Raw genomic sequence first — 72,089 nt, 5'->3', positions numbered from 1 at the left:
TGCGTATGGCGAGACTCGGAAGGGATTATCCATTACGAATTGCTTGAACGGAACCAAACCGTCAACGTGGAATTCTATGTTCAACAGATGGACCGACTCAATACGGCTATTCAAGAGAAAAGACCTAATCGGCAGCATCGAGTTCATATGCTGCACGACAACACCTGCCCTCATATCGCCAATATGACCAAGGAAGCCATTCAAACGCATGGCTGGGAAGTGCTACCACACCCGCCGTGCTTTTCTGATTTCGCACCAACGGATTTCCACCTCTTTCGATCTCTTTCAAATGCTATGCGCGGAGTTTCGTTAAATACTGACGCAGAATTGAGAGCTTGGTTGGATCAATTTTTCGAGTCGAAATCGGGTGATTTCTACCAACGAGGTATTGAAAATCTTGTTGAACGTTGGGAAGAAGTTGTAAACAACAAGGATGAATACATTATTGATTAATTAGTTGTTATTTTTTATTAAACCTATTAAAAAATTTTAATTAAAAAAAAAACGGCAGGAACTTAGTTGCCAATCTAATACATTATGTCTTTCATATAATTCTCATTTTTTTTTTCCATTTCGCCTATTGAACACCCTTTGGCTGACATATACTTGACTTCGTTTTTTTTTTTTCTTTGGTTTTCCTCTTTTTGTATCGTTGTCCAATCCACAGATGATATTTTCCTGTGTAAATATTTGGACGCAGTATCGCATGCAAACAAAGCACTTGTGAATTTTACAATGCTCCTCCAGCACAAACCCAACTCGTTGAACTTTAAAGTGTTTTGGCCATACATCTTCAAACTCACTGTACAGCATCGAATACATTATACATTAAATATCGAATCCACATGATTCCCATGTTGTAATGTTTACTGGATCGTTCTGTTACGACAAAATGTTTCATCAGCGGCAGTCGAGGATTTAAATTCCCTAGCAATGGGGTAGAAGCTTCGGTATAATAAAAACGTTAACTTTAGTATTAATTTATTCTCATTTTGATGAGTAACCAGTATAAACTGACTTTGGATCAGTAAATTTTCGGGTACTTTTCTCGGTTAAAACTCTCAGTTAACTATTTGGTTTGGTGGCACAATTCCTATTTGTTGCTGTAATTTTTGTTTGAATTACATATAATAATATGTGTATGCGCATATGCGTGTGTGTACATCTATATATATAAAACTGTAGTTGTGTGAGTGTCTGTCCCCTTCGATTTAGATTCCTAACTACTCCCACATTTTGCGGTGCAGTTTAACCAAATTCGTGTATCTTATAGTCGTGTTTCATATCGAGCCCGTCTGGCTATTAGCGCGCGTCTACGATGAGTCTACGATTTTAAAAATAATTTAACATCATTTTTTATTCCATTTTAATGCATAATTTTTCGTGTGTCGATGGCGGCGGAGTTGGCGTCCATGGTCACACCTGCACCTGTTTGCATCTCCCCCCTTCTTCCCTCCCTCGTGAAGCTGTGGGGAAGGGAGTGTAAGCAAATCAACGTCGTAAAGCGTTGTCAAGGAGACCAGCGTTCTTTTAGAACAACGACTTCATGGCTTGAAGACACCAAAACAGAAATGGCTAAGAAAGCCCGAATTGGCATCTATAAGGGAAGTAACTCTCTAAAAATGCTTATATAGTTATTTCCCTTACAAACCCGAGCAACGCCGGGCGATACTGCTAGTATATATATAAATCTTTATTTGATATTAATGAAGAGCACAAGAGTTATCTATAAATACTTATCTATTTCTTTACTACCCACAAGGGGCTAAACACAGAGGGGACAAACAAGGACAGACAAAGGGATTAAGTCGACTACATCGACCCCAGTGCGTAACTGGTACTTAATTTATCGACCCCGAAAGGATGAAAGGCAAAGTCGACCTCGGCGGAATTTGAACTCGGAACGTAACGACAGACGAAATACGGCTACGAATCTCGCCCGGCGTGCTAACGTTTCTACCAGCTCGCCGCCTTAAAATACTTATCAATACTTATAAATACTTATCAATATACTAATATATTTATCAATACTTATAAATACTTATCAATATAGTATTCCATTATAGGGACAGCACTTCTGCGAAACGATCGTAAGATGCTTTAAAAACTAATTCAAAACTTTTAAACTGTCATATACATTATATATTTATATTGATACATATTTACATATATTTTTATACATACTGATATTTTTGATACAACAATTATTTTACACATGTATATATCTTTCTGAAGAATTTTCTCATATTGATTTCCTAATATTAATAATAATATATTATAAAATATGTATGTATGTATGTATGTATGTATGTATGTATGTATGTATGTATGTATGTATGTATGTATGTATGTATGTATGTATGTTGTATGTATGTATGTATGTATGTATGTATGTATATGTATATATATATATATATATATATATATATATATATATGTACATATATATATACATATATATACATACACATACACACATGCACGCACGCACACACACACACACACACACACACAACACACACACACATATATAGGTGTGTACACACAGGGATATGAATGACATCTAATGCTAAAGTACAACTTACTGTTTAATATAGGAATTGCTGATGAAGCGTAATGATGAAGAAAAACATGCGTTCTGCACCCTGATGATGTCATTCATAACCCAGCGGTGTGTTTCCGCCTATATTGTCTATAAAGAGAAAATTTTTCTGAAGACAGTTTCCGCAGCGTGGTCTTTCAAGGCCCAAATGTTCAATATAACTGTGCTTATTTATATTTCAATCAACACTGCTTCGTGTACCTCTGGTCAACATACACGCACACACACACACATTTTCTGCTATAGCTTCCGAGGCTACAGCAGAAGATACTCGCCCAAGGTGTCACTTAGAGGGATTGAATCCTGAATGATGTGGTTAGGAAGCGAGATTCTTACCACAGTCACTTTTCTTATGTGTGCGTGTTTGTGTAAGAAAAGCGGTATTAGTAATTCATTTTATCCTATAACATGATAGCATGACATTTTAAAATAATATAATACTTTGATTTTACCAAGCAGCTTTCAGCTTCGCAGAAGTTGTCGGTTTTGTTGGGGGGTCGTGGATGTAATTCCCAACCAATTACAGTCATCGTTAGCGGCTCACCTTCACCGAGGTGTCAGGTGGTGCCTGTGAGGATATTTGGCTGTTCCAACGCCTTAGCCTTGCCATTGCCCGCGGTAATGTCACGAGCGTGTTGGCTTGCTTCTGTAGGTACCGTTGAACCTTGTGGTGTGCGACCAATTGAGGCACTTTGTGCTGAATTGATGTTTTTATTTCCTGTTTTCTCTCTTTGTTCCTCTTTTTCCTTTTCTTTTTCTCTCTCGGTTTTGGATTTGTATCATATACATATATGTTATATTCCAATAAATTTTCAGAATTTCTTCAATTATCTGAAAAATAAAATTACAGTTTCAATTCATATCAAAGACAAGTCCTCGCAATGGAATCTTTCCATTCGAGTACGACTGGAAATGACATGTATGACTAACAAGTCATACTAGCAAGGGAGAAGGTTCAACCATGGATTGAACACGTGTCGCTGACTCATTTTACAATGTGTTTACCAACACTCTTATTTCCACACATAAACGTTTATACAAACAAAACCAAATAATGCGAGGCCTAGTGGGTAGCGTGTTGCACACAAGATTGTGGTTTCGATTACCGGAATGTGCAGTGCTTTGAGTTTTGGACCAAAACTCTTTATTTTGCGCTGCTCCAATTCACAGAGTTATAAACGGGTAACCCTGCGGCGCACTGGCGTTTCGTTTAGAGGGAATGTTATAATCTCAGTCACTTGTACGCCAAGGAAACCGGGTAACTGATCCTATGAGTCATTAATGACCCAGTACATTCATTAAAGTTAAGGAGGTCGCTAATAGTCCAATGGGTGATCATGGCTAGATTACCTTTGATAAGAGATCTGATACACGAAAGTGGGATGGTTTTATAAAGTAGTTCAATCTGCTAGAAATAGCAGTCAAATCTTCCTCAAATCACATCACACCGCCTTAAAACAAGCAAGAACAGTTTGATAATGTTCTGTGTTTATACAAGCAGACCAGATAGTCACGAGTGGAATACCTTTGATCGTAGGTCTGTTGAACTAGGTCAACTCTAATTGAGTAGACCCACTATCAAAGAAAAACAATAACAAAAGTTAACAACATCAGCAGTAGCAGTAACAACGACAATAATACAGCAGCTGATACACTGCTGGGACGGCAGCTATGACTATGTGTAAGCTATGACTCAATATTGATTAAAATAGTAAATAGGGGCAGGAGTGGCTGTGTGGTAAGTAGCTTGCTTACCAATCACATGGTTCCGGGTTCAGTCCCACAACGTGGCACCTTGGGCAAGTGTCTGCTACTATAGCTTAGAGCTGACCAAAGCCTTGTGAGTGGATTTGGTAGACGGAAACTGAAAGAAGCCCATCGTATATATATATATATATATATATATATATATACGATTTGTGCGTCTGCGTTTGTCACCCCACCATCGCAAAACAACCGATGTTGGTGTGTTTACGTCCCTGTAACTAACAAAGAATAAGTCCTGAGGTCGATTTGTTCGACTAAACACAGTGTTCCTGCATGGCCGCAGTCAAATGACTGAAACAAATAAAAGAGTAAAAATACAAAAATGTATATATATATATATATATATCGTTGTGTGTGTATATACCTGTCTATGCGCGCGCAAACACACATAATTGCACGACACTCCTTTTTTTAATTTTTATGTAGCTCAGTCCTTTAAATTCTGTGCTCTTGAAGTTTCGGCGTTGGGTATCTGTGAAAAGGACATATTATTTAGGGATTGTATTTGTTGGGTTTTTTTCTATCGAAAAAAAAAATACAAAAAATAAATCTAAATACTGCGAGGAAAATCATCTGTTCAAATAATTTGTATTTTGATGATGACTCAGTCTCACACAGTACCCTTTCCAATTCTAATCAATTGTACTTGGCGAGAGCAAACAAACATGTATAAACATGTTTAGATCCGATAGTAACTATAGTTTACTTCAACTTGCTGGTTTTATATTTTTCATTTGTTTTTTCTTTCTACTTTTCTTTTCTTTTCTTTTTCCCAGTTCTATCTTGATTTTAAAGAGAGAAAATTACAATACCAAATAGAAATGTAAATGAGATTTGGTAGTCTTGGTCTTATCTGATAACTAATTGGTTCATTAATAAAATTTAAATGTCTACAAAGCCTCAGTCTACAAATGCATTGCAAATAACAAATACTAGTGGTACACTTTAGAGGAGTTTAATAGTGATTCTGGCAAGAGTGGGTCACTGGTCCATTTGGACCAATCAATGGCTTTTGATAGGGTTGACCATCGGTACCTGGTGTCCGTTCTGTCGCAGTTCGGCCTGGTTCATGGCTTCCTCAGGTGGATCATTCAGATTTATGACAACGTCGACTCGGTAGTTCGATTCGCCATGGGTGTACGCTCTCCCCGCTTTTGTATGTAGTGGCTCTTGAGTCATTACTACGAAAATTGAGCGGCATCCCAAGACAGCCAAGTTATGGAAAGTCGGCTTCACCATCATCGTAACCGAAATGGATCACCTACAGAGGGTAGGCAAGGCCATTAAGGTTTACGAGCCGGTGGCTGGAGCAAAGGTTAATCATGAAAAGTCAGTCGGCTTGCAACTCGGTACCAGGAGAGGCAAGTCGATGTCTCCTGACAGCGTTGTGGAACGTTGGACGGAGGGTCCGATTAAGTTGCTAGAAGTTTGGTTCGGACCAGACCTCCAAATAGAGAAGAACTGAACCGAGGTATCGAGCAGGGTGACCCACATAGTCAAAACCTGGTCTTGGCGGTGGCTATCCCTGAAAGGGAGGGCGGAGGTAGCCAATGTGTTCATCGCATCGGTCATCACCTACCGCCTAACCGTCGTTCCTTGCTCTGATTCGTGGTTGATCAAGCTGGAAAGACAGCTCTTAGACTTCTTGTGGAAAGGTTCGAAACCGCTTGTAAGACACTTTATTTGCTGCTAACAACCGTTAATGGGTGGGCTAAGGATACCTTGGCTGTTGATGCGCAGACATATGCTGAGGTTGAGGCATCAGTAGCTGTACCTGGTTGGTGAACGGGTGTGGTCTCCGCTAGTGAAACGGATATTCCTAAGTTCACTAGTTTCGGTGGACGGGAAACCTGGTTATATCGAAGATCGAGTTGGGTATATGGTTTACAGAGTGTCGCAAGGCTCTCCTGCTATTCCGCCGCTCGAGCAATGCCTGTAGTGGAGGTCCCACCGCATTCTTTTCTAGAGGGCTTGTAGAGGAAACCCTAGATCTCGACGATAATCAGCTGGCCAGTCTGTTCCGACGTACATTCAAGCCGAAGACCCTGGACAACTTTCAGAAGTCTCTGGCATGGCAGTGTTACCCAGGAGCCTTACCTGTTCGGGACAAGCTCACAAGGCATGATGGCCAAGGCCCTTCGACCTATCCAAGATGTGGGCGGGATAGGGAAACCGTCCCATACGCTATTATTCAGTGTTCGGAGGTGTCAGACGTGTGGGTTTGAGCCGAACAACTGTTGTCAAGTGCAAGAAGAGTACAGCTGTCGACTGAGTCTATAGTAAAAATTGACCCACCTGATTTCCTATCGAAAGAAGGTAAGAATTGTTTTCTCATTGTAGTAGCAATTGCGAGAGAGGCGATTTGGAAGACGAGGCTGAAAGGGTTAGAGTCAGGCAATTTCATCTCTGGCCCTGAATTGATGAATTACTTCACCTTTCACCTTAAAAGGAAAATAGGGCTAGAGAGAAAATGCCTGACTGTGAAAATGTTCGGAAATCGATGGAAGAATGTAGCACGGATGTTGCGTATGAATGTAACCTCATGAATGCGACACAGGACGTATCCCAGGTATCAGTGGCGAGGCGGGGCTCGTGGGATCCGAATTAACCCCCCCACTCCATCCGTAATGTCTTCCGGTCTGTCCTTTCATTCGATTTCTTTATATTTTCATATTTTGTGAATTTTTAATCTCATTCGTTCATCTGACTCCAAATCAGATTGTGTTGTCCCCTTCTATGATGTCCCCTAGTGGGAAATAAAAAAATCAGCTTATATTTCCAGAGAAGCATACTTTCAACGTATTGCATAATTTAGTTCACTTTAGCATATGGAATTTGATAAAAGATTATTATACATAAAGTGTAAATATCTAAAAGTTAATTACAGGAAATCAATGAAATATTCAAACGATGGATTATTTAACCTTCTTTTTTTTTACATGGGTAACATTTTTTAATATTTACAAAGAAGTTGTAACAGACATGATTTACCAATACCACCTGTGGTGTCATACAAACGAAACACGTCATATAGAAATCAATACCAAGTTACAAACTATGTTTGTCGGCGCCTGGGTGAACGCACCGTAGCATCCATTTATTGGATTTTTACTATTTTACTTGTTTCAGTCATTTGACTGCGGCCATGCTGGAGCACCGCCTTTAGTCGAGCAAATCGACCCCAGGACTTATTTTTGTATGCCTAGTATTTATGCCGAACTGCTAAGTTACGGGGATGTAAACACACCAACATCGGTTGTCAAGCGATGTTGGGGGTGGGTGGACAAACACAGACACAAGCATTTACACACACACATACATATACATATATACGATGGGGTTCTTTCAGTTTCCGTCTACCAAATCCATTCACAAGGCTTTGGTCGGCCCGAGGCTATAGTAGAAGACACTTGCCCAAGGTGCCACTCAGTGGGATTGAACCCGGAACCATGTGGTTGGTAAGCAAGATACTTACCACACAGCCACTGTTTTATCCCTTATAAATAATATTAGTTATTGTTGTTGTTGTCGTAATTGCTTAAGCCCACATAAGCCCTGATTAAACAGACATAAGATCAAAATCTTTTCATTTATGACCAGTCCATTTCACTGTATATCTAATCACGCCTTATTAGTATTATTACTTGTGCAACAGATTCGAAACTGAATCGCTGGATAGCCGAGTAAACATCACGGCTAAATCATTGTCGTTTCACGTGATCGGTCTAATAACCGACCAATCAGCATCAACCTATCACGTGTGTCGATTTCTAGAATCCTTTCATTGAGCCCTATAAAATTTTGGCTTTTTAGTGGCAACTCTAGAATGTATGACAGCTGTCTGTAAAATGTTGAGGCAACCGCTTGATGTCTCCATTCTCATGGCAGTTAGAAGATGCAGAACTTGTCGTCACGAATATAGTGCGATTATTTTGCTATATACCATTTAGATTTCTGTAGATCCTCGTAGTATGTCTCTCCTGGTGTGTGATTGTCGCTGTTATTTTTCGTCCAAAAAGCAACACAGAAAATACTATGTACAGTAAATAAACCTTCTGTTAATTTCTCGTGAAGTTCGTGAGCGTTTGTTAATCATTTTTACATGCAGACCTAGAAAGACATTTTCGTTTTCCACCAACATCAATTATACAAATGACACCTCACGACACTAGCATACCCGTGTCGTTAAAAATGCCAATAGTCTTATTTATGATTGAAAATAGTACATCAGAATATTGGGAAAAACATGGAGCAATCAAGTAAATATATGTACATACACTGAAAGGAAGCAGTTGAACAATCAGATATGGTTGAAAATATTATCAGCTATGTAATACACACACACATACACACACACACACACACACACACGAAACATCTACTTTTCGATGTTTGCATGGATCAGACAGATTTTGTATAGCGGGACACCATTTCCACCACTAACCCTCACCTGCTTCCAGGTAAGGATTAGTGACGGGAATGGCATCTATGCCCAAACAAGATTACGTGGAAGACTGGAAACAAAAAACACCTCTTGCACGACAGTGACATTCGCTTAAAACTACTGCCCGATGGCAAAGCAAGGAGACAGTAAAACACACACACACAGAACCACATATCCATACACATCAAGTTGAACATTGGTGTAAGCGTGATGTTCTGGTGATCTCATGAGCAAGCTTTCTTTATTTCCATTGATTCGTGAATATACAATTTTACTATATAATGAATGCCGAGCGTAACTGACTGGCACCCCGTTGATTCGATCAACGGAACAGCATACTCGTGGAATTAACGTGCAAGTGGTTGAGAACTCCACAGATACCTGTACCCTGAACGTAGTTCCCAGAGCGATTTAACAACAGACTTTCAGTTTCCATCTACAAAATCCTCTCAAAAGGATTTGGCCAGCCCGAGCTTACTGCGAGGTTGAGCAGCAAACTTTTTACTACACACGTGCGCGCACGCACTCATACACACACACATTTATATATGCATTGATGCATGTGCATACATATACAGATGTGTGTGTGTGTGTGTGTGTGTGTGAATGTGTTATGCCTTACTTGGTAGAAGAAATAAGGGTTAGTATCAGGAGAGGCAAGTATAGAACACGGACTAAAATGAAAGAAAGAAAAAAAAAACAATGAAAGAATGCGCAGACGTGGCTGCGTGGTAAGAAGCTTGCTTCCCAACCAGATGGCTCCGGGTTCAGTCCCACCCTGTCACATCTTGGGCAAGTGTCTTCTACTATAGTCTCGGGTCGACCGAAGCCTTGTGAATGGATTTGGTTGACGGAAACCAAAAGAAGCTCGTCATAAATGTGTGTGCGTGCGTGCATACGTGTGTGCGTACGTACATGCGCGCGCGCGTGTGAGTGTGTGCGCGCGTATATCTGGTATCTGTGTTTGTCTCCTACCACCACTTGACAACCGGTGTGTTCATGTATCTGTAACTTAGTGGTTTGGTATGAAACCGATGGAATAAGTACTAAGCTTTAAACCAAGAATTCTTCAAAGCAGCGCCCCACCATGACTGCAAACTAATGACTGAAACAAGTAAAATGTGTGTGTGTGTAAACAGAGTTAGCGGTTATAGTAACCGACTAAGGGATAAAATATCCATATATACTATCGGTATCCGTTACCTATATTATCCCGGGGCAGTGGTGTGCAGGTACACCATGCACGTAGAGAGCAGATAACAACAGGATAAACAAGAGTTTATCAGGAACAAATGCAAATAATTAGAAAATGGAGAAAACCACAGACTAACCAACACATCGACTGGACCATATTTAGAACTTATTTTTCAATACAAAGCATGACATAACACACGTTGCGTCCATCGCTGCTGCAGAACAAGAGAAAGTCTTAAAGCCCAGATGCGAACCTGCCAGAGATGAATATATATATATATATATATATATATATATAATATATATATATATTAATCAGCCGAAATTGCGAGGATGATCCGGTTCTTGACTGAAGATTAGAGGCTTCGAATGACCCGTCCATTTTTTGTGTCGTCTATTTGAGTGTTTTGCATTCTTGTCCCATTTTGTATTTTTATATATATTTTTATACACACACACACACACACACAACACACACACACACACACACACACACACACACATATATATATATATATATATATATATATATATATATTAGCATACTCGTGTCGTCAAAAATGCCGACAATTTTATTAATGATCATTAATACAATGGGAGAAACCATAGATAAGTGTCAGCAATCTTGTAAGTATATGTATAACATAGAATTGATGTACTTGAAGAATCAGATATGGTTGTAACGTCTCGGTTGAAAATATTACTCCCATGATACATGTTTGTATGTGTGTATGTGTATAATCACGCGTATGTATATATATATAGAGAGAGAGATATATATATGCTTTTTACAAACGATATATACTTATATATATATTTGTATATAGACATATCTCTGCCCCCCTCCCCTCTCTCTCTCTCTCTCTCTCTCTCTCTATATATATATATATATATATATATATATATATTATCGTTCACATAGCATTTAGATATAGGCGATATTACATGAACGATAAAATTAAAAGTGTTTAATATTTACTTTCATATATGTATGTGTGTGTGTATGTATGTGCATGTATGAGTGTATGAAACTGCTAAACTAAATACAATTTACTATAAAAATATGCTGTTCTATATTGATTAAACTACCAGCGCCTTTAGAGCAAAACTTTTGAATGTTGTCCGCCTGCTTTACCGCTTTGACTGTCATTCACTCCCAATCCGTTTGTTGTTTTACTCTGCTTTCCTCTAGCGTGACTTGGAGGACACACAATGCGTTTTATATGTAAGATAAATATATATATACTAGACTACTCGTGACCCGTTGGGTCACCAATACTTCAAGGTACTCGAAAAACGCGTTTCTCGGGAATCCGTGGTCCGATTTAGGTGAAACGTCTGTTATTTCGTATTTAAAGAATACTTACTGTACAAACAACTTACATTTTTGAAATCACATTCGCTTAAAAATATTTCTAAATGATTAAATCATCGTGTTTAACGTCATGTGGCTAATCGAAAGGTTAGAGTTTCTTTCCTTTCTGGGTTAAGTTATTTTCCGAGTATTTTCCCATTATGCACCGTTTTGAGTATTTATACCCCCGAAACTCCCAAGAACCAGTGGTCCGATTTAAGCGAAACTTGTTTTATTTCGTTTGCATTCACATTTCAGGGGAACCTTAATTCATAGTATTTTACCATTATGCGCCAGTTTAGCTGTGTAACATTGCAAGCAAGCAAGCAAGCAAGATTGAAGTTCATTTTTATAATACAAGACTACCCCTGATCCGTTGGGTCGCTAACAGTTTAAGTTACCCGAAAAAAACCCGCATATCTCGGGAATTCGAAGTCCGGTTTACGCGAAACTTATTCTGTGTGTATTCACATTTCAATGGTACCTTACTTTCAAAGCATTTTTTCCATTATACGCCATTTTGGCTATTTATAAAGGTACCCGAAAAACTGTGTGTCTCGGTAACCTGTGGTCCGATTTATGCAAAACTTGTTTTATTACATTTGTATTCACATGAGCATCCGATTCGTGATGTCTCCTGCTTTTGTCTCTTTCCCTGTTTCACCAGATGCTGAGCTCTCTGAGTGTCCGATTCCTGATCTCTTCTGCTTCTGTCTCTTTCTCTTTGTTCCGCCAGACGCTCAGCCCTTGCTTTATTAGTCTCATCGATTCTTCTATTCGCATGCCTATTCCGATCTTATGTAAATATTTCGTAAAGGACCTGTTCGTACTTCGGTGTCAAATAATTTTTTCAACAGGTTTTTTCGAGTGCATTCAACGTATCTCACCTCCAAACCCACCCCAAGCCACTTTCTTCCGGAAAAGAAAGAGTGAAGGGTTGTGGCGACCTTGAAGTTTCCCACCAACGGAGTTTTATTTCGTGAGTTTTTCTTTTCTTTTCCAGGTTATTTCGCATGCTTTTTAAGAAACTGACATCGAAATACGCGTAAACTGCTCCTTTCTCTAGAAAATAAAAGATTTCTTGCACGCCCTGCTACCACGTAACAGCTATTTCGGGTCCTTTATCGCAAATAGTTGTCACGTGGTAACAGGGCGTGCAAGAAATAGCAACCAAATCTTTGGAGGTGAGATACGTTGAATGCAATAAAAAAAAAACCTATGGGAAAAATTATTTCACACCGAGGTTACGAACGGGTCTTTTACGAAGTATTTACCATATTTTTTAAGTTATTTTCATTTTAAAATATTTTTTAAATATGCCAAAAACAAAAAGGTTTGTAATGGTATTCACTTGAAAATAATTTTAAAAAAACATAAAAATATTGTCTGTTTAAAGAAAGCTAAAATGTAAATACTGTACAAACAACTTACATTTTTGAAATCACATTCACTTAAAAATATTTCTAAATGATTCTAATATTGTGTTTAACAAAAGCGAAAATAGAAACATTTACTGTTAAAAACAACTCGTATTTTTTCGTTGGCAAGTTAAAGTCACTAATCGAAAGGTTAGACTTTCTTCCCTTTCGGAGTTAAGTTATTTTCGGAGTAATTTCAAATTATGCACCGTTTTGAGTATTTATAGCCCCCAAATCCCTAATATCTCAAGAACCAGTTGTCCGATTTACGAGAAACCTGTTTTATTCCGTTTGTATTCACATTTCAGGGCACCTTAATTCATAGTATTTTCCCATTATGTGCCAGTTTGGTTGTGCAACATTGCAAGCAAGTAAGCAAGACTGAAGTTCATTATATATATATATAATATTAGGGAGTATGGCTCCAAACTTACAGGGAAAAATTAGATTTAGTATTAAATCAAATTTCACAGTATAAATACATAAAATATGAATTAGAGATAAAACCACTATTAGGCAACTCAAACAATGATATACATAAACCAATACATAAATAACAAATAATATAAATATAATTAATATAATATATAATATATATTGTTACGAACCTGCCGTCGCTCAACTCGAACCCGGGACCCTACTAAGTCGAGCGATGACAAATGACCAGGCTCAGTCAAACGGAATCCGCCACACAGAGAAAACGGTGGTGGGAGATGTCAGCGAACTCGAACCGGTGACCGGAGATAACAACAACAACAATAGGAAGAGAGAGACACGGCGGAAGGCAGTAGCTTACGTTTAACAACAGTTTATAAAATTATTACAACATAAAATAAAACGTAATACATATCAGATACATTAAAGAAAATAACATGCAACAGAATTAAAAAGAAAAACAACAAAGGCATGCACGATACAGAACGTCCGAAAACAGTCAAAACATTAATGTTCAACGCAAAACAGTTCGAAACAGTTCCAATCAAAGTCTTTCTCTTTCTTTCTTTTTCTCTTTAACACAATTCATAATGTTCTTTTCCCTTCTTTTCTTCCTCTTTTCCTTCTCTTTTTTTTTTGACACAATTCTTTTTTTTTTCAGTTCTTTTTTTCAACGCACATCAACAACAATTTCAGATCCTACTACAACAATCTACGCCTTCTCGCCGTAATCTCTCTCAGTTCCTTTCTATTGGCATGTCCTCAATACTATCTGCCTGTCTTTCTCGCCACTTGCCAACTGTCATCTCTGCATCGACCCTCTCGCCAACTGATTCTGTTGCCAACTGACCAACAAACTCCCAGCTCGCCGTATTTTAAAGGGTAGCAGATTTATTTTTTTCTTAAACTTTCCCTGACCGGAAAGGGTCAGATGTCTCTTCCAAACTCATTAATTTCTCTAGAAATTGACAGGACAAAGGCCCATAACCTGTCTCCCTAGTCAAGCTGGCACCAAACCACAAAACTGGGTCATAGCACTTTTTTTTCCGAATGACCCCGTATCAATATATATAATTTTTTTTTCTTGAGACTCAGAAATAAAACCAAATACATATGTCCATTAGCCCTTTTTACGTTAATTAGTCTTTTCAGGAATATTTTTGTACCAAGAAAAAATGATATTGTCCTATTTACATTTCACACCTTTCAGAATTTGCAAATTTTCTTCCAAGTTTTTCCCACTATATGTCCAAATATTCTTTGTAGGATTTAAAATATGGTATCTGATCTGGTCTAGACAAAATATTCAGAATTCTTCCTCCCAATATTTTTTTTATTCCTTTTGGAATATGGGCAGGAAAATTACTTTGTTAAAAATAACTTTGTATTTCTCTCCAGATAATATATTTTCGCAAACTGGGGAGTAATGCTCTTTGTAACGGTTCTAGGCCAACCATATCCCTTACTCCCTTTTGTAGAACTAGTTTTAAAGAAGTGTAGACCTATTCTATTTACAGACGAGAAATAAATCTTTTCTTCCGCCCAGTAGCTTATTGGTTTACGAAGAATAACAATTTGATTTTTTTAAATAAACATGTCAGTATTATATTTCTTTTTCTTTGAAGGCATATATTTAACACAAAGGAAAAAAATATAGGAATATCACAGTCCAGTTTAAAATTAAAGCTATTAATGCACTACTTTAGATTTAAAGAAACTTCTTAGAGACTTTCAGTTAAAAGAAACCTAAATGTACACTTCCTACGATTTATACCTTTTCCAAACATTTTACTATAAAAAAGACAATTCAAAACAACCTATCATCAATTTTCTAAAAATACCTATTTCTTTACTACCCACAAGGGGATAAGCAAATAGAGGACAAACAAGGACAGACAAACGGATTAAGTCGATTATATCGACCCCAATGCGTAACTGGTAATTAATTTATCGACCCCGAAAGGATGAAAGGCAAAGTCGACCTCGGCGGAATTTGAACTCAGAACGTAACGGCAGATGAAATACAGCTACGCATTTCGCCCGGCGTGCTAACGTTTCTGCCATTTAAAATTTTGGTACAAGGCCGGCAATTTCGTTCGATGAATAACGTTAGTCGATAACGTTGACCAATAATTTATTTTATCGTCCTCGAAGGATAAGTCGATGTCGTCGAAATTTGATCTCAGAACGTAATGAATCGGAAGAAATACACTAAAACTTTCGCCTGACGTGCTAACGAATCTGCCAGCTCACCACCCCATTAAATAAACACAATCAGTACAGGCCAAGATTGATCCTTTGTCCAAGGTGTATATGTGTTGCTGTGTCTGTATGTCTTTACCCACAGGACCATCGAGACAATAACGATTTTCTAAATACACCTATTAATCTCTTCTGCCTTGCCTGACAAATTCGTTCTGGAAATTTTCGGAGTTCAGTTTTTCTTCATGAAACTGTATGAAACTTAACGAAATACACTTTTCTCCTTTAAAAGCGTGTAGGGGTAGTTTTGTAGCATTAGAAGTCATATAACCTATTTAAACTGCAGTATATACTTAGCCAAGGTCAATCATAAACCCTAGGATTCATAAAGTCGAGGTCTTACCAGGTTTCCATGACGTAAAAGTGACTAAGATCACATTTTCCACTGAACGAGACGCCGAGCAGTCGCAGGGTTAGCTTTCCGGAAAATTTTGGAATCCATTTACAGTTAAGTGAAGTAGAATAACGTGTAATGAAGTGTTTTGGTCCAAAACACAACGCATCATTCAGTCTCAGGAATCGAAACTACGATTTTACTCTCATTAGTGCAGTGCCCTAACCACTGGGTCAAGCGCCTTCATTAATTGCAGTACATACTACACTTTAACGCATCATTCATCTATCCATTCCTCCATATATATGCATGTATGTATGTATGTATGTCATGATACACACACATATGCATACACGTGTATATATATAGTCTAGCTCCTTTAATAGGTTCATGACCTTCAGTGTAGCTCCTTTAATCTTTTTGATTTCAGTAGATACCTAGCTCTGTGATATTTTTGCAGAAACATAAAGAAAATATGCACATCGTAATATAAACCATAATTACAGGATGACATTGGTTTATGGAGGGTTCCAAAAGGAGAAATGTAGCATAATATGCAGTTCCTCAAACAGAAAACATCCCGTTTATTTCAAGAGGTACGGGAGCCCTTAAACAGCAATAGGATTTATTTAGTATTGTTGGACCTTGAAGTAAATCCGTTCTTACTTTTCTAAGATAATCAGTGAAACCAAAAGTAGGAAAGACTTTCGCCCCCCCCCCCCTCCATTTTCTCCCAAAATTGTTTATTTTTGTAATTTTTTTTTTTTTTTTTGCCAAAAATCCCCGTTTTCGAATATGGAGGTTCCGGAAAATTGCCAAAAATCGGCATTGTGAAAATTTCCTCCTACTTTCCCTCCAACTTCTTCAATTTTTACTTTTTTCCCCAACGCTAACCCTAAAACCCTAACTCTAAAATCCTAACCCTAAAACCCTAACCCTAACCATAACCCTAAAACCGTAACCGTAAGTACAGAAATGTTTTGAAATTTTTGTCCGAAACATGATGTCCGTATTTTTCCGCATATTTTAAAAAAAAATTGTGAAAAAAGTTAAAAATGAAGGAAATGGGGGTGGGGGAGGTAATGTAGAAATGTCGATTTTTGCCAATATTTTTGCAGATTTGCATTCCCCGTAACCGAAAAAAAAAAATTTAAGGGTGGGGGTTTTTTTGTGTGTGTGTGTGGGGGGGGTCTTGCCTAAAAGAGTTTGTACGTGATCGCCTAAACTGCTAGAGATAGTAGTGAATTGTCCCTCAAATAAAAAAAAGGACTAAATTAGTTAATGCAGTCCTAGGTACCCGCTAAATGACAGGATACAGATAACAAAGACATCTTTGATCATGGATTAAGCTCGCCCTGATCTAAACTCGGGTTAAATATTAAAATAGGAATAAAATTCGAACTGATTTATTATTCCATTAGGTTATTGAAAGAGCTGTGAGAATATTTAAACACTCATACGTTTACAAAAAAACAAAAAAAAAACAAAAAAAAACATAGAAAACAAAGTGTTGATATTCAAATTAGTTCTACGACAGAACTAATTCAACTAATGTCATGAACCTATTTAACAGGCGATTCACAGAATGATCAGAGTGTTATGTTATAATATAAATATATAATATGTATTATATATACATTTACACATACACTCACGCACACACATGTATACAAAGGATACATCTCAGTTATCAAAGTTATGTAATGGCGTTGATTATACATTCTTCCAACCAGACCACTTAAAATTCATCCCAACTACCACTCATTACACTAAAAGGCTTTTTAAAAATATTTTTCGTCAGAACTCCTAGTTTTATTGACCTGTAATACAGTCACGAGAACGATTAACTGTAATATATCTTGATAATTAAGTGAAGTTTTTACATGCTATTCATTCATTACAAATTTGACTTCAAGAGGAACCCTTGTAGAGCAACTAATATTCATATCTTCGCACTCCTATAATTTGCATGTCAAGTAGTTTTTTCTTTCCATTGTTATAAAACATTTCAAACATCCAAATCTGTTAAACAATACGACCTTGATTTATACAGCTGAACATTAAGGACTAAATTAATTGTGCTTTATCACAATTTTCATCAAGTTTGAGTAATTTAAATGATTTTCTTGTAGCTTTTATACAAGAGGAAAAGCAATATTTAATACCCTTTACATGGCATCTGAGATTGTTGGAAGAGAAGGAGGAAGAAAGTATCCTCAAACTGGAGACCTTGTTCGAATGTTAGCAACAGAAAAATTTTCCGCTAAAGGTATCCATGGGGTCAAATGATGTTTACTGGGCAATGGTTTAAGTCTACCACCCAAATAGACCATAGCAGAATTTGAACTCAGAATGCAGAGAGCCGAGACAAATACGATATTCATTCCAACGTTCTTACAATTTTGTCACTCCACAGCCCTAGATTTATTTTTATGAAACTGGCCTCGGTAGCATTTGAACTCGAAGAATGGAAGTAGAAATAAATACCATAAGGCATTCACTCTGACACTCTGAAGAAAGGATTCTACAATGAAAATATTAAAGAGTAAAAGAATTCAATAATGTAAATGTTTTACGTGTCAATTGTTTATTTATGTTCGCCTGTAGTTTAAACATTGATCGACTAATTGTAATCTAGGTTTTACCAACAATGTTTAAAGTATACGCCGTACTCCACCACCAAAATCTAGTTATGTTTTAAGCTACCGAAAATTATGTAACTTGGGTAATTGTTCAGTTTAGGGATATTAAAAAGTAAATAAAAATTAAGAGATTATTAGTAAAGCCTAAATAGTGTGTACACTCACGAAGTGATTGCATATGAAGACAATTTCGTTTATTCTTCAAATAGGGACGTTCACACACAAAATATTGAAAATATGAGGATGTGTGTGAAACGGAAACTACGACGTCAATTTGGAACATCAGCTGAATTGTTTGTGTCCTATTTACACGAATTCATATGACGCAATTCCATAGAGAAGAAAACGACATTTGTTCACTTTTTGGTTGCTATATCCAGTATTTATGTTCATTATTTACATTTGGCGGATATTTGTCCTCATCTTGTTTGTTGTTAACACAACATTTCGGCTGATATACCCTCTAGCCTTCATCAGGTGTCTTGGGGAAATTTCGAACCTTAGATATTTTTCGATGTTATTATTATTATTATCATTATTATTATTATTCAGGACAAATGCAAATAACGTACATAATTCCTCATTTCTTAAATATAGAACAGTATTTATGTTGTGTAACAGTAAATTGACTTATTCATATCCCTTTACTAGTTATCTCCCCTTTAATTTTATTTACTTTTTAATATCCCTAAACTGAACAACTACTTGTAACTTGTTATAAAAAAAGAAGATATTTTCGTTGTTATATCTCACCACAAGTACAAACCCTCTTAACGAAAATTCGAAGTTAATCTTGCTTTCCATGTTTTGCCTTGTTAATTTACAAATTATTCGATATGAACATCAACTGCATCGTGAATGGGCACAAACCCTTCCTTCATATGTTAAGAGAAAAGAGAAAAAAACGCACACACACACGCATACACAATTTACACTTAAACAAAGCAACAAAGATATGGCTAAATTAATGTGAAATCTATGAAAATTTAAGCGAGAACAAAAGACAAGAGTTTAGATATTTTTTGAACTAGCGAAGAAATAAATTCCACGTCGTGTTTAAAAAGCATTTATATTCTTTAAAGAAAATCCAGAAACTGCTGGTGGCCTGCATTGTCAATAAAATATAGTGAATTTCATAGGTTATGGAGTGAAGAGGATTTTGGAAGTTCGAGTTTGTCCCTTTGTGTGAATTTTATCCCTCGAGCGAAATGACAATCTGAAAACGTCAGATTCTTCTTGCAACAGCATACGAACTTAGAGTCTTGTATCGTTCATTTCATACATTGTAGCTCCTCAGTCTGTTTTGACAATGATTTTTGCACACTTTTGTCTTGTCTGGGACGTATGACTATTTACATGTCTTCTGAGTCAAGTCGAAAGCCTATTCACATTTCTTGTTCGTGCTTTGTGTGAGTCTTCTGTTCAGCTTCTTGCTTCCGCTTCTGAACTCCGCAAAACGCTTTGCGGCCATGTCAATGCGAGTTCAAAACCATTTACAAGGTTTAATTAACACAAGAAGAAGGATCAATTTTTTTTCCGTTTATATCAAGTTTTGTCTAATTTACCGTGTTTTTTCTAACGTCTAATTGTTTTCCTCATTTTTCTGTATAATCTTTTGGTGCAATATTTTTCTCCTTTCCATCCCCACACCACTTCATGTATGTTCCTTCCATGTGCATTTTTGTGTTCTTATATGTCTCTCAGTCCACCTGCCCGTTAATACTCCTCTCAACTTCCTCCATTTCTTATCTCTCCCTATAAAATTCTTTGTTTTGAACTTTTCTCGTATCTGTCCAAAACTTTCTTCAGTCTAGCTCCTTTAATCTTTTTGATTTCAGTTGATACCTAGCTCTGTGATGTTTTTGCAGAAACATAAAGAAAATATGCACAACGTAATATAAACCATAATTACAGGATGACATTGGTTTACGGAGGGTTCCAAAAGGAGAAATGTAGCATAATATGCAGTTCCTCAAACAGAAAATATCCCGTTTATTTCAAGAGCTACAGGAGCCTTTAAACAGCAATAGGATTTATTTATTGTTGTTGGACCTTGAAGTAAATGCGTTCTTACTTTTCTAAGCTAATCAGTGAAACCAAAAGAGTTTGTACGTGATCGCCTAAACTGCTAGAGATAGCAGTGAATTTTCCCTCAAATAAAAAAGGGCTAAATTAGTTAATGCAGTCCTAGGTACTCGCTAAATGACAGGATACAGATAACAAAGACATCTTTGATCATGAATTAGTTCGCCCTGATCTAAACTCGGGTTAAATATCTATTTCTTTACTACCCACAAGGGGCTAAACACAGAGAGGACAAACACACGGATTAAGTTGGTTATATCGACCCCAGTGCGTAACTGGTACTTATTTAATCGACCCCGAAAGGATGAAAGGCAAAGTCGACTTCAGCGGATTCGGGTTAAATATCATTCAAATAGAAATAAAATTCGAACTGATTTATAATTCCATTAGGTTATTGAAAGAGCTGTGAAAACATTTAAGCACTCATACGTTTACCAAATAACGTATAGAAAACGAGGTGTTGATATTCAAATTAGTTCTACCACAGAGCTAATTCAACTAATGTCATGAACCTATTTAACTGGCAGTTGATTCACAGAATGTTCAGAGTGTTATGTTTTAATATAAATAATGAAAATGTACAAAGAGGTATTGTTATGAATATTTTACATCGTATACATTAACATTGATTTGACACTATCGATTAATGTTTGTATTTCAACTTTGTCATTTCCATATGCTTGTAAACTCTCTATATAAACGATATTACTTTATCGCCTGCCCGTCTTGTTATTCAAGTTAATATAAATAAAACGATTATATACAAGGATAAAGAGAGTGGTACGACCGTAAGTTGATTAAAAGAAAAACTTTAAGAATTACCGTTTCTTTTGTGTATTCTAACCGCTGGCAGAAGCAAAATAAATAATCAATACGTCTGAAGAGATCCAGTGATATATATAGTGAGAGTGAAAGAGAGGGGGGATAAATGATATGTATGTTAATGTAGAGGAGGGTGGTAGAAGTTATATTCTGGAATACCCACTTTAACAACAAAGTCGACATGGCTCACATGGCATATTCCTTGATCCCCAACCATTACCCTTCTCGCCACCTTCACTCATTCTCACCTTGGATAATCTTGTTCACTGTAGTCTCCCTATATGAACAAAATATTTAAATTGAAGTGCACCAGAGATCAAATCACAAGAAAAATTGATATGATAGACCTTGATTATTGGGATTACCACGAGAAATTCAAACTTGATTCCTTCCAACAACGCTGCAAATGCCATATCATTTGTATGCTGTGGAAAATATTCCGACAACATTGCCCAAATGACGTTGTGAACAACTTTAAAATTCACCAAAGACTTGGTCCCCGGTTTAATCCTTGCATCATATCACAACACTAAGAACTAGTTCATCTCAATTAGCCTTGCTCTCTTTAACATCTTGCCAAGATACATAAAAGAAGAAAAAGATTTCATAATATCCAAACAGTTCCTGGATGAATATCTCCAACAAATTCCAGATAAACCACCTACACCCAAATATAATTGTGTAAGGAATAAATCTATATTTGAATAGGATATGGTGTCTAAAGAATGACTATAATATGAAACATCATTAAATATCTTTTCCAAGTGGTGCAGTTAAGTTAGCTATAACCTGAGCCAATTGTGGCTGAAACTTTTCTAAGTGTTCTAAATACACACACACACACACACACACACACACACACACACACATACACACACATGTATATATATATATATATATATATTTCACATATGAAATTCAGATATTCTGTGTATAGAAGACACTTAGTAGTGCTCAAAAGATTCAAACTTAAACTCTGATGTCTTTACAGGGGATCATTCCACAAGGTTAAGAAAGGATATAAGTGTATAAAAGCAATTATGGAAATAAGCAAATTAGACACATCAAATATATTAAATATACTAAGTATATCAAATACAAAATATGTATATATGTATACATGCAAAACAAGGGAAAGCAAAAGGTGGAAACTTTCTGATGATGAACGATGAATTTATATGTATAAATATATATATATATATTTATATAAATAGGTCTAACTTACACAGAGTACAAGTGACAGAGAAATTTAAAGGGTGGAAGAAAGGTATTATAAGTCCAACAACTGTTTCTGGGGGGGCTTAGCAATCCATAATAATATTGGTAGGTTTAGTCCATCACAAAATGCAGCTGTATGTTAAAACATTGGATGAGACAAGCTTCCATCATCAGGGTATAGAAGATCTTATATTTCAGATCTTAATGCAGAGAAGTTTAAACATGGAATGATTAAATGTGATGAGCTAAGTGTATTAGAGGGGAGACTGGGAGTATTAAGACAGGGAATGGTGAGAGGAGAAAAGATAGTTCAAGAAGAGTGAGAGGTTAATAATGAGGCTAGTAAGGGTGTAGTAGTAGAGATAGGAGTAGGAAGGTGAATAGGAGGATGAGGTAGATAGTATATGAATGGTAGTATATTGTGTTGAGTTTATTAAAGTGTAGGGGTGAAAGCTATAGGTTGAGACAGTGAGAAAAGGAATGGCAATTATTTGAGGGAAGTAAGGTCTTAGTGACAGAGGGATATTGCTAAGGTATGTAGAAAGGTATGACAGAAGATAAAGGTGGTGGACAGAGTGGGAGATGAGTTGGTGGTCAAGACAGCAGTGGTTGGTGGGATAATGAATGTGGGTTGGAGTACATTGGTATGCAGAGGTGCATGAAACTGAATAAAAGGAACTGAACAGAGAGGGGGAGGGGTTGACAAGTTAATATCCAAATGAGTGGGGTAGTACTAAGTGCTTTTGGTTGAGGAGGGAAAATGAGAGGAGACCACTTGTGAAGAAGGTGGGATGTAGTGGGTTAGAAGAATTTGCAATAAGAAAGGATTGTTTAATAAGGAGAGTAGTATTAGTTGAGAGGTAGTAAGTTGCTAGGCTGACCTTGTACTCAAGGTTAATTTTGAGTAAGGATACTTATAGTTATGTGATTACATAGATTTAATAAAATGTGAAAATGGTGAGTAGAACCTGTGTTTACAAGACAGTATTACTTCTGGGAATATATAAAGTAATGAGGAGTTGTGGTGGTGAAGGATGGTTAGTGATTCTCTTAAATATAATTTACATGTACTGATGGTTGCATTGTATGGAGAAGCCTCACTTATGATGGCCCAGGATAGGATACAGAGAATATTATGAGATTTAAGGTTGTGTATGTAAGTTGTTAAGGAGGTAAATAATTTAGAATCTGGATTGGAGAAAGAGTTCATGTGTGCATGGTATCAGCACTTGAAATCAACAGTACCGCCAATATAGACCCTTGCTTGGTAGGAGTGTGGTGTTATAATATGGCACTTGTAGACTACATTTTTATGCAGATAGAAACCTCCAAGAGGGCATAGTTGAGAAACTCAATTGCAAGTTTTCCTACCTGCTCTGCAGTTGGAGTTTACCACAGGGGAGGTGGTCCATTATTAGTGAGGAGAACCTGAAGTACAATCTGCATCAATATTGGATTGGGAAGGGGTATCACTGCTAGTATATGTGATCACATGGGTAGAATTGTGGGAAGATGCCTTGAGTCTGGTATCTTTATGGTTACTGAGGTCGTCTTGTTGCCACTAGGTGGGTTAATTTAAGGTGAGAAATTGTGGGTTCCAAGGACTGGTGTTGTAGTTTGCATCTGTTACAGGAGGCAATTATGGATCCCAAATTAGGTGTGGTATAGTAGGAGATTTTAACTGATGATATATTAAAGTTAGGGTAGTATTGATGCTATGATGGGCAGTAGAGTTTCGGAATTTAAAGAAAAGTTTAGGTAGAGATTTAACTTGGACAGGGAAGGGTGGTGCAAACTTCCTGACCTTAGAATGTTTAGAGTGTATGGTTATAGTGAGAAGATCTAGACAGGAAGGCTTATAGTTATTATAGGTTCCAAGTGGCCAATGGAGCTGTGGAGTGTGATGTGGAGGAAGTTTCTTTGAGAGATGGTAGATTGATGTTGAGTAGAAGAAAGGTGTGTGGTTCAGGGTTAGTAACAGGAAAGAGATATGCAATCTTAGTTTTAAGCTTGGAATTGGGGATATAGGAGATCTTTTCATGGAAGCCACTTATTTGGAGAGCTGATTACAATACAGGGCATGACTGCTAAAAATTTCTTCACTTGCAGATAAGAGGGAGATTCTGATAGAAATGTCTGTGATTATATATTTAGGGTAAGTTTTGGGTGATTTGATAGGACATTGATATGTTTTCTTTCTCTTGTCACATATTATTACCAATGTAGATTGATATATTTTCTTTCTCTTGTCACATATTATTACCAATGTAGATTGATATATTTTCTTTCTCTTGTCACATATTATAACCAATGTAGATATGACACAATTTTACTTTGTATCAAATCTTTTTAAAACATTCAGTTTAATATCCAGTGTAATCCCTTTACAGTTCCTTTTCACATTACATGCTGATATATATTGCAGCCAGTAGGATTCAAAAGTTGGTGGGTTGCATTGGTTTAGATGTTTTTGATGGTGGGTGGGTATTTTTGGTGTTTAGTGGTCATATTATTCTTGCTAATTGTATTGTTGTGGCTGTTTAGTCTTTAGTCAATCTCATAGACCTAAGATCAAAGACATTTCAATTTATTTTTAAAATACACTAGGATAACACATTATATGTTTTTATTTGTTTTATTTGAAATGGATTTGCTTATCTACTTCATATTATAGATTGTTGTTGTTGTTGGTTGTCTTGGAGTTGACAGAAGCACACATTTACATTCATACATACATATGCACACATTCATATATATATATATATATAATATATATTATATATATATATATATTTAAAATGAGGTTGAGAAATTGGCTATTAATTTAGTTAAATTAACATCAATTTAACACCTGTGGTCTAGCATATAAAATCTGATGGTTCAGTAAACTGTATTATATACAAATGAGAGGGGTGACCACTATGTGGACAACCCTTATGCTAGGAGTAGATCCGCTATGGCCTTACCACCAAGAAAAATTTAGCAAACAACAGAACATAAGTGAGCAAGACTTGCTTTTCATTTGTCTTGCTCGCTTACATTCTGGTGTTTGCTAAATTTTTCTTGAGAACATTTTTTAGTGGTAAGACCATAGCGTATCTGCTTCTAGCATAAGGGTTGTCCACATAGAGGTTATCCCTCTCATTTGTGTATATATATATATATAATATATATATATATATAATTAATCAGTTAAGGAGAACAGAGATTTATATATCCAGGTTTTAGTGCAGTTATTTACATCTTTTCATTTTGTACCTACATATGTTGCTGCAGCAAGTCAGTGCATACTGCAAATTTTGCATTCAGGGCACAATTTTATATATATATATATATATATATATATATATATATATATATGATGATTGCCAACTCGATTTCGAGTAGAGCCATTGCCTGATTTCTTTATGCCCTAGAATATCATCGATGAGCTGCACAAATATGGCTTTTGAGGCATGCCAAAGATCTGCATGCTTTTTGACAATTAGTGCAAGAAAACTTGGTGATTGTATAATTTACAGCTCCATGAACTTTACTATGCCTTTTCAAGCCACTGTTTGATCTGCATACTTTATGAAAGAGTATGCATTCAAAATCATCTGTCCATCTATAATCAATGTGCAGTTGTGTGATGTGTGATTTCATATGGCTCTTTAGCCCAGCCTTACTAAGACAAATCTTTCCACATTCATCACATATAAGATCATCACTTTCATTAGTGCTTGCTAGAACATCATTCCTGTCACTTTTTCTTATCTTTCTTTTGATCTTTGCATACTCCATTCTCTTCCTTTCAAATTCATTTTTGCCTTCATACACCACTTTTTTCCATTTTTCGTGGCAATGCACTAAATCTTCCGAGTTACCAATTGGAACATTTATCTTAATCAATCCTGACTTCAGACAATCTTTGCACCTCATCTTTGGTTTGTAGGACAGACACTTACTTGTCACCAGTCTTCTGTAAAAATGTTGTTTAGGCATTCAGTTGTTTGTCATTCTGACTAAGTGTCCACTCCATCTCAATCTGTACAGCAATAGCAAAACTTCAATACTGAAGCACTTCCCTCTTTCAAGCACCTCATCATCACTCACAAACATTTTCCAGCTGATCCTCAAAATCCTTCTGAGACATTGTTGAGGAAAACGTTCCATAAGTTTTCAGTGCTTAAGATACTCAGTCCAGGTTTCGCAAGCATGTATTGTATACTTTAATCTTTGTCACAGTGGAAATACTATGTCTAGCCAATATGCAGTCTTCCAGTTTGCAAAAAACAAAACTGGTTTTCTGAATGTGTATTGACACTTCATCATCAAGATTTGCTGATGTGTTTAGTGTGCTCCCTAAGTAAAGAAATTTAGAAATCACTGCAAGTTTTTCTTCCACACACAAAAATACCAAGTTCTATGTATGGCATTCCTGGTGCTGGCTGAAACATGACAACAGTTTTGGTTAGATTTATGGTTAAGCCAAGTGCCTCACAAGCCATTGAAATTGCATTCATAGGATTTTGCATGTCCTCCTCAGTATGAGTGGCAATATCACAATCAGCTGCGTAGATGATTGTGATATTGTCACTCATACTGAGGAAGACATGTAAAATCTTATGAATATATGTGTGTGTATGCGTATGTGTGTGTGTGTGTGTGTGTGTGTACAGTGATCCCTCGACTATCACAGGTGTTACATTCCAAAACACCCTGTGATAGGTGAAAAATCTGCAAAGTAGGAACAGTATGGTACTGTACATTTTTTAAAATTATTTTTATAATTTGTATATATTTATTTTATTATAAATGCAAAACAATGGAGGAAACTATGGAGGAATTGATGTAAGCTTGAATGATAATCCGCGATAGATGAACTGCGATATGGCAAGGGATTACTGTATATATCTTAACGTTATGTACATTATATATACATGTGTGTAACATGTGGATAGTTTTTCAAATTATTAACTATATACTTTGACCTTAACAAAATTGCAAGTGACTGCTGGGCAAAGAACAAAGTGTAGTTCTAAGTTTTTAACAATATAAAACTATACAATATGAGTTTCTGTGAGAGCGAAATTATAGACCATGTCCTAAAATTAATGATCATACTTTACAATTTCAATAAACATGAAATCACATAACCTGAGGTAGCTGTAAAGTGGAGGATGCTTGTATATGTTTGTGTGTGTGTGTTTGTGTTTGTGTGTGTGTGTGTGTGTGTGTGTGTGTGTGTGTGTGTTTCTGTCTGTCTGTGTCTTTGTGTTTGTCTTTGTCCCTCACCTCATTTGACAACTGGTGTTGGTTTGTTTAGGCTTCCAGAACTTAGCAGTTTGGCAAAAGAGACTAATAGAATAAGTACTAATCTTAAGAAATAAGTACTAGGGTGGATTTGTTCACTTTAATCCTATAAGGTGGTCTCCAAGCATGGCTATAGTCCAATGACTAAATCAGGTAAAAAAAGGAAAAAAAATAGGCGCAGGCGTGGCTGTGTGGTAAGAAGCTCCAGGTTCAGTCCCACTGCATGGCACTTTGGACAAGTGCCTTCTGCTATAGCCTCAGGCTGGCCAAAGCCTTGTGAGTGGATTTGGTAGTGGAAACAGAAAGAAGTATATATATGTATATATTTATATATGTGTCTTTGTATCTGTGTTTATCTCCCCACCATTGCTTAACAACCACTGTTGCTGTGTTTACATCCCCATAACACAGTGGTTTGGCAAAACAGACCAATAGAATGAGTACCATGCTTACAAGGAAACTTAGAAAACACTACAAGTTTTGGTCCACACACAGATACTAAGTTCTATGTGTAGCATTCCTGGTACTGGCTGAAACTTGACAACAGTTTTGGTTAGATTTATTATTAAGCCAAGTGCCATTGAAATTGCATTCATAGGATTTTGCATGTCCTCCTCAGTATGAGTGGCAATATCACAATCAGCTACATATATATATATATATATATGCAGGAGTTTGTGTGTGGTAAGTAGCTTGCTAACCAACCACATGGTTCCGGGTTCAGTCCCACTGCATGGCATCTTGGGTAAGTGTCTTCTGCTATAGCCCCGGGCCGACCAATGCCTTGTGAGTGGATTTGGTAGACAGAAACTGAAAGAAGCCTGTCATATATATGTATATATATATATGTGTGTGTGTGTTTGTGTGTCTGTGTTTGTCCCCCTAGCATTGCTTGACAACCGATGCTGGTGTGTTTACGTCCCCCGTCACTTAGCGGTTCGGCAAAAGAGACCGATAGAATAAGTACTGGGCTTACAAAGAATAAGTCCTGGGGTTGATTTGCTCGACTGAAGGCAGTGCTCCCGCATGGCCACAGTCAAATGACTGAAACAAGTAAAAGAGTAAAGAGTTATATATATATATATATATATAGATAGATAGATATAGATGTATATATATGGCTGTGTGGTAAGTAGCTTGCTTACCAACCACATGGTTCTGGGTTCAGTCCCACTGCATGGCACCTTGGGCAAGTGTTTTCTACTATAGTCTCGGGCCGACCAAAGCCTTGTGAGTGGATTTGGTAGACGGAAACTGAAAGAAACCTGTTGTATATATGTGCGTGTGTGTGTGTGTGTATGTTTGTGTGTCTGTGTTTGTCCCCCAACATCGCTTGACAAATGATGCTGGTGTGTTTACGTCCCCGTAACTTAGTGGTTCAGCAAAAGAGACCGATAGAATAAGTGCTAGGCTTACAAAGAATAAGTCCTGGGGTCGATTTGCTTGACTGAAGGCGGTGCTCCAGCATGGCCACAGACAAATGACTGAAACAAGTAAAAGAATAAAGAGTATATATATACGTATAGTAATCCCTCGACTATCACAGGTGTTACATTCTAAAACCCTGCGATAGGTGAAAATCTGCAAAGTAGAAACAGTACAGTACTGTATATTTTTTTTTAATTATTTTTGTAATTTGTCGATTTCTTCCATGAAAAGGCAATGCTCCAGCATGGCTGCAGTCAAACAACTGAAACAAATAAAATAATATAACTATAAATAATTGCTTCGGTCTTAGCTTGTAACTTATAACAGTTCCCAAAACTAAATTTTGAGATATTTGTTGGTAGGGGCAGTTAACTTATTTTTATGCTTTACCTGAGGAATACTGTTTTGAGCTACTCTCAAGGATATTTTCTTAAAACTAAACTAATTTACATTATTTATATATTTACAGGTGATGAACTGGCAGAAGTGTTAGCATGTCTGACAAAAGGTTTACTGGCATTTCTTTCAGCATTTTGTGTTCTGAGTCCAAATCCTGATGAGGTCATCTTTGCCTTTCATCCTTTCAGGGTCGATAAAATAAAGTACCAGTAAAATAACAGAACTGCAGTGGTCACCTAGCTCCTTGCCCCAAATTTCAGACCATGTGGCTGAAAGAGTGATTTATATATTTATAATTCATATATTTCTGTTTGGTTTTTATAAATATCATCGATAATAAGTCAAACAAGATTTTAAAAAAACAATGAATTTTTGTTTGCAAGATAATAATCTCTTTATTCATAGGAAGCAAGGAAGCAAGGAAGCAAGGAAGGAAGAAAGAAAGAAAGAAAGAAAGAAAGAAAGAAAGAAAGAAAGAAAGAAAGAAAGAAAGAAAGAAAGAAAGAAAGAAAGAAAGAAAGAAAGAAAGAAAGAAAGAAAGAAAGAATTTATCTAAGAGAAGTATCTAAGAAAATTCTGTAAATCACTGAGTATGAATGTTTAACAAACTAATATTCATGACTGAAATTATTGATCTGCATTGTCCACTTCTCTATTTCAGTTGTTATTTAATCAAATGTATGTAAGTTCATAGTCCAGATTGACAGAAAGAAAAATATGTATAAAAAAAATCAAACAGTTTTAATGCCAGATAATCTAGGTGATATCAGTTCAAATTGATAGCTTGTCTATCTTTCAGCATTTACAATAGCTGACAATGACCTAACTAGTTTGCTCCACTTAACCTCATAACTAATACACAAAACGGTCACAAATAAACAAGCAATCGAAATTGTGAGTGACCAGCAGCAGAGCTCTTGCAATTACAGTTGCTATGACAACACATCATATTTTCTCTTAGCTGCACTCAACAGGTGTAGTTTAGTTGTCCTATCCTGTAGATGCAGCAAGAAAAGTTTCTATGAAGTTTCTATGGCTGTACATTCTAAACATGTTAACTGACTACATCAAATCAAAGACATTTGTGTGATGTTTTGCAGTTCTGCGTCTAAAAGCCTTATATTATCAACTGTTTGTTTATGCAGAGTCAATATAATATATACTAGTCTCTTGTTGTCCAAGAAAGGTAGCTCTGTAATTTCTTGCTGAACAACTTGCACAAATGACTTGTTTATTGCGATCAGATGTTTGTGTTCTACATTAGCTCGCTCTCTCTATCAAATCAACATTGCCTGAACAGGTGCACAGTGTACCATATGCCAGGTATCAAAATGGTTGCAGAGCAATGTGAGATGAATTGTTTTGCTGGATGCACAGCCAGTCCAGGATTTAAAACCACAGTCTTGCAATTGCAAATGTAGTAACACCTATGTCCTCTAACACTAGTGATATACTGAATTAATATAAGCCAATATTTCTTTTAAGGGGGAAATAAGGATTGAAAATAAGGAAGAGAATTTACAAATAGACAATAACACAGACACACATAGAAACACACACATGCATGCCACACAGACACAGACACACACACACACACACACACACACACACACACACACACACACAGATGTATATATATGCACATACACACAAACAAAGGCATTTCACTTTCTTTGATCAGGATGCTATACAGGTGGTATTTTAAATTTATTTGTGTTTCACATGCTGAATTTCCTTACACAGCAAACTTTCACAACACCAATGAATGCAAATGTTTTATTTACTGTTTGCTATGTACTGAAGCACAAATTACATCTAAGCAGGTGATAATACTGGAGTCACTGCAGCAACAATGTTATGATATATATATATATAGATATATGTGATATTTTGGACCAATGGGTATATGTCGATTAGTGCACTGAAGGGATAGTAGCAGGATGGGTCAAAACACTTGTTGTACAAAATAAAGATGAATACCAAATCCATCTTCTGGCTACTTAATCAATTATCATTATATATATATATATATATATATATATATATATATATATATATATATATATATATATATATATATATATATATATATATATATATATATTGTGTTTTTAACATAACAAGTCTAAAAGGGATTTTCTCTCAGACAGTTTCACAGCTTCATGTCTTCTAATGGTGTATATACATTTTATATGATACACAGTTGGTGATTTTACTTTAATGCTGTTTCAGTTGTGTACACTGAATATATAATAATAATAATAATAATAATAATAATAATAATAATAAGTAACAACAAAAGAATGAGACCTCGATATTAGATAAATAGAGGGCGATTAATAGCTGACAAGAATGCATCATAGCTCTTCGCTCCGATATTTGAAACTCTGAGTAATATAATGACAAATTGGTGTTTGTTTTAAATTATAACACACACACACACACACACACACACACACACACACACATATATTATCTGAAGTGTACAGTATTATATATCTATCATAGCTTATCTGTACACTTCACATAGTATACCCACTCTATTGACAGATATACGAGTGCGTCTTTTTCCTGACTTACGGACTTTTAGACGACTATGTATATATATATATATATATATATATATACACACACACTAACATACATATATATATATAAATATATATAATCACTGAGTGGTTATATATATATATATATATACATATATATATATATATATACATATATATAATCACGGAGTGATTGGTGCTAGGAAGGGCATCCAGCTGTAGAAACACTGCCAGATCAGACTGGGCCTGGTGCAACCTCCTGGCTTCCCAGACCCCAGTTGAACTGTCCAACCCATGCTAGCATGGAAGGCGGACGTTAAACGCTGATGATGATGATGATGATGATATATATATATACATAAGTAAAGATTATTTGCCAACATAATGTGGCAGTTCTGATTGGGATGAATGTTACTGTTGTTTTAGCCCCAGGAAACATTGTCTCCAGCTGAGATGTTCAAAAATAAAAGGACTCTAAGGACACAGATGTGCGTCATATAGCCAGCTGGCGATGATGTTTCCTGGGGCTAAAATAACAGTAACATTCATCCTAACTGGGACTGCCACATTATGTTGGCAAATAATCTTTACTTTAAAGTACTGTTACTGTATGTCTCTTGTTGAGAGATTTAAAAATAATTAAGTTTCTATTTATATATACATATAGAGAGAGAGAATATAAAAGGGATAAGTTATCCTGGTGGATACCGTATTTTCTCGCAAATTAGTATAGATGTCAGCTATAAACCTCCGCTCTTGTCTTTGTTATCATCATCATCATCATCATCATCATCATCATTTAATGTCCGTTTTCCATGCTGGCATGGGTTGGATGGTTTGACTGAGGTTTGGAAAGCCAGTGGCTGCACCAGGTTCCAATCTGATCTGGTAATGTTTCTACAGCTGGATGCCCTTCCTAACGCCAACCACTCCGGGAGTGTAGTGGGTGCTTTTTATGTACCACTGGCACAGAAGCCAGTCAAGTGGGCCTGGCATCAATCACATTCGGATAGTACTTTTTACATGCCACTAGCACGGGAGCCAGTCAGGGGTTAGTGGCACCGGCCACATTCAAATGGTGGTTTTTACAGCCACCAACACAGGAGCCAGTCAGGGAGCACTGGCATCAGCCACGTTCAGATGGTGCTTTTTACATGCCACCAGCACAGGATCCAGTCGGGCAGACCTGGCATCAACCACACTCAAATGGTGCTTTTTACATGTCACTGGCACAGGAGTCAATCAGAGGGCACTGGCCACAGCTAGTCTTCTCAAGCATATCATATCGCCTGACACATAAAGGGCACTTTTAAATGGACTGGACATGCAACACTGGCACCAGCCATGGCTGCGATCTCACTTTAGTTGCCAAGTCTTCTCAATCACAGCATATCTCCAAAGGTCTTGGTCTCTTGTCATTGCTTCTGTAAGGCCCAATGTTCGAAGTTCATGCTTCACTACCTTGTCCCATGTCTTTCTGAGTCTACCTCTTCCACAGGACCCTTCCACAGTTAGGGTGTGGCACTTCCACACACAGCTGTTCTCATCCATATATATATATATATATATATATATATATATATATATATGTATGTATGTATACAGCAAATAAGTAACTAGGATGTCAAGGTACTTGTGAATTATGGCTGTTTCAGGCAGCTCCATTTAATCGAACAATGCAAACATTACATCAATTTGAAATACACCGCCTTCTTTGAATGCATAAAACCATACAGGTTTTCAATATACAGGATACACCATTAACATTTTTTAGCAAATATTTCATCAGAACTAGAGAATAAAAGAATTACACGCTTGTTGCTCTTATTGTAGCAGAATGAACTTAGGGAGAAAATACCCAACTATAATTTGGAATGGCAGAAAAGAATAACAATGGGGGTCATGGTGTGGTAATAAAACTACATTTATCTATCTCCTTATCACCACCAAAAGATCTAATGCAGCTAGTATACTACTACCACTAAGAATTAAAACCACTTGGAACTGACAATGAAGTTCTAGCTGCAGATAATGAATTAATTAATGTCAGATACTCTCCCAATACCCTAATTTACTATGGCTGTAAATTCGCTATGACTACATAAACAAATCTCAGAAGTCAGTATGTTCCCAGAAAGAGGGAGGGTAGGGGTGACATAAGCTATTTTATTATTGTCAGTTAAAGGAGCCTAAAATAGAAAACAAAGGGTGTCATAATGAGATCTAAATGGGCATTAAGGGTATAGGGGAAAAAACCCCCAAATTTAGCATATATATTTGATTCCATAATCCTTGCCATCAGTTCATCAATAATAAAAAAAATGAAAACCAGACCATGTTGTAACTTTATTTAACATATATATATATATATTTTTATATATTTCTTTACTACCCACAAGGGGCTAAACACAGAGGGGACAAACAAGGACAGACAAACGGATTAAGTTGATTACATCGATCCCAGTGCGTAACTGGTACTTAATTTATCGACCCCGAAAGGATGAAAGGCAAAGTCGACCTCGACGGAATTTGAACTCAGAACGTAACGGCAGACGAAATATGGCTACGCATTTTGCCCGGCGTGCTAACGTTTCTGCCAGCTCGCCGCCTTTCATATATAAATATATATATATATATATATATATATATACATACACACATACATACATACAGGGTGCGGTGAATAAATTGTCATCCATATTATGCAAAAATAAAAATAATGCTGGCATCTCATTTTAACAGATATATTTACCAAAATTACATAAAAAATATCTTGAAATATTAAAGAGTAAATTTATTCTATAAAATCACCAACCATGGCCTCCAGATGACTTTGGAATCTCCTGCAACTCTTCTGGATGGTCTTGTTTAAGTTTGTGAATGCTTGCCTTCAGTTCATCTTTAGTTTTACAAGGAGTTTTGTTGGCCTCTCACTCAACTGCACACCACACATAATTATCAAGGGAGTTGTAGTCTGGGGAGTTTAGTGGCCAGATGTTAGAGGTGATGAGGTCACAGAAATTGTCTGCCAGCCATAACTGTTTTCTCCTGCTTGTGTGGCATGGTACAGAGTCCTGTTGCCAGACATAGGGTCTTCTAGCAACCACCCTCTTGACCCAGGGCAGCACTACCTCCTCCAGGCACTTGATGTAGGCCTCCATGTTGGGTCTGAGGCTGTGTGGGAAGATGAATGGAGACATATCGTCACCATCACTAGTAATCACTCCAAACTCTATGATGGTGACTGGATGTTTGATCTTTATCACTTTCAGTACATGTTTCGGGGACACAGCAAGCCAATGGTTGCTCTGTGTATTCACCCTGGCAGAAATCTTTCTTGTCTGAGAAAAACCAAAGCATATTTGGTTGGAGGGGATGCTTGAGTTTGTTCAAAAGCATCATAGTACAATCGTTCCTCTTGTCTTTGATGGCTTGGGATAAAAACTGGCCCTTCCTCATCTTGTATGAGGAATACCAAATATCTTCATGCACTACCTACCTGATAAGAAACTCAGACACTCCCATGTCCCTAGCAATGGACCTGATTGACTTGGAGGGATCATTGTCAATCATGGCCTGAATCTTGCCAACAAATTCAGGAGTTCTTTTCTTATCAGAATAATCAGAGTGAGTTTTCCAAGCTGCCATATCTTCACAATCACTGTTAGACTCATCCAACTCTTTCCAAATCCTCTGCACCGTCTTCAGATTGACACTCAAACACTCTGAAATGTTCATACTGGAGCTTCTGACACGAATACCAAGCAGTACAGCATGTCGTTTCCAAATTTCTGGCAGAGTGAATTGCATCATAATGCTGTTTTCTCATAGATGGAGCCCAACTGATCCTACTATACTGTATAGCTGACAGTAATGTCTCTTTTCCATGGTATGTGTATATATATAATATATACATACATACATACATATATATATATATATATATATATATATATATAAAGGAATCAAGATTTAGAATCTGGGCAGGTAACTTACAAGCACTCTAGTATAATCCAGTTCTGGTTAACCACATCAAATGATGTGAAATGACAAGAAATTCTTTAAGGTAAACAATTACACAGTATTTCAACCAATGAGTAAATCCCAAATTCAGTATAGAGAGTGTATGGTCAAGGCTTCAAAAGTAAGAATGAAGAATTGTACATCCTCAAAAGCTTGTTTATTACAGTATTATATACAATTCATTCAGTTTAAATCTCTGTCCAAATATGTTTCTACTGCATAAATATCCTAAGATGTGGTTTCCAGTTGTGTTTTGTTTGTTCAAATGCATAATAAATTCATCCATTGCATATGAATCTCTGCAGCTTTACTTATTTATTTATGGACTTTTTGAAGCAAACTGACAAGTTCGGTGTTTGACAGTCTTATTCTAAGTATAATTTAGGTGTGGAGGCATGTAAAGAAAATAGCAGAGGTCGTTGTGAAATATGATATAACAATAAATCTGTTATTATTTAAACCTAGAGTCACTCTTAAAGCTTTTGAGAATATATAATTCTCCATTCTCTTTTTTAATGTCTATAATATATATATATGTGTATATGTATTTCTTCGAACAATTCTCCAGAAAAAAATTATCAATAATTAATATCAGGGTAATAAAGATTTTAGAAATTTTTACTACCTGTGACCTAGTGTGTAGAAAAATTAGTCAATAGACTATATATTATTCATATAAATACAGTGTACATTTAAACACTGAAGGATACCTTTTATGTGTTTAAATGTACACTGTATTTATTGTCTATTGACTAATTTTTCTACACATTAGGCCACAGGTAGTAAACATTTTTAAAATCTTTATTATGTGTATATGTATATATATTTTTATATATACATGTATGCATATGTGTGTGGATGTGTACATGCATATTTACACACACACACACATACATATTGCAGACCATATAGCTTTGGGCAATCTGTAATGGGCTGTTTATTCATTTTCATTTTTCCAAGGAAAATGCATGCAATAGATTGACCTCTTATCCTGTGTGAGTTAGATTTTCCATCAGTATGAAAACTGAATTTAAGCACTGATATAAATTATTGATATTGATTTTTCACTATGACAATAATTATGCAAGCAGACATAGCAATATTAATACAATGAAATATTGTAGCTTCTAAAATGCCTGGATACAGATATCTATATATATATATATGAAACAGAGTTTGTGTGCGTGTGTGCGCACACACGAGCGTATGTTCCTTATGTAGTCGAAAAGTGATTTGTTGATTTTGACATATGAGGTATCAAATGATTCAGTAATCTTTCGGTTCCCAAATAAAGTATGTTTTGTGCACTACAACTCCTTTTTATTACAAAGATAACCTCGAAAACGAGGTGTTTTGCTAAGGGAGGCAATTCTGCCTGAATAATCTTTATGTCTTAGAGCAGGGGTCTCCAAAGTACGGCCCGCGGACCGAATTCGGCCCGCCAAGGTTTTTAATCCGGCCCGCCGAGCTGTCCTCCAAAATTATAAAACAAATGTCGAAAAACAAGCCTTGCCGAAATCATACAAAAACAAATATACTTTACACCCCTTTTAATACGTTTGACAAATATAGTACAGCAAATAGACGCAAGACGACGCTAATTGATTTGCCATCAATTAATGTCTTTAAATTGCGCCGGCGAATTAAAAATTTATACACTAAACTTTAGTGTAAATATAGGTTCTTTTCCACTCCCCCCGTTTTAACTGACCCATCAGAACCACCATAAAATGAATTAACTTCACTATGGAGCTACCTATCATTCATCTTAGATAATAGGCGATTGTCAGTGAGATGGATGGTGCTGCTTACAATGAAGCAGAGATTCAATTTCTAGCTTTATTGATGTCGCAGAAAAGTCAACCTATTCCGTCAACTGTCGAGAGAGCAGATACGACAAGTATGACGTTAATAAAAGTCCCGTGCCTAGTATAATAAAAGAAGACAAATATCGATTTATCGATGTTACCTACATCTCACGAGCGATGAATAGAGAGGGTTGAGCCTGACGTTGTGTGGTGGTTTCTAATCCTGGTGCAGTCGCCAATCAGCGTGGAGTAAAGTTCGATGCGCATTCCGTCAGTCAGCACAGACTTGGCGTTTTCGTTGTGCACAAGTGTGAGTCATTTGTCGTCGTCGCTGCCGAAGTGAATGCACGTATCGAGTGACCTGTGAATATTGTTTTTACTTGTTTCGTCCTTTTACATATATCGTCGAGCAAAATCTGTCGACCCATGGTAAAAATGTCAGCTCAAGGAAGAAAACGAAAAATCGACTCTGAGTGTAGAGTTTTTAAGGAACAATGGAACATAGACTATTTTGTCATAGAGTCAAACAACAAGGCACTATGCGTTATATGCACCGACACAATTGCAGTACTTAAAGAGTACAACATTCGGAGACATTATGAAAAAAAGCATTCATCACAGTACTACCAATTCATTGGACAGCTACGTAAAGAGAAATTTGACAAATTAAAGAAGAATTTATCATCAATGCAGTTTGTTTTCAAGAAGAAGGCTGTAGAAAAAGAGAGAGCAACAAGAGCAAGCTTCCATGTTGCTAACCTTTTGGCGAAGAAAGGTAAGCCATTTACAGATGGTGAACTTATTAAAAAGTGCTTGAATGAGGTAGCTAAGGAAATGTGTCCAGAAAACGTAGATTTATTTTCCGCAATTAGTCTTTCTGCGAACACTGTTGCTCGTAGGGTTGAACATATTGAAAGAAATATTAAATCACAGCTAAAAGACAAAGCCAGCAAGTTTGTATGCTTTTCTGTTGCACTTGATGAGTCAATTGATGTATCAGACACATCCCAATTGTTATTGTTCATCAGAGGAATAAATGCCAATTTTGAGATTACTGAGGAACTTGTATCTGTGCACAGCATGCATGGAACAACAACAGGCATAGATATTTTTAGAGAAGTGGAAAAGTCAGTGGCTGAGTATAATTTGGAATGGAAAAAACTAAAATGCATAACAACAGATGGTGGCAGAAATATGTGTGGAACCAAAAAGGGCTTAGTTGGGCAAATTAACAAAGTAATTGAGAATTCCGGTGGATTGAAACCTTTGGTATTGCATTGTATTCTTCATCAGCAAGCACTGTGTGGAAAGCATCTTGATTTATCATCTGTATTAGATCCTGTGATTTCCACTGTTAACTACATAAGATCTCATGGACTCAAACATCGCCAATTTCGTGATTTCTTGGAGGAAATGAATGCTGAGTTTCCAGACCTACCTTACTATACTTCAGTAAGATGGCTTAGCTATGGAAAAATTCTGGCTAGATTTTTTGAGCTTCGAACTGAAATTGAAATATTTTTAAATGAGAAAAACCATTCACAGGTGTTGCTCAAAGACAGTGAATGGCTCTGGAAATTAGCATTTTCAGCCGATTTAACTATGCATCTCAATGATTTCAACCTACGGATACAAGGTGAAACTTCACTCATCTGTGATTTGTACTCAAAGGTGAAAGCTTTTCGTAAGAAATTAATACTATTTGAAAGTCAGTTAACAAGAAGCTGCTTTACTCATTTTTCACGATGTGACAAATATAGACAGGAAGCTGCCACTCCATTTCCAAACTTGTTTGCTCAAGATGTCATTTTAGCTTTGAAACAACAGTTTGAAGAACGTTTTTCTGATCTTGATGCATGTTCTTCAAAACTAAGAATTTTTGAAAATCCATTTAACTCTGTTATTGGAGACTTACCTTCTGAGTTACAAATGGAAGTTATTGATTTGCAATCCAATGACATCCTGAAGGACAAATATAAAGAGGGAAATTTGATTGAATTCTACAAATGCCTTCCATCCGACCAATTTCTTCATTTAAGGAGGTTTGCCTGTGAATTCATTTCAGTTTTTGGCACCACATATTTGTGTGAGAAGACTTTTTCAAAGATGGAATACACAAAATCCTGCTACAGATTACAATTGTCTGATGAACATTTAAATGCATTGCTTGTTATTGGAACCACTCATTTTGAACCTCAGTTGGACAAAATTTTGTCAGAAATGAAACAATTTCATGTTTCCCCTATTGATCAAAGTTAAAAAAAACATGTTAATTGTTACTGATATTATATACATTGTGATTATGTACTGAATAAATAACCTTTTTTAATTATTAATTCACTATTTATTTATATTATTTTGGTAAAATAAATAATTTAGAACCTTGGCCCCCGTAGCTTTAAAAATTCAGCAATGTGGCCCTCCGCTGGAAAACTTTGGAGACCCCTGTCTTAGAGCATAATGAGAAAATGTTTAAAATTCATGGAGTTTTACCAGGGAATAAAACTTCAAAGATACACTGTCAACTTCCTTAGTATTATTTAGATGATAATCTTTTTATGTGAAGTATGTTTGTCTGTGTTTTGTTTAGCCCAGAGTTGCCTCTGATGTAGCAGATCCAGCACATGATTTTTTTGTTTTTCTTCCTGAAATACTGTAAATCTGCATCATCATTTGATGAAAGGATGTTCTTTAAGGGAGATTTGGTTCTATTTGTAAGAGCTCAAGTTACCACTGTGTGTGTGTGTGTGTGTGTGTGTGTGTGGTGTGTGTGTGTGTGTGTGTGTGTGTGTGTGTGTGCGTGCATGCGTGTGTGTGTGTGTTTGTGTTTATCCTCTACTTCTGCTGACCACTGGTGTTAGTTTGTTTATGTCTCTGTAACTTAATTACTTGGCAAAAAGATATCACTAGAATAAGTACCAGACTTGAAAAAAATAAGTACTGGGTTCAATTTGTTTGACTAAACCCCTTCAAGGCAGTGCCCCAGCATGGCCACAGCCTTTTGACTGAAACGAGTAAAAGATAAAAAAACTTTCCAACTAAATGGTCATGGAATCATTCTGAAAGAATTATGAAGACAAAACCTTTCACTGTTTGAAATATTTAACCAAATATAAAATATTCATGAATATGCTACACAATAAGCCATGGTATAATGGTTACAATACAACATTTATGGTTTAAAAAAAGCTGAGGAATATTTCTTTAAATAAAAATATCAAATGGGATGACTGTGGCTACATGGTCAAGGTGCTTGCTTTGCAACCATGAGGTTTTGGGTTCACTCTCATTGTTCAGCATCTTCAGTAAGTGCCTTCTACTATAGCCCAGTGCTAACCAATATCTTGTGAGTGAATTTTATAGATAGAAACTTTGAGGAAGCCCTTCATATATAAATATGAGAATGTGTATGTATTTGTGCGTGTGTATGCATTTGTGTGTGTGTGTGTGTATATGTATATATGCATATATATATATATATATATATATAATATATATATATATATATATATATATATATATATATATATATATATATATATATATATATATGTATATATATATATATATATATATATATATATATATATATATATATATATATATATATATATATATATATATATATATATATATATGAATGTATGTATGTAATGTATGTATGTATGTATGTATGTATGTATGTGTGTGTGTATGTATATTATCATTCAGTTTCTTTCAAGATTTCTTGCCAATAGAGAAAGAACCGGTTTCTAACCTAGGTCTAAGTTTCTTTCATTGGAATTTTGATACCAACAACAGGGTATGTATGTATGTATGTATGTATGTATGTATGTATGTATGTATGTATGTATGTATGTATGTATGTATGTATGTATTTAAATGATAAACTTCTGGAAAGTTTTACAGTTTTACAGATCTTCAGTTTTATGTTTACATCTGTTGGGCAGCTAATTTCCACAACTGTGCAAAGTTTCTCTTTTCTATCTCAAATCATTATATCAGGTCTGTTATGCTTACATTTTATTGAGGTCTTCACTGGTACATTCCACAAATATTCCTTTTCATTAAGAGTGGGTATGGCTTCTACCATATTGTGAGTTTTTATTTCTTTGTCCTTGGGATTACCCTTCTGACGGATTTCATTATAGTGTCCTAGCTACAGCATCATGTTTCATTGGTAGATAATACCATGATGACATTTTCAGACAACTGCTTATGGTATATGTATGTATGTATGTATGTATGTATGTATGTATGCATGTATGTATGTATGTATGTATGTATGTATGTATGTATGTATGTATGTATGTATGTATGTATGTATGTATGTATGTATGTATTTATGTATGTATGTATTTACATGTGTGTGTTTGTCTCCCACACTGATTCACAATTAGTGTTGGTTTGTTTATTCCCCCATAAGTTGGCAGTTCAGCAAATAAGCCCAATAAAATATGTAAAAGACTTAAAAATAAAAATGGGATCTATTTGTTTGACTAAACCCTTCAAGGCAATGTCCCAGCATTGGTGGCATCCAACGACTGAAAAGAGTCATTGATGAAAGGTAAATGTTAAAAATGCATCCCATGTATGCTATTATTTAAATATATTAAAAGGCAGATTAGAGATATATCAGCATGAGTCATCATACTAAAAAAAGTTGGAACCTCTGATGTAGATAGTTAATTTTTGCGGACTTATAATCTCTTTCTTTTGAGATTAACAAGAGATGTGTAATTTTAGATTCATTAATATATTTTTTGGTTGATACATACTTTTGAGTAAGAAATGTTTGTTAGTAACCTTAAAAACACACACAGACACACACACAGACACACACACACACACACACACACACACACACACACACACACACACACACACACAGATACACACACAGACACACAGACACACACACACACACACACACACACACACACACACACACACACACACACACACACACACACAATCAAATTTATGAAATGTAACTCAAAATGATATAAATGACAGCTAGGGCTTTAAAGACTCAAGTTCACAGGTTTGTTCTGGCAGGTTTTCCGAGGAAATGCAGCATGCACCAAGGTCATCTTGAAGCAACTACAAAAAGTCACATATTTGACACTCTAGTTGATAATTGGAATGTAAGAACCTTGATTACATTACTTTCAAACTTGCTAAGTATAGGATGGACATTGTTGTCTGAGCTGAGACCTGGTGAGAGTTAATATGCTAGAAGAAGTGGTGATTATATGATTTTTTTGGCATGGAAGGACATTTAACCTGAAAGGAGAATCTAGATTAGATTTTGCAGTTAAGTCAACATTAGTCTCCCATCTTACTGAATTACCATCTTATATCTATGTTTATATCTACATTCTGTGGTCACTCAATGACCTTCAACAGTATCTATGCACCAACAATGTTCTGGTGAAAGCAAAAATCTGTTTTGTGGTCAAATTCTGAAATATGTAACTGTTTAGTATGTCATGAGATGAAACAATCAAAATCGATTCTAATGGCTACAGATGTACACAGTACTGAGTTTGACTGTTGAAACACATTTTTTAACATTAAAAGATTTACAAAGGAATTTAGATGCACTCATGTTCCATAAAATGGCACATGGTTGATTGTATTCTGACTAGAAGAAATACAAGAAAACAAAATATTCATCACTAACCTGTTTTGATGTCACCAAATTATAGGAAAATTTTACCAGGCAAGAACTTGAACAAGGCTTTAATTCTTTGCAGAGTATTATTAAAAAAAAAAAAGGGTTTGCTAAATCTGAAAAGAAGTGTTGCAGGTTATGAAGTCCAAAACAATGACAAAGTAAATAAGCATATACAAAGCTTATTGTCCTTGTGAAGAGATCTACATAAACAATTCCACCAAATAACAATTTACTGGCCCAATATAAAACTGGGAAAGAGGAAACCAAAAGCATGAAAAGAATATATTCATACTTTCAGAGCAATTACCTTTCTTGCTAATTATGTCTCCTAGGTAACAAAAGCTACTCTAGTGAGTCATCTGGACATTTAAAAGAATCTATTTGTGGTGGTGTGCTCATAGTACTTTAGTACTTACTGCTCCAGTACATCCATCACATATAAAGCTTACTTTTTCTGTTTGTCTGTCTGTGATTCCACTACATTTCTTGCATGTCTATAACTTACATTGGGTACATCTTGTGGAGTTTATATTTACTATTTTTTTATGCTTATTAAGCAAGGTTCTTTCCCTGAAAATACAAGGGTCCTGTCTTCTTTCCTATGTACTAAAACCTTTACCATTACTAATTTGTGCCATTTGATAATGCAAATATATCTAAACAGACTTTTACTGTTTCCATCTCCCAAATTAAGTCATAATGCATTAATAAGGCAAGAGCTACAATAGAAGACACCTATGGTGCTATACTTTTGGATCAAGCCTGAAATCAGATGGTTGGGTAACAAACTTTTCAACCATACAGCCATGCCTATCTATTGCTGTATAGTTATGATGTTGCATAAAGCCACCTCCTGTAATATTACAACCCACTCACCCCCCACACACACATTCACTCATTCAAGGGGTTTTTTTTAGAGTTACTTGGTGACCTCACTAAAGCTATGTGTTGATAAAAAAAACACACCCAGTACACTTTTTGTAAAGTGGTTGGCATTAGAGAGAGAATCCAGCCATAGAGACCACATCAAAGCAGACATTGGAACTTAAAACAGCCCTCTGGCTTGTTGGATCCTATTGGACCGTCCAACCCATGCCAGCAAGGAAGAAGGATGCTAAATGTGATGATGATGACGATGATGGTGATGAGGCACACACACACATTCACACATTTGTATCTGTGTGCGCATGTAATAGTGTCCTCTATTCATTTATTGTTGAATGGACTTTGGATCATTTGAACAAATCAGAGTTACTATTTTATGAACTTTCAACGAGAACTGGTGGTGGTGGTGGGGTGAGGAACTATTGTTCTGTATGATTCATCAAATGATATTTACATACTATTTTTATGAATTAGAAAAAGGAAACAACAACTACATCAACATCAACAACAATATATATTCCTATAACAAATGAAAAGATAAACATGTTAATTTCTAACGTTTTCAGTACACGGGTGATTAGGGAAAATGTTTAAGATTAGCAAAATTTTGTACTTGGCTGCAAGGGAGGCAACTCTGAACATTTGAAATCGAACACAAATGAAAAGACCTTACGTTCCAAGAAGATTAATTTTACTAAACACTTCATTATTTTCAAAATTAATTGCAGCTAATGTCGTGTATTTCAAGATAAATTTGGTAACAAAAGGGCTAAAATTGGGTAAATGTATCATAGATTGCATTGGAAACTTCTCCCTTCTATTTTAAACTGTTTTTGTTTTTTTCATCAAATATTGGTCTGAAGAAATTACCAAATTTATGGGAAATTTATTGATTTATATTGGTTGTTCAATAGTCGATTACACGTTGAACTCAGGATTAATTTTATCGACTGATATTTATATTATAAGACATCGAAAGAATGAAAGGTAATGCAAACGCGGGCAGGATTTGCAGTTCGCAATTAAAGGAACACAACTAAATACTGCTTAATATTTGTTAGACGTAGGCGGTGAGCTGGCAGAATTGTTAGCACACTGGACAATATGCTTGGCGACAGTTCATCCGTGTTTACGTTTTAAGTTCAAATTCCTACGAAGTTAACTTCGTCTTTTATCCTTTCAGGATCGTTAAAATAAGCCCCAGTTGAGTATTGTAATCGACTTACACCCCACTCTCGAAATTGCTGGCCTTTTGCCAAAATTTGTGATCAATGTCAGTCAGACATTATACTGGTTTTATCACCCAACTGCTCTTGGCGTTGTCGTCACAGTCGTCTTCGTCAGTATCATCTTTATTATCTTCATTATTCCCATTATTTTAGACATCCACTTTTCCATGCTTGTATGGGTCAGATGGGATTCGTCAAGACAGATCTTCTACAGAGAGATGCCCTTTCTGTTGTCAACAATCTCTTGTTTCCAAGGCTGGACATGCTTTCCTGAAAGACTGGAAACAAGATCACTGCTTGTACAATGCTTGTTTTGTAATGTTAAGACATGAAGACACCAACATACACATATGCTGCAGACTCCTTTTAGTTTTCATCTACCAGATCTATTCATAATACTTTGATCAGCTTGTGACTAGTAGAAGACATGTTACTTGCCCAAGATGTCATACAGGGGAACTGAACCTAAAACCATGTGGTTGAGAAGTGAACTCTTTAACTACGCGCGCACGCACACACACACACACACACACACACACACACACACACACACACACACATCCTTGCAATATTAAGTAAGATAAATGTGTGGTTCCTTTTGATCTCCATGACATAATGCAATAAAGTGTTCTCCTGATGATCCCTTACAGTTCAGTATCCAATTGCACTTGGAACATCCAATGCAGAAGATGCAAACAACTGCAACAGTGAAATGTTTTTGTTATGATATTCCATGCATGGATCTTTCCATGGCCTTTTATCTGCTCTTTATATCGTAGCCAATTGATGTTCTTCCCTCTTCAAAGTAACTTATGTCTCACTTGCATGGAAGAGCATAGGTAGGACAGTGCTACTGAAGTGTCTGACACATACGGTCTTGTCCAGCTTTGCTTTGAGCACATACTTTGAGACAAATACCTTCCATCCTGCTTCTTTTCTCTTTAAATTTTCAATTAAGTCATCTGGAACAAGACAGAAAAGAATTGAGCAATTAAGGAAGAACTAGAAGCACAATGTGACCAGCGATGTATAACAGTGTCTGATAGTCTGGACAATACAGCAATATACATATATATCGTCAATAAATTACAAATCCAAAAAAGAAGCACACTCTAAGTTATAGAGCAGTATAATATATAGATAAAGATAGATATGGTCAGTTTATGGGGTTACCCTGGGTTTCATGCTCATAAAGAGCTTAACTTCACAGCATTTTTTCAGACCCTAAACCTATTGACCTGTGGCCTCTCAAATGGGTTTAAGGTATGAAGAAATGCTGTAAAGCTAAGTGATTTATGGATGTGAAACCCAGGGGAACCCTATAAACTGGCCATATCTATCTTTATCTGTGTGTGTGTGTGTGTGTGTGTGTGTGTGTAAGGGTACCAAAACTGAACTTGCCCAAGACACCAGCTAACTTTTACAGGAAATATTGAATACATGGATGAGATGAGGGAGAAAATAAACAGTAAAATTGGAGATGAGGAAGAGGAGATTTGAATGAATGATACATGATTTTGTTTTTAAATTATAATTTAGTCAAAGACGGAAGCATGGCCCCTTTACTTGTTGTAGGATATTTGAGACTAGCAGGAGAAAGATAATGAAAACACCAATTGCTATATATATATATATGTATATATATATATATTATATATATATATATATATATATAGATATATATATATATATTATATATATATATATATATATATATATCATCATCATCATCATCATCATTTAACGTCTGTTTTCCATGCTAGCATGGGTTGGATGGTTCAACTGGGGTCTGGGAAGCCAGAAGGCTGCGCCAGGCCCAGTCTAATCTGGCAGTGTTTCTACAGCTGGATGCCCTTCCTAACGCCAACCACTCCGAGAGTGTATATATATATATATATCAACAATCAAGGAACGGCCATAATAGGCCATTCACCCACTAGAAATAACAGCCAAAGCTTCAACCGCAAATAAAAGTCAATTCCGTAAACAGGAGAAAATTAAAAAAACATTTACCCTGTAATTTCTTATACGATGCACCGTTTCATCTGCTGTTTAATGGTAAACTAACCTGATTAAATTAAATCAAGCCAATCTTCCATAGGCCCTCAGATTCTTCAGTAAGAAATAGCCACAAGTCGGAACAGATATTTTCACGAGGCATTTCCGACCCTGCCAAGTTAATATCTGACCTAAAATTTTCAAATCATCGCACTCGCGCCAAATTTATCGGCAGCAAATAAATATAAGCCGTCGATTCCATTACGGAATTAACCAGAAAATTCATAATTAATCAATATAGGGTGGCAAAAAAAATTGATTAATTGATTAATATTGATTAATTATATATATATATATATATATATATGTATGTATGTATGTATGTATGTATGTATGTATGTATGTATGTGTGTATGTATGTATTTGCTTGAAAACAACCATGTTTTTCATGAATTTGAGTGAAAGTAGAATGATGATGATGATGATGATGACAATAATAAGGCAGAGGAGAAGGAAAAGAGAAGGTAAAGAAGAAAAAGAACAACAATAACAACAATTTTACAAAATATCAAAATATCACGTCTACCTATGACAACAAAAATGACAAGAATGATAAAGGCGATTGCAATGGCAACAATGCAACAGCAATGGTGAGGATGATAACAATGATGACAATGATGACGACAACTACGATGACGATGGTGATGATGCAGTCTCTTAACATATACAATGAACACTTATAAATATTATTCACAATATTTACCAACAAAGTATGTTTTCAATTCAGAATTGATTTATTTGTCTTGTTTTGTTGAGACTAGGTGACATATTGCAGATGTAACCAATGCAATTTGTGATCTGCAGGTTGTTGTTGTGGCTGTGTGTGTGTTTGTGAGTGTGTATGATTTTCTGTGTGTGTGTGTGTGTGTGTGTGTGTGTGTGTGTGTGTGTGTGTGTGTGTGTGTGTGTGTGTGTGTGTGTGTGTGTGTGTGTGTGTGTGAGTGAGTGTGTATGATTTTGTGTGTGTGTGTGTTTGTTTGTGTGCTTGTATGCTTTATACTGTTTGCATTAGGTATTGATTCGGCTAGACAAAGAATCAACATGTAACACAGGTTATATTGAACTGAATATATCTCAGTACATCAGAAGTACTATATTTAATTGGACAAAAGAAAGATTACATCTTCAGCAAAGCTTTTCCACTGACATTAAACTATCTTCCTTAAGCTACGTAGCACTATCCCTCTTGCACATCCATTGTTTACACTGGGTACACTGTATAGAATTTCTACCAACTCCTTTTCTGCATATCAAACATGACTATTTCCCTGATGATGGCAGGGTTTCCACCTCCTTTCTTACTTTGGTATTTACTAAGTTCATCATCGTCGTTGTTGTAGTCGTCGTCATCATCATCATCATCCTTTAACGTCTGTATCCCCTGCTGGCATGGGTTGGATGGTTTGACCAGAGCTGTACCAGACTCCAATCTGTTTTCGCTTGGTTTCTATGGTTGGCTACTTTACAGAGTGTGATGCTGGGTACTTTTATTGTGGCACATGCATGAGCACTTTTACGTGATGCCGGCACAAGTGTTTTTTATGTGGCATTGGCACAGGACTCGTGCCAGCCAATCCTTTTCACCAGCAGGAGCAACCTTAATACTTCCGCTGTGGAGGACAGGCTTTCTTAAGTACAGCAAGGTGTCAGGTATCTTGGTCCTTTGTCATCTCATTCAAAAATTTCAGCATCCTGAGGTTGTCCTTCAGTACTTCATCGCACAAATTCAATCCACTTTGAGAGATTGGCACTTCCTTATGAAACTGTTGGCATCAATTTTCACTTTTTTAATTTCTTTTCTTGAGTTTTGGGATTCATAAGGCTGGTTACTCTGTTTCCATTGCATGTAAAGGACCAAGATCACAACATTTCCCTGAACAGAATGCCTCTCTGCTTCAGGGTCCAAGGCTGGCATTTTGAGGAAAGGAGACAAGTCAGTTAAACCAACCACAATACCAGTACTTGACTAGTACCTTATTTTATCAAATCTGAAAGGATGAAAGGCAAAGTTGATCCAGTGGAATTTGAGCTCAGATTGTGATGAACTGGAATGCCATTGAAAATTTTGTGACATGCTACTAATTCTGTCAGCATTTTAAGTTTCCTTTAACATTTTTCAATTCCAGAGTTTACTTCCACGACAGGAATTTCTTCTCTATACTGTCTACAGATTCATCTACAAGACCTAGGTCATCAACATACAGATCTTACAAGTAGCCAGTCTTAAACTCATCTGCTATGGCTTAGAGAATCATAATAAAAAGAAGGGACAGTGGGCTACACCTCAAGGGATCCCCCTACCTCTATGCTAAATTTATTGTTGAACTCACTGCAGTCTCTCATCTTACTAACTGTACATGACTTGAATAGTCTTCACAAGCCTTTCATCTTAGCTTAGTTTTGTTAATAACTTCTATCTTATAGAATTACAGTGTGGGGCATAGTTATAGTTGTTCTCCAAGAAAACAAATGCTAAATATAGGGGCTTACTCATATCTAAGTATTTCTCCTGTTGTTATCCCACTAGAAACTTAGCAAAAAACTAAGTTACATCTGATGATACCATAAATCCTCATGTATAGTCCACCCTTGAGTATAATACACGGGATTTTTAGGGGGCTGTACCTCTGAAAAAACTAAACCTTGTGTATAATACGCATCCCTTCTCTAACTTGAGTCAAGTAGGTCTATATAACATCCTTGGTTTGTAAAAATGTATACGGTAATGTCCTTTATTATTATTGTATATATAACATAATGCAAACGCGTAGCATTTTTGCGCATTTTGCTTGCAGAAAATAAAGAAAAAACAGTAATAACGTTTAATAAATGTTGCTTACTGCAAGTTATGGATGATTCTTTTATGACTTCATTGCTTTCAGGCTTAGCTTAAGGTATTTTCATGCCCGACATCACAAAATGCGTCTGAATAAACACTGCCAAACAGCAAACAGAGACTAGGACATTGCTTAGAAAATAATCTTCATTTTTAACCTCGTGTGTAATACGCACTAGGGATTTTGACCATTAAATTTTGGGAAAACAATGTGGATTATACTCGAGGATTTACGTTAATTCTTTCTCAATCAATTTCGTAGTGACTTTTTCTCATAATTTCCATAAATGGCTCAACAATTTGATGTCTCTGTCATTCCTTATCTCTACTGTATCATCTTTGCCTTATAGCAGTTTATCACGATGTTATTATGGCAATCATTGAGTAATGATAGCTGCTTATATCATCTGATTGACTTTTCAAGTGACTGACCCATATCCTACTTCACCAGATGCTTTAAGCATCTCAACCACTATCCTCAATGCACCAGCTGTTTTACCTGCCTTATCTTCAATATGTATACATGTATGTGTAGATGTATATATACATATATGTACATGTAATATGTACACATATATAAGCACATATATACATGCATACATATATACACCCATGCACACATATACACACACACACATATATATAAGTGCAGGTGTGGCTGTCTGGTAACAAACTTGGTTCCAAAACACATGGTCCTCAGTTCAGTCACACTGTGTGGTAACATGGCATGTGTTTTCTGCTATATCTGTCTGTCTGTCTGTGTGAATCCCTAAAACTTGAGAACTACACAACCAATTTCATTCAAATTTACAATGTAAAATTTTTAATTTTCAAAATTTCCAATTCTAAAGGGTCGAAACAAACCCGAGCAACGCCAGGTGATACTGCTAGTATATATATATATAATTAAAAAGATTTGGAGCCAACAAGGAGTATGATTGGGCATTTATTTTCAATCACTACAATTGTTTCTACGCAATGTAGTTCTCCAGGTGTGCAGGTACTTGATTATGCAACCACTTCCCTGCATTATGAGATCCAGCTCTGTTTCTTCTCATAATGCCAGGAAACAGTTGCATAATCATGTACCAGCACACCTGGAGAACTATGTTGTGTAGAAACAATTGTAAAGATTGAAAGTAAATGCCCCACTGTATTCCTTCTTACTGACTCCAAATCTTTTCAATTATCTATTCATACTCAACAGAAGCCCAAACACACACACATATATATATATATATATATATATATATATATATATATATATATATACATTTAAGAAATAATTGAGATTCAGTTGAATTAGGTACTTAAGTTGAACCACCAAGTCAGTCTTGTATTATCTGCACAGCTCGAAGTAAGGTAAAATCAAAATAAGCAACAAGATATCAAGTAGTGATGCAGTATGACCGATTAAAGTTCATAGTTCAACTTTCCAAAGTAATAGAAACAAGAGCATCCCTTGCCATATCACAGTTCACCTAATGTGGTTCACTTATTGCAGTTTATTATTTAAGCTTACGTCGATTCCTCTGTGGTGTTGTTTTGCATCTATAATAAAATAAATATATACAAATTATAAAAATAATAAAAAAAAAATATGCAGTATAGTACTGTTTCTACTTTGTGGATTATTATCTATTGCGGTGGGTTTTGGAGTGTAACATCTGCAATATTCAAGGGATTACTGTATATATATATCACCATCATCATCATCATCATCATTTAACGTCTGTTTTCCATACTGGCATGGGTTGGATGATTTGACTGGGGACTGGCAAGCCAGGAGGCCGTACCAGGCTCCACTCTGATCTGGCAATGTTTCTACAGCTGGATGCCCTTCCTAACACCAACCACTCCAAGAGTGTAGTGAGTGCTTTTTATGTGCCACCAGCACAGGAGCCAGTCAGGCGGCACTGGCGTCAGCCACGTTCAGATGGTGCTTTTTACATACCACTGGCATGGGGAGCCAGTCAGGTGACACTGGCAACGACCCACACACGAATGGTGCTTATTGTGTGCCACCAGCATGGGAGCCTGTCAAGCAGCACTGGCATTGGCCACAACTACAATTTCCATTTGAATGTGATTTGATTCAATTTGATTTTGATTTTGATTTTACTTGACTCAATAGGTCTCCTCAAGCACAGAATGTTGTCTGATGATTGAAAGGTACTTTTTAAATGGGCTGGTTATGCGACACTGGTGTAGGCTATGGCTGTGATCTCAATTTACTTGCTGTGTTTTCTCAATCACAGCATATCTCCAGAGGTTTCAGTCTTTCATCATTGCCTCTGTGAGGCCCAATGTTCGAAGGTCATGCTTCACCACCTCATTCCATGTCTTCCTGGGTCTCCCTTTTCCACGAGTTCCTTCCAAGTCAATAAAAGCCAAGTATAGGGGTTTATATTTGGCTAAGTATTTCTCCTGCAGTTTCCATACCAGGAATATAGCATCAGTGGTGCTTCTACCTGGCACAAAACCAAACTGCATCTCATCTAAGCAGACTCTCTCCCTAATTAGTTGGGCTATGACCCTCTCCATGACCTTCATCACCTGATCCAGCAGTTCGACCCCCTGTAGTTATTTCTATCTAAATCATCACCTTTACCTTTGAAGCAGTTGACTATGGATATGACAGTTGGATATGACTCCTTCATGAACCATTTGGTTTACAATATGGGTGACTAGGCCATAATCCACACCACCAGATATTTTAAGCATCTCAGCATTGATTCCTGGTGGTATGGGGGCTTTCCTGACTTCATAACCTTAATTGCTTTATCTACCAGGGTACTATCTAATCGGGTAGCTGGTCCCTCTACTGGGTCAACATTGGCAGGCTCTCCTCCTCCCTTTCATTTTCCACATTCAGCAGCATTTCATAATGGTTTTTCCAAGCCTCTTTCTTTGCAGAATCATTAAAGGCAAATGCTCCATCATCCTTTTGGACACATTTCTCTCCTGTGACATCACAATTTTTTCTCACACACTGCCTTGCAATCCGAAATACTTCAGTTCTTTGGCCCTCACATCGCTGAACATTGGCAAACTTCTTTTCTGCTTCTCCCTTGGCTATGCATATCTGTTGCCCAGCTTCCCTTCTGATTATCTGGTACAGTTCCCTGCTACCCCTACTCTTCCAGGCTTTCCAGGCCTGTTTCTTTGTTCTAATGGCTTTATCTACCATATTATTCCACCACCACATTACTCTAGGTCTGGAAGGGACTTTGCACCAGCCGCAGATTTGGTCCGTGGCACTCAGTAAGCTGTCCCATAGGAATTTCCAGTTAGCCTCTATGTCCGAAGTCTGTAGCTCCTCCTCCCTCTCATCAAATTTCTCAATGAGGTTGTCCCTAAATCTCTGACCATATGAAGGATCCTTTAGCTTCCAAATCCTTCTTTTCTGGATTGGTCTGCTTCTTGGCATCCTTCTAGCTCTGAGTCTAAAGTCACTAATAGCTAGTCTATGCTGGGGGGTACATTCTTCAACAGGGAAGGTCTTTGTATTTAAGAGCAACATTGCATCCTGCTGTCTGGTGAGGATGAAATCAATCTGGCTTGCAGAGTTACCTGATTGATAGGCTATCAAGTGGCTGTCTGGCTTCCTGATGTTTTTGTTGCAGATTAATAGGTTGCATGCATCACAGAGCTCCAGTAGCCTAGTTCCCTCTTCATTTCAGGAACCAATTCCATGGCCCCCATGAACACCATGGAAGATACTGGATTGCCATCCAACATGCCCATTACAATCTCCAGCTGCAAAGATGAGGTCATTGCCACTCATCTTTGAGGTAGTCTGTAGAAGAGTATCATAAAAGTGATCCTTCCAATCATTTGGTAGGCCCACTTGTGGGGCTTAGGCAGAGATAATTGTAGCTATGCTATTCTGCAAGACTAGCCTGAGCTTAAGCACCCTATTGCACACCCTGACTATCTCTATGACCTTATCCATTCATTTCTCCACAAGGAGTATGCCTACACCCCCTACTCTATCACTATTACCTTCCCAGAAGATTTTATACCTGTGTGCCTTGCCTGTGAGGACCCTGGCTGAAGCTTCTTACCACCTTACCTCTTGTAAGCAGCATACATCAACACGTCTCCATTCAAGCATTTCTGCAATCTAACTAGATCTACCTTTCAGTATGTCTACATTGACAGTGCCAACACTAAAGACTGGGAAAGGAATGTAGGAGGAAGCATGGGGAGGGGAGATGTTATTCAGTGCCTGATATATAGCTAGCTAGATAGATAGATATAGATAGATAGATAAATTGATGAATAGATAGAAATTATATATTTATATACACGTATGTATAAGTACATATATATATACAAATACATATTTATATATCATCATCATCATCATCATCATCTCATGTTCCATGCTAGCACGTGTTGGCCAGTTTGATAGGAGCTGATCAGTTGGAGAGCTACCTGGGCCCCATGTTTGGATGCCCTTCCTAACACTAATCACTTTACAGAGTGTACTGATTGCTTTTACGCAGCACTGGCAGGGATCCTCTCATACATGGCACAGGCATGGGTGTTTTTTATGTGGCACCAACACCCACAAGCCTGGAAGATTAGGAACACTCAGCAGAAGAGGGACGCAGGGGACATGCCTGTATTCAAGAATGACCATGTATTTACCGAGCTAGATGTGTCTTCTCAAGCACAGCAAACTGCCAGAAGTCTTGGTACCCTGTGATCCCCTGTGTGAGGCCCAACATCTGAAGATCCTTTCTCACCATGTTGTCCTACATTTTCTTAGGTCTACTCCTTATACAATTGGCTCCTTATTTCAATTTTTATCTACCAGACTTACTCACAAGGTATTGGTTGGGAAGCTAACTTCTTACCACTCAGCCATTTGAGTCTGACAGCTAAAAAAGGTACAAAACCAATGGTCACTTTCTGACAGCTATAACAAACAACCTTCTAAATATATTACTGGTCAAATGTTTTAGTGTGCTTCTTTTTCAGATATATTAACTACTGGTGATGTGTGTGTGTGTGTGTGTGAGGGGGGAGGGAGAGAGGAGGAGAGAGAGAGAGAGTGTTGGCACTGGAAAGAGAAAGGGCATCTGGCTATAAGACTAAAATACTGCCTCTGAAAGTCCCAGAGCAGACACAGAGCAGTAATGATGATGATAGTGAGGAAGGTGGTAGTACTGTTTGATGATGATGATGGTGTGTGTGTGTGTGTGTGTGTGTGTGTGAATTTGTTTGTCTAGAAGGAAATTGTTACAGATGCTCAACCACCCATCAACAAACTATAGACCTATTTACAGAGTCCTTCCCTTCCATTTCAGTCCCTCCTTCATTGGTTTGGTGATCCTTTGGAGCCCCAATTATTGACCTTGTCTTTGAGTTCATCTTCCAGTCAACAGTGGCTGCCCTTGAGCAATTGCTGAAAAATATTGAAGCAATTGAACCCCATCAAGGTTTCTTCATACTTAGAAATTATCTTTCAATCCCTAAGCTTCTATATTTGCTCTGAGTCAGCTCCTCTCACCGATAGCCATCTTACCTCTGATGCTTCGGCAACCTAATCTTCAAGAGATTCAAATGCTTGGTCAAGTGTCAGACTCTTTCCAATGTCCTACAATCAGGCTGTATTGCCCAAGCAGTTTGGGGGTCTTGGTCTTTGTAAGTGTTCATCCCTCTCTCTCCCCTGCTTCCTTTCCTCCACTCATGCCTGTTCCACCTTGGTGAGCAACATCTCCTCTCCAACATAGACCAGTTCCAACAGAGAGTTAGATGAAGCACTCCAACACTGGAGGGAATTGGGCTTGTCTACTTCTGAGAAGCTGGAGGACTAATGGAGTCAGAGAGCTTGGGACAACATAATTTCGAAGGCCACCTTTGACTCCCTCTTCATTTAGTCGGACCAGTTTTCAAGGTGCCGCTTACTGTCTGCAAGTGCCAAATACTCAGGTGACTGGATTGATGCCATCCTTGTGGATAACGTTGGTGGCCTACTCAGCTTGGATGAACTTTGTGTCTCTATTGCTCCAGAGTGGGAACTGACATATGCTTGGGTTTGAGCTGTTGTTGTGGTAAACTCCTTGACTCCACAGGTCTCCATGGCCTTTCTTGTTGCCTGAATGCTGGTCACTTTACATGACATATGGAGTTAAACCTTATACTCAAGAGGAACTTGGCCCAGGCAAACATCCCCTCCATCTTGGAACCATCTTGGTTGTCCAGATGTGATGGGAAAAGACCTGATGGCTTCACCCTGTGCCCCTAGGTTGAGAGGCAGATGCCTTGTCTGGGATGTCACAGTTAGCGATTACTTTGCTTCTTCACAAATTCTGGATGCTGCGGCCAGGGCAAGATCCACAACTTCTGCGGCAGAGCGGAATAAAATCCCAAAATACCACGATCCGTTGGCCATCTACACTTTCCATCCTGTGGCATTCGAGATGTTTGGTGGGGTCAGACCACTGACTATGAGATTCCTGTCTTCACTGGCAGTTCGCCTAGCTGGGGTAACTGGTGAAGCTCATAAGAGTGCTTGGTTGTTCCAGTACATCACCCACGGCAACGCTGCAAGCATACTGGCATGCCTCAATAGTCATTAGAGAGGTTTCCCAGCACCCCAAAATTTTCAGCCTAAGGTGGTGAATTGTTTTTGTTTTTTTTTTCGGGGGGGGGGGTTGTGTTTTTTGTTTGGTAATTTTTCAATTGTGTTCTTTGTCCATTTTTATAATTTGATTTTTTTTCTAATTTATGCCATATGTAATCGAGAATTATTATTTAAATAAAACAATAAAACACAAACGATAGAATAGTCCCTGATATAAGATGTAGAAAGGAAAAAAGACAAGAGAAAGAGAGAGAGAGAGACCCAAATAGACAGGCAGGCAGGCAGACAAAGAAAATTGCTATGTGTGTGTGAGAGAGAGAGAGAGAGAGGGGGCAAGAGAGAAATAGGCAGAGAGAGGTTAAAGTAAATTAGAAATGAAAGAAGACAGAGCTAATGCAAGACACTGGGAAAGAAAAGAAAAGTAGAAAGGAAATAGAGAAAGAAACAAACAAAAAAAGAGATAGGATGATAGAAGTTGATTAAAAACTGAAAGATTACTTTAGATAACGCCTGCTTTTAGCATTGTTTACAGAGGCGTTTTCAGGAAATTAATCGGTTTTATTTATATTTAGAGTCTTCAACTTCCGAAAACTCTAAAAACATTTCCAGTGTAACAAGTAATTGTCTGTCGATGTTAGACTTTTACTTAATACAAAAACATAGCAAGAGAAGAAAAGTAAAGGTGGAAGAAGAGCATCATCATCACCACCACTGCAACCCCCACCACCATCATAATCACCACCACTACCACCACCACCATCATCATCATCATCATCATCATCATCATCTTCATCATCATCATCATCATCATCATCACTTTTTCTCTAAAACCTTCTAGTTGTGAATGGAGTTATAATAGAAGTAGAAAACATCATCATCATCATCAGCAGCAGCAACAGTATTCCTTTCATTACTATGGTTGCTCTATCCATTGTTGAATGAAGCACTCAATATCTTCCTTGTTACCATAGTTTGTTTCTTTTAACAATGCTTTGTGTTACAGCATTGTGGCTTCGCTGTCAAGTTCATCACTTATACCTGTCTGTGTTGGGGGGGGGGGGAGGATCCTATACCAATGATATATATCAGATACTAATATATGCCAGCTGATATGGGGAAGGCATGGTAGGATTGATAAAAGGCAATCCTGATATGAGGTGAGTTGACACACACACACACACACGCACGCACGCACACACACACACACACACACACACACACAGAGTCTTGCTGAGAGCAAGGTAACTTCAAAAGTCTGGTGCCTTGTAAAAATGCACCCAGTACACTCTGTAATGTGGTTGGTTTTAGGAAAAGCATCCAGCTATAGGAACCAAGCCCAAACTGAATTAACCTGATGCAAGACATGATCCTCTGGTATATTGGTTCACATCAAGCCAGCCAGCCAGCCCATGCCAGAATGGAAAGCAATGATGATAATGGTACACACACACACACACACAATTATTCAATTATAATTGATAATTTCCATTTACTTCAGGACAGTCTAGTCACTTCTTTACTACTCTGATCATATACATGTGCTGAGGTAGTCTATGAAATTCAAAGCAGATGTATTTGTGGTATTTGTATGCACCTGTAGCTTTGCATTTACTTTCCTGTGGGTATGTATAAATATCTCGTTTATTTCCCTATGTATGCCTTGCTGATGAGGAAAAGTTACTGGACAAATCCAGAAATTGATCAATTCAAGGCTAACTATTTTATGAATTTCTGTGAGCCTACTCTCTCGATTTCAACATGTTGTGTACTATAAAAGTGATAATTTTTAAGTGGTTTGACGATTTAGCATCTACTTTCAACATAGGCATGGTCTCTTCTATACCCTTAATTATAATAGTATTTATATATATACACACATATACACACACACACATATATATGTATATGTGAATGCAACTTCATCCTCATATACACATAGGTGTATGGTTGCATACATATATAGTTAGACATTTATACATATAAATATATGTGTGTGTATATATATATATATAGGCATATATTCACACTCCCGTATATATATATATGTACACACACACACACGCACACACACACACACACACACACACACACATATATATACAGATACATCCTTCTATCACACACCTACAACTGCAAATATACAAGCATATGCATATCCATATAAATGAAGGGGATGTGTGCATGAAAGTTGCACTTATGCACCAGACAGTCCTACACTCATATACATACATACACACGTACACCTATACACATGTACACACAACACATTTAATATATACATACATATACTCACACATGTACACACTTACACAATTAAAAAGGTAAAAATGGAGTGTTCAGGCTGTATTTGATGACTTTATGTCTCCTTTTTTCAGGAACAGCTTGATGCATTGGTGAACAGTCAACGGCATTGGAGAACATAAAGATTGAAGCTATAGTTGAGAAAAAATTAGTTGACATGGAGGACTGGAAGCCATCTGAATATTGGAAAAGAGTCACCTGTATCATGATGATCAGTATCAAGTATCAAAGTGCCAACATCATAATTGCTGCTCAATGCTCTGCAAACACTGTAAAGGCTGTAAGACATGACATGGATATTATGAAAACCAAGTTCCCCCTTAGGCGTGTCTTTAGTGAGGGAGATGTCACGCTTCCCAACCTCTTTGAATAGGGCCTTTGGCTCAATTCAGATCATCATCATCATCATCATCATTTAACACCTGCTTTCCATGCTAGCATGGGTTGGACGATTTGACTGAGGGCTGGAAAACCAGATGGCTGCACCAGGCTCCAATCTTGATCTAGCAGATTTTCTACAGCTGGATGCCCTTCTTAACACCAACCACTCTGAGAGTGTAGTGGGTGCTTTAATGTGCCACCGGCACAGTGACCAGTCAGGCGGTACTGGCAATGACCTCGCTCAAATGTTTTTACATGTGCCACTGGCACAAGTGCCTGTAAGGCGATGCTGGTAATGATCACGCTTGAATGGTGCCTTTTATGTGCCACCGGCAAGGAAGCCAGTTAGCCTGGCAATGATCATGCTCGGATGGTGCTCTTAGCACCCTACTAGCACGGAGCACAAGTGCCAGTAAGGCGATGCTGGTAATGATCACACTCGAATGGTGTCTTTTATGTGCCACTGGCACGGAAGCCGGTTAGCCACTCTGTCAACGATCACACTCGTATGGTGCTCTTTGCACCCCACGAGCATGGATGCCAGTCATCGAATTTGATTTCAATTTCACTTGCCTCAACAGGTCTTCACAAGCAGAGTTTAGTGTCCAAAGAAGGAAAAGGTATGCATAAGTGGGCTGGTTATGCCCCTGGCATAGGCCACGAGGTTATGGTCTCAATGTGAAACTGCTGGAGACTGTGGTCAAACTCTGACTAAGGAGAGTTGTTGCTGGAAGGCCATGTGTGACAGCTTGTTTTGACTTATTGCCATACTTTTGACTCTTTTCAGGAGTCAAAAGTGGTTGTAGGAGAATCTACAACTTCAGCCCCAATTTCTGGCCTCCTAATTCCTCTGATTATAATCCCATGAATTACTCTGTGTGGAGCACAATTGAGAAAGATACCAATCACTCTGTCTACAACACCAAGGCCAAGCTCCTGGTCAAAATCATGGAGGTGTTTGAAGATCTTCTCAGGGACACAGTGAGGAACATAAGCACCAGGTTCTTGAGCCATCTTGAGGCTGTGGTGAAAGCAGCTTTGAGTTAACAGTTATCTCCCAGCCATAATCTTGTGGATATTTTTTGATTTCTTAAAATATTTTAATCTTTGGGTGAGATTTTGTGTTTTCTTTTCCCTTTATCAACTCCAAAAGGGCATAAAGCAAAGTATACCTTGACAGAATTTGAACTCAGAATGTAAAGCCACTTATAGGTGGTGAGCTGGCAGAATTGTTAGCACGCTGGACAAAATGCTTAGCAGTATTTTGTCTGCCGTAACGTTCTGAGTTCAAATTCTGCTGAGGTCGACTTTGCCTTTCATCTTTTCGGGGTCAATTAAATAAGTACCAGTTAGGCTTAATCCATTTGTCTGTCCTTGTTTGTCCCCTCTGTGTGTAGCCCCTTGTGGGCAGTAAAGAAATAAGAATGTAAAGCCAGTAGAAATGCTGCTAGGCATTTTGTCTAGTGCTCTAACTATTCTGCTCACTTGTAATCTCAATAATAATAATAATCTTTCCTGCTATAAGCACAAGGCCTGAAATTGGTTTGTGAGTAAAGTCAATTACATTCAGATAAACTATGATCTGTGTGCAACTGAGTGAAAATGAAAAGGAATTGAATTTGTTCAAATTTAAAGATTGTTATAAAATTGCCTACAAATCAAGTATATTATTCCTCACTTAGCTATATGTTTTTCATGCAGGAAGTAACCCTGGAAATTCTCTCTATTTTCCCTCCCATTTATTATTATATGACATAATTTACTTAGTGGTCAGTTATAAGTGCCTGAATTCCTGAGTAAAGTTAGCTACAAAACTATATCTTTCTCCAGGTGAAGATTTATGTCCTACTTGCTTCAAACTATAAAAAATGGCATTAACCACCAATATTATTTACCTTGTAAGAATAGGAAGTGGGTGGATTGCCAGAATCAGTACAATGTTGAACAAAATACTTCACAGCATTTAATTGTGGATTTACTCGTTTTTAAATTTAAATTTTTGCTTTCATCAATTTTACTTTCCATCCTTCCAAGATTGATAAAATAAATACCAGTGAAGTAATAATGTTAATATAACCAAGTGTGCTCTTTTCAAAAACTTAATATTTTTATGTCTATATTAGAAATTAATATTATGAACCTATATGGTTCACAAATAGATTAAGTTTCCAGTAAGAATTAAGCCTGCTTAGTGGCTTCTAAGACCACCAGCCACTTCCCTGAACCTAATCCTTCTAAATTCGCTTGATAAGAGTAGGTGGTTTTAAAAGCTTAGTTTTACACAGCACCAAGCTACTGAGATGATGCAAGAAGTAGGGGGTAGAATATGATTATTGAAGGGATACTTCTTAAGTTCTTTCTTAAGTCTAAGTCTTATAATCTATCAATATGTCCAGATTGATATCAGTGTCCTTGGACTCTTTTTCACACACATGCATACATAAGTGTGTATGTGTATAAAATTTTACCCATATAAGCATGGAAAAGTGCCTGTTAAATCAATGATGATGGTAATGCTGATAATGATATCAACACATACATACATACATACATACATACATATATATATATATATATATACAAAATGAGAAAATGGAGAAATATATCTAAATCATTCATCAACTATCAGATAATACCGAATCATATACTTTATTAAAACACTACACAAGAGCATTAAGATTAAACATTAATACAGTACAATAATTACAATCAATATAATGAGATATAACTAAATAAATATAACAAGATATAAAAATACATATACATTATAACTGACAGCAGTATATTGGATATATGTTATCCCATGGAGGGTTGAAGTTACAACCCCTATCTCATTTTATATATATACATACATACATATATATATATATTATATATATATATATATATATATATATATATATAATATATATATATATATTCATATAATTATAGACATAAACTGCAAAAGATCTAAATACACAAGAAGGAATATAAAATTCTAGATACTAGTAATGATTATAATTTTAGATAAAGACTATAAATTGTAAATAATATAGTCATTGATTGACAATACTATTCCAGTATTTATACTTCCATAAAGACAATGGGCAGGCAGAATTGTTATCAAGCCGGGCAAAATACTTAGCAGCATTTTATCCATCTTTACATTCTGAGTTCAAATTCCACCAAAGTTGATTTTGTCTTTTGTCCTTTTGAGGTCAATAAAATAAGTACCTGTTGAGCACTGAGGTTGATGTAATTGACTTACCTTCTCCTGCAAAATTTCAGCTCTCTTTTATTCTCTACACATTTGTTCTTCATGAACCTATATACCATAATCTGCTATCACCATTTGTTTCTTCAAATATTTAAGTTGATATCTTTAAATATGTCTAAGCTGATATCATTTTATAAGTAATCTATATCATTAGCTTCTCACCTTCCTTTTTGTTTTATTTCTAAAAATTTTCTATAGCTGTGTGGTTAAGAAACTCATGGTTAAGAAATGCATGGTGAAAGCAGGGCAAGTGTCTTCTACTATAAACCTATAGCCTTGGCTTGGGCAAGCATCTACTATAACCCCAGGATGTCTGAAGCTTTGTGAATAGATTTGGTAGACAAAAACTGAAAGAAGCCCATCATATACTTTTTTACTCTTTTACTCTTTTACTTGTTTCAGTCATTTGACTGCTGCCATGCTAGAGCACCACCTTTAATCGAGCAACTCGACCCCGGGACTTATTCTTTTGTAAGCCCGGTACTTATTCTATCGGTCTCTTTTGCTGAACCACTAAGTAACGGGGACATAAACACACCAGCATCGGTTGTCAAGCAATGCTAGGGGGACAAACACAGACACACAAACATACACACATATATATATATACATATATACGACGGGCTTCTTTCAGTTTCCATCTACCAAATCCACTCACAAGGCTTTGGTCGGCCCGAGGCTATAGTAGAAGACACTTACCCAAGGTGCCACGCAGTGGGACTGAACCCGGAACCATGTGGTTGGTTAGTAAACTACTTACCACACAGCCACTCCTGCGCCTATATAGCCACTCCTGTGCCTATATAGCCTCTCTTGCACCTATATATATATATATTTTTTTTTTTATTGCCCACAAAGGGCTGAACATAGAGGGGACAAACAAGGACAAACAGATTAAGTCGATTACATCGACCCCAGTGCATAACTGGTACTTAATTTATCGACCCTGAAAGGATGAAAGGCAAAGTCGACCTCGGCGGATTTGAACTCAGAACGCAGCAGCGGACGAATATTTATGCGTGTGTGTTTATGTCCCTGTAACTTTGCAATTCAGCAAAAGAGACCAATAGAATAAGTACTTGGCTTACAAAGAATAAATCCTGGGGTTGATTTCTTTGATTAAAACCCTTCAAGTCGGTGCTCCAGCATGGCTGCAGTCAAATGACTGAAACGAGTGAAAGAATAAAAGAATACATTATATTTTCTGTTAATTTTTCAATAACTTTTATGAAAGTTATTGTTAAATAAGTTAATTATGGGGAGTAGCTAGAAGCCATGTCACTTGCAGGCTCACCCCAGGTTGCTGAGATTAATGCAGCTGATGCTTTGTCTGAATGTCTGCACGTCAATGCTTGCAGCAGAAATTAAACTGAAAAAAGAGATTAATTCCTGGGGTTTGCACTTCATGCATGCAACAAAGTGATTTGTACTTTGTATTATTTTATTTTTTGTGCTAATTTCAGTCATTCAGTAGTGTCCATGCTGGTATAACTTTCATGGCTTTTAATTAATCATATTAACTGCAGTATTTATTTTAGCATCACACATATTTCATTCATCTCTGTTTATGAAATCAATAAGTTATGCTTTGACATAAAGGGACACAACACACTGATATACACTGGTGGACATAAACAGACATAGAAACAGAAATGCACCAAGAAACACAGATGCTCAAACACATGCACACACATATGCACACATACATGCACTCACATACATGCATGCACACACATACATGTATGTATGTATGTATGTATGTATGTATGTATGTATATAATTTTCAAAAAAGAGTTACTGACATTTATGAAAATCTTTTTAAATACATACATATGTGTGTGTGTGTGTGCGTGTGTGCATGTGTGCATGTGTGCGTGTGTGTGTGTGTGTGTGTGTGTGTACATATATAAAATTTGAAGAAAGATTTTCTTAAAAGCTATTCCCTTTTTTAAATATTTTAGAAAACTAGAATGACACAAACCTTTTGGAATGCAGTTTTCACATTGCATGTCTACATAATATGATATGATATATAATATAATATAATATATATTATAATATAATATAATATGATATAATATTTATAAGTTGGCAAGCTGATTGAAACGTTTGCAGGATGGCAAAATAGTGGTATTTCGTCTGTCTTTATGTTCCGAGTTCAAATTCTGCCAAGGTCGACTTTGCCTATCATCTTTTTGGGGTTGATAGATTAAGTACCACCTGTGTACTGGTGTCAATCTAATCAACTGGCCCCCTCCCGCAAAATTTTGGGCCTTGTGCCTAGAGTAGAAAAGAATATTTTATATATATATATATATGAATCAGTGGCATTCGATAAATACTTGGTGCACATGGCGGAGACGTAACCCAGCCCCTCCCCCATTTTAAAGAAATATTTTTTTACGAAAACCCATGTTTTTGGCTATGGAGATTCTGATTCGGAAAAAAAATTGGTGAAAATCACAACTTCAAAATTTCAATAAGTCTGGACACTTATTGATCAAACCACATTTGTATGTATGTATGTATGTATGTATGTATGTATATGTATGTATGTATGTATATATGTATGTATGTATGTCACATGCAAATGTATGTATGTATGTATGTCACATGCAAATGTATGTATGTATATCACATGCAAATGTATGTATGTATGTATGTATGTATGTATGTATGTATGTATGACACATGCAAATGTGTCACTATGATTATCACTTACTGCTTGACAACTTTTGGTTTGTTTACGCCTTGAACTTATGGCTTCAGCTAATAATGACCTGACAGAATAAGAACCAGATAAGCAAGTACTGAGGTCATTTTTATTAATTACGTCATCCAAGGTGGTACCCTAGCATGACCACAATCCTGATGTGTAAAATAAATAGAATATATAAATAACATAGTAGTAGAGTAGCAGAAATGGCAGAGAAACAGAAACTTTTACTTTCAAAATTTGTTATTCCACTAAACTTATGAGTTATATGTAAGTCATGAATTGGAATCAGTTCCCTTCTTCTACTAATATTTAAAATTTTGATTATAGTTTTGTTCTAATATTGATTTCAAATTTTGGCACAAAGCCAACAATTTCAAGGGGAGGGAGTCAGTCAATTACATTGGCCCCAGTGCTCAGCTGGTACTTATTTTATCATCCCCTAAAGGATGATAGACAAAATTGACTTCAGTGGAATTTGAACTCAGAACATAAAGATGGATGAAATGCTGCTAAGCATTTTGCTTGGAGTGCTAACCACTCAGCTAGCTCTCTGCCTTGCCTTGGGCTAATATTGCTTTCAAATTTTTAGCATAAGGTCAGCAATTTCAGGGAGTGGGTAAGTCAATTACATCAATCTCATGCTTAACTGGTACTTATTTTATTGACCCCAAAAGGATGAAAGACAAAGTTGACCTCAGCAAAATTTGAACTCAGAACATGCAGACAGATAAAATGTCGCTAAGATTTTGCCCCACATGCTAATGATTCTACTAGCTTGCTGCTCGCCTTGTACTAATATTAAAATGTATTAATTATTGTAAATATATCATCTATTTATAGTCAATCATTAATACTCTCTTTACTCTTTTACTCTTTTACATGTTTCAGCCATGCTGGAGCACCGCCTTTAGTCGAGCAAATCGACCCCGGGACTTATTCTTTGTAAGCCCAGTACTTATTCCATCGGTCTCTTTGCCAAACCGCTAAGTGACGGGGACGTAAACACACCAGCATCGGTTGTCAAGCAAAGCTAGGGGGACAAACACAGACACACAAACACACATACACATACATATATATATATATATATATATATATATACATATATACAACAGGCTTCTTTCAGTTTCCATCTACCAAATCCACTCACGAGGCATTGGTCGGCCCGGGGCTATAGCAGAAGACACTTGCCCAAGATGCCACGCAGTGGGACTGAACCCGGAACCATGTGGTTGGTTAGCAAGCTACTTACCACACAGCCACTCCTGCGCCTATATATAGATATGCTAATCATCATTATCATTTAATTTCTTTCATTCTCATACTTGCATGGGTCAGACAGAATTTATTGAAATAGACTTTCTATGACTGGATTTCCCTTCTGTTAACAACCCTCACCTGTTTCCAAGCAAGGTAATATTTCCCCCTACTGTAACATGTTTTTCATGGAAGGTTAGAAACAAGTAACCTTACTAGTATGACAATGATTCTCATTTACAGCCATTATATCTAGACACATGCACACACACACACGTGCACACACACACACACACACACACACACACACACACACACACACACACACACACACACACATCACACACACACATCAGGGTTGGGAAGCAAGCCTCTTAACCATAGATATGTCTATTGATATTAGAATTTATTAATCATTAAAAATAAACCACCTATCTGTGGACGATTTATTATTATATAGTGGAGCAAGATGGAACAAAAAACAGTGGAACAAAATGGAATAAAAAACAGTGGAACAAAATGCCTTGCCATATTTAGTTATGTCTTTTTATGTTCTGATTTCAAATTCTGCAGGTGTCACTTTGTCTTTCCTCCTTCTGGTGGATGGTAAAGTTAACAAAATAAAATACTTGTTAAGATTGAGCATGATCAATCGTAAGTATTTTATTTTGTTAGTGTTGATCTAAATGCACGGCATTGTACCAGTTTTAGAAACTAATGCATACATAGGTTTTTCTATATGCATCCATCTTTATAAAGTATGTCAACAATAACTTTTGTTATGGCTTCTCTCTTGTATGCTATACAAACTATAAAAAATAATCAACAATTATGTGATCCAGATAAAAAAAAAAGATGCAAAATCCATTAACATTGCACTTCTTACTATTTTAATAAACATGTTGACAAGTTTATATACACATTACAAAGGAAAAAGATGATCTACTCTTGTACAACATATGTGTACATAGATTGAATAAACTTAACAACACACACACACACACACACACACAAAAAAACAGCTTGATTCAATTAATCAATTAAACTAACTCTAATTTGTTGTTAATTTTTGTAAACATGTATAGCACAAACTTGATAACAACTGGCAAACTACTCATTGTAAAACTTCAAAGGAAATTTGTTTAATTACCTCCACCAAGGAAGGAGGTTATGCTTTCATTAGCGTTGGTTTGTCTGTCTGTCCGTCTGTGTGCAAAATAACTCAAAAAGTTATGAACAGTATTTGATGAAACTTGCAGGAAAAGTTGGTAATGATACAAGAAACAGATGATGAAATTTTGGTAGTGATCCGTGAATTTTTATGGAGTCTTGAAGGATTTTTCATTTGTTATATTTACTTTACATGAAGTATTGCAATGTTACGTTCTTTGATTATCTCCCTTGTAAACACGTTCATCGTTTCCACTTAACCTATGGTGGCATTGCTGTTTCCAAAGTTTTTGTTTTTCTATTAGTAATTTTACTCGCGTATCTATCTTAAAATGAGCTGCTTGGTGGAGGTCTGCTGAGGATGACATGACAAGCCTTGACCATTGGGATTGACTCAAAAATATCAGGCTTTGCTCCCTCCACTGCCGCTGTGAAACTAGCTTGCTGTTGTCATTGATGTATTATAACTGCTTCAGATGATTCCTGTTTTTAAAGGGATTTTAAAAAAAAATCATATGGCTGTGTTTTTTCTTAACCCCGCCAAGGAGGTTATGTTTTTGCCAGCATTGGTTTGGGAAATTGGGCGATTTTCAGCATGCATGTATATGGGTGGAAATGAGCTGCTTGGCAGAGGTCTGTGCTCTCTGAGTGCTTTTCTAGTTATCTTATAGATTCACAGTTGTCAACAGCACTCAGTTTTTGATGTTGAGCTCCATAGACTAAGGGGTCAGAGTTGGATTTCCCTACTAAAAGTATTATTCTTCACCAAAACCATAAATGTCCTTCTTACAGGTTCTTTTGCAATACTGCCATAAATTGTGGAGGACTTGTGCTAATGTAAGAAGTTAGTCCATCCTCCCCATTTCATATATGCATATGAAATCATTATCACCACCACCACCATAGGACATCTGTTTTCCATGCTGGCATATGTTAGATGAGTAGATGGGAACTGATGAACCAGAGGACTGCCCCAAGCCCCCAATGTCTGCTTTGGCATGGATTCTTTAGTTGGATGCTATCCTAATGCTGACCACCATACAGAATGAGTGCTTTGTACATAGCCCCTAGCACCAGTGAGGTGACCAAGTAACTTGCTGGACAAAATCCCTCAACTGAGTGGGTAGTAGTATTGAGGGAGGTAGCTTTGTATCAGGTGATGAAAGGTAACAGTATGACAGAGGAACAGAAACATGTGTCTTCTGGAGAAGAGATACATGGCAACCTCAGTTGGTAAAGAGAGACAAGTGGTGAGAGAGAGGCAAGAGAGGATGGGGAAGGGAATGAGAAAGTGGGGAGAAGAGAGAAAATGAGGAAAGGAGAAAGGAGGAGAGAAAGAAGTGACCCTCCATCAAGCATTTGCCATATTCTGAATGCTTTACTTCCCTGGGCATGGTTACACTGAAACTCTGACATCTGGCAGCTGACTTGGCAGACACCTATAAAATTATTAACCATCTTACTAACAATAACTCTGAGCACCTTTTCAAACTCCACCTGTCTAACACACGTGAACATGTTTACAAAGTCAGAAAACAGCACAGCTCCCATGACTTTCAGAAACATTTTTTCATGCTAAGAGTTGCTGAAGTATGGAACAAACTGCCGGCATCAGTTGTTAGTTGTCAGAGCACTGCATCCTTCAAAACTTCCATGCTTCCTGAGATTCACCAACACTACACCTGATTTTCTCCCTTCTATATACACGCAAGCATGTATCTGACTCACACTGTTCACTTCCGAGACATTTGTACATTACTGCATTTGTGGTGCACCCGAGCACTGTATACAATAATTTCATTACTATTTTAATATACATTCAGCTACAGATTTGGTGAATGAAAACATAATAAGAAAGCATTGTTTTTGCTGTAACAATCTATCAGAAGAGGCAAGGAAGTGTCCATAACTTTTATAGGCTCTCCCAGGTCAGTGACATTTGTATGCTCAATGCCCTTTAGAACATCTCTGTAGAAAAATATAGGTGGACATGGAACTAGAATGCAGTCCAAATGCCTGAAATAGAGTAAACTTGGTGACTGAGTGGTTGTGTTAAACCTGGTGATATACTAGGCCTACATAATTCATTCATTTGTTGTTTTGTATGTCTGTTTCTCCATGTTAGCATAGGTAGGACGGATAATTATTGAGACATTGTTTTATGCTCAGATGCCCTTCTTGTCATGATCCCTTACTTTTGGAGGATTTGTGCTAATGTAAGAAATCAGTCTCTTATTCCACATATTTTCAAAGGTACAAAGCCAATGGTAGATTTGTTGACAGGAGAAATGACAATGATATCATTACTTGTAGCTCAGTGATTCTCACATCATCAAACCATGACACCGCATGACCTTTCTTGACCAATCACAGTCCACTTTACAATAATAATAATAATCAACTTCTGTCATTCAAATTCAAAATGGCTGATGACTAGCATCACACTTAAAACTCAAGAGTACCAACAAACTTGAATCAAACTGTTTTGATCCATACATGTAACTCCCATTAAATTTGTTGAGTGGCCTTCTTTCATTTGTCCACTTACTTGTATATATATATATACACACGTGACCACACATAATTGTAAAATCAACCCTCTCCACCATCTCCATTTCCCATCATAATCATGCTTCCCCACCCCGTTCCACAATCTCATCTCAGCTCCAACTCTGCTCTACAAGTACCCTGAGGTGGCCTTTTAATCCTAATCCAAGGGGCATAACTCCAGTGTCAGTGCTTGTAACTTGGCAATTTCCAGAGAAGTATTAATGTAAACAGACACAAACACATTATTCATACATTAAGGCGGTGAGGTGGCAGAATTGTTAGAATGTCAGAAGAAATATTACATGATATTTCTCCTGACTCATTACATTCTGAGTTCAAATTCCACCGTGATGATGAGATAAGTACCAGAAGATATTCAAAAGTCTATTTGCTCATAATTTATCCTTTACCAGTATAAGAAATCAATTAAAAAAATAAAACAAAATAATTTGATCACAATTTTATATATAATTTGAAAATCTTCCAGAGTCAGATATACTCTGTTGAAATACTGAGGAAATGTAGGGAACAGTTGGAATTTCCAGCAAAGAACATGGTGAATATAGCATTAAAGAATGTATAAAGCTCTGGGAAATTAAACAAGAACAATCCATCATCCCCTAAATATCATCATGATAGTCTTAAATCCAGATACAAATTACTGTCCTTAAATATCTGAAGTTTATGCCACATGATCCACCTTTTTGACTCCTATGTCAAAGGTATCAATCCTGATTTCATTGTAGTCACAGAAACTCTGTGATGGTGTTTTTAACATGGCTGGTTACAACTTGTTTTGCAAAGACCACATTGTCATAGGAGTGGTGTGATGGTCAACATTCGTTCAAACTTTTCAGCAATTCCTTGCGATGACTTAAACCAATTACAACTAAAGTCATTTTTCTATGATATATTTATAAACATGTCAACAACTCTAATTGGAGTTGTTTACCATACCCTTCCCCTTCCCCCACAAAAACTGCTACCAAAAGACATAACGTTTTGATATCTTCAGAGCTGCATCTAGGAAAGCAGTCATTTGTTTTCATAGCTGGTGGCTTCACTTACCTTGGTATATTTACTACTG

At 36.8% G+C, this 72,089-nt stretch overlaps 1 protein-coding gene and 1 long non-coding RNA gene across 2 annotated transcripts; one reads left to right on the top strand and one right to left on the bottom strand.

Moving 5' to 3' along the window:
* The first annotated feature begins 38,913 nt into the window (after window positions 1–38,913).
* On the top strand, window positions 38,914–40,338 carry LOC115225928 (general transcription factor II-I repeat domain-containing protein 2-like). The gene has a single exon (XM_029796923.1). It carries the CDS (start codon window positions 38,914–38,916, stop codon window positions 40,336–40,338), a length of 1,425 nt encoding a protein of 474 aa, XP_029652783.1.
* A 6,221-nt stretch (window positions 40,339–46,559) lies between these two features.
* On the bottom strand, window positions 46,560–62,139 carry LOC118762323. Its single transcript, XR_004998074.1, has 3 exons — window positions 61,943–62,139; window positions 57,874–57,878; window positions 46,560–46,572 (listed from the first exon to the last, which is right to left on the bottom strand). It is a non-coding gene; the product is annotated as an uncharacterized LOC118762323 (long non-coding RNA).
* Window positions 62,140–72,089: the final 9,950 nt, after the last annotated feature.

This window comes from Octopus sinensis, linkage group LG2 (genome assembly GCF_006345805.1).
Source record: "Octopus sinensis linkage group LG2, ASM634580v1, whole genome shotgun sequence".
Taxonomy (NCBI): Eukaryota; Metazoa; Mollusca; class Cephalopoda; order Octopoda; family Octopodidae; genus Octopus; species Octopus sinensis.
Note: the sequence above shows the minus strand (reverse complement) of the source record. Positions and strands in the feature narration are given on the sequence as shown.

What these genes read in the sequence shown, in the direction of transcription:
- LOC115225928 (XM_029796923.1), top strand. Translation starts at nt 38,914, where the DNA reads ATGTGTCCAGAAAACGTAGATTTATTTTCCGCAATTAGTCTTTCTGCG.